At 38.1% G+C, this 72089-nt stretch overlaps 2 protein-coding genes, 1 long non-coding RNA gene and 1 pseudogene across 13 annotated transcripts in view; 2 read left to right on the top strand and 2 right to left on the bottom strand.

Moving 5' to 3' along the window:
- Nucleotides 1–14456, top strand: part of LOC126709304 (uncharacterized) — a 23063-nt gene extending 8607 nt beyond the window's left edge. For 3 of the 5 annotated variants that reach the window (XM_050409496.1, XM_050409493.1, XM_050409497.1), the window contains 12 exons: nt 764–834; nt 6376–6456; nt 6539–6609; nt 6949–7045; nt 7146–7205; nt 7556–7610; nt 7704–8104; nt 8178–8980; nt 9062–9959; nt 10069–10635; nt 10773–10831; nt 11184–11753. In XM_050409496.1, coding sequence (XP_050265453.1) covers nt 764–834; nt 6376–6456; nt 6539–6609; nt 6949–7045; nt 7146–7205; nt 7556–7610; nt 7704–8104; nt 8178–8980; nt 9062–9959; nt 10069–10635; nt 10773–10831; nt 11184–11373 — 3353 coding nt within the window. In that variant the 3' untranslated portion in view covers nt 11374–11753. Of the gene's footprint in view, nt 1–763; nt 835–6375; nt 6457–6538; nt 6610–6948; nt 7046–7145; nt 7206–7555; nt 7611–7703; nt 8105–8177; nt 8981–9061; nt 9960–10068; nt 10636–10772; nt 10832–11183; nt 11754–13609 lie in introns of those variants that run through there. The other 2 variants (XR_007649361.1, XM_050409494.1) reach the window with 2 other exon arrangements.
- A 12173-nt stretch (nt 14457–26629) lies between these two features.
- LOC126708299 (histidine kinase CKI1-like) lies at nt 26630–32975 on the bottom strand (annotated as a pseudogene).
- Nucleotides 32976–47686: 14711 nt separating this feature from the next.
- On the bottom strand, nt 47687–49132 carry LOC126708298 (uncharacterized). The gene is made up of 2 exons (XM_050408100.1): nt 48605–49132; nt 47687–48508 (listed from the first exon to the last, which is right to left on the bottom strand). Exons 1-2 carry the CDS (start codon nt 49130–49132, stop codon nt 47687–47689), a joined length of 1350 nt encoding a protein of 449 aa, XP_050264057.1.
- Nucleotides 49133–67717: 18585 nt separating this feature from the next.
- LOC126709456 (uncharacterized) overlaps nt 67718–72089 on the top strand; it is a 6550-nt gene continuing 2178 nt past the window's right edge. The window contains exons 1-4 of one of the 7 annotated variants that reach the window (XR_007649399.1): nt 67892–68821; nt 69095–69180; nt 69281–69436; nt 69585–69656. This is a non-coding gene — a long non-coding RNA (uncharacterized LOC126709456). Of the gene's footprint in view, nt 67861–67889; nt 69437–69584; nt 69657–72089 lie in introns of those variants that run through there. The other 6 variants (XR_007649401.1, XR_007649400.1, XR_007649397.1 and 3 more) reach the window with 6 other exon arrangements.

Raw genomic sequence — 72089 nt, 5'->3', positions numbered from 1 at the left:
CTGTTATTGTAAGCCATCACGTCTCTTCTTATTTGGTCAACCATCGTTGTGCAGACTTTTAGTAAATGAGAGAGAGATCCACCAGGGCAAAAATACTATAGATGCAAGATATAGAAGGGGAATGAATGCTTCTTTTTTTGCCATTTTTCGTCTTTCAATTTTTAATGAACTCACCCCATTGGTTGACGCTATACAATACAAACTGATATTCCTATCAAGGATCAGCTTCTCTGTTATCCTCATAGCAGCTTCAGAAGCAGATCACTCTCCTTTTTTACTGCATTCGTTGGCCTCCCTTGCACGACTGAATGATTGTAGTTACTTTTTACTTTCTCTTGTTTCTATTTTGTTCCACCCATGGCATCTTTTAGTTAAAATATTTCTATTCTACCATTTCATAAATTTTAGCCTCATTCAGTTTTTGTGCATCCTAAAATTAAGCCACCCAGCATTTTGTACTAAGAATTTTAGATTGCCTGTTAGACATCTTATTAAATCTTCTTTATCTTGATAAGTACTCAGCAATTTGTTTATTTTTCCCCCTTGGTTGTTGTGGGGTGTGGGTTGGATCCCCAGTTATTCATCTTGGTTTTTTATGGGCTACCTTTGCCCATTCTTGCTTAATTTTTTAATTGATAAGTATGCCCATTCTTGCTTTCTTCTGGATAGTCTATCAAGGATTTGCAAATTTTTTTAATTAGACAGAATCAGTTTTTATAACCTATTTTGGGTTATGACTTGTCTTTGGTACTTAACCATGCAGATTGCAGAATATGTGTTTGGAATGCTGTTGATGGTAGCTTAGTTCACTCTTTGACAGGTCACACTGAATCTGTAAGTGGTGTATTAATTTTTTTGAACCTGCCATAGGTAGATTTTGATAAACGTGATATCGATTATATACACAGCTCTTTTAGATATACAAACCAATTTTGGAGGTTATTTCTTACTTTTAACCCTATGAAAAATTAATCTTTATCAAGGCGCCCCCCCCCCCCCCCCCCCCCCCCCAACAAAAAAAACACACACACACACCTCCCTCTAGTAGAAAAAGACATTTGATCAAATTTTTTTTGGAGAAAACATATATATCGGCTTATTCAATTCTCCCTAACATATAACATATTATTGATATATACAGGTCTACATACAGTTTACTCTTTTGCCCCTAGTTTTATACCCATAACTACTCCCTCTCAAGCTAGAGAGTATATATCATACAATCCTAGCTTGTTACGTAATAAACCCAAACGAGTCTCACATAAAGCTTTGGTAAACATATCAGCAATCTGGACTCTTGTAAAAACGTATGGAGTAGCAATTACACCATCTTCTACTTTCTCCCGAGTGATATGATAATCTACTTTAATATGCTTGGTTCTCTCATGGAACACAAGATTGGAGGCAATGTAAATTGCTGCTTGATTATCACAATGCAGTCATAGGCAGCTTTTCAACAAATCTTAATTCCTCAAGTAAATGCTTAATCCACATAAGCTCACATGATGTGTGTGCCATGGCTCTATACTCAGCCTCTGCACTAGACCTGGCAACAACAGTTTGTTTCTTACTTCTCCAAGTAATCAAGTTTCCTCCCAAAAAAGCGCAATACCCAGTTGTGGATTTTCTATCTAATGGTGATCCAGCCCAATCAGCATCAGTGTAGGCTTCTACCCGTAGGTAACCGTTAGCTTTATACAAAAGACCACGGCCTGTATGTGCTTTAAGATATCTCACAAACCGAATAACTGTCTCCCAATGTGGAAGGCGAGGATCTTTCATATACTGGCTCAAAACACTAACTGCAAATGTTATATCTGGACGAGTAATTGTGAGATAATTCAGTTTACCAACCAGACGACGATATCTCTCAGGATTAGATAACAGCTCCCCTTGATCTTCATACAATTTGACATTAGGAACTATAGGAGTCTCCACTGGTTTAGATCCTAACAAGTTAGTTTCTTCCAAAATATCCAACACATACTTCCTTTGTGATAAACTGATTCCTTCTTTAGATTGTGCTACCTCAATACCCAAGAAATAATGAAATTTACCCAGATCCTTAGTTCGAAAGGAGTTTTGAAGGCATCTTTTGAAATCATCAATACCCTGCTTGTCATCACCAGTGATTATAATATCATCAACATATACTATCAACAAAATCTTTCCTCTATCAAAGGTATGAGAAAACTCAGAGTGATCAAAGTGGCAATGTCTCAATCCAAACTTTAACACTACTTCACTGAATTTACCAAACCAAGCTCTGGGAGATTGTTTAAGACCATAGATAGCCTTATGCAACCTACACACTTTTCCAAACTCCCCCTGAGCAACAAACCCAGGAGATAGCTCTGTATACACCTCTTCCTTCAAATCGCCATTCAAGAAGGCATTTTTAATATCTAACTGAAATAATGGCTAGCCCAAATTAGCAGCCAAGGAGATCAAAATCCGGACAGAAGAAATTTTAGCAACAGGTGAGAATGTCTCGGCATAGTCAACACCGTATGTCTAGGTATACCCTTTGGCAACCAAGCGAGCCTTCAAACGCTCAATAGAACCATCAAGAAAATACTTCACAGTATACACCCAACGACAACCAACAATGGTTTTCCCTAGAGGACGAGTAACTAAAGACCAAGTAGCATTTTCAGACAGGGCAGACATTTCTCTGCCTCCATAGCAGATTTCCAACCAAAAATGGACATAGCCTCCTTGATAGATTTAGGAACAACAGTAGAATATAAGGATGTGGTAAAGGCATGAAGGGATGAAGACAATTGACCATAAGAGACAAACCGAGAGATAGGGTGAGAGGTACAAGAACTCTTACCTTTACGCAAAGCAATTGGAAGAGAGGAAGGATCAAGAGGCGGATCACTAGGCGGGGAAGAAGTCTCTGTTGGAGGTTTCTGCTGACGACTATGTACCTGGAGTGGTTTCTAAGGAGATTCAGTAGGAGACACAGGTGGTAGGAGAGGAAGACAAGGAGGAGAACTGTCACTAGCAACCGAAGGAGAGAAATAGGACTGATATTCATCAAATGTGACATCAGCACTAATGAAACGATGACGAAGAGTAAGTGAGTAACATCGGTATCCCTTGAGTACGAGAATACCCAAGAAAAACACATTTAATGGATCTAGGATCAAGTTTGTCACTTCCTGGACCTAAGATATGAACATAGCACATAGAACCAAAGCTCTTAGGAGGTAGATGAAACAAAGGTGCATCAGGAGAGAGCACGATTTGACCACCTAGGACAGTGGAAGGCATACGATTAATTAGGTGACAGATAGTGAGAACAACATCACTCTAATATGATTTGCGTAAGCAACACCATTTTGTTGTGGAGTATGGGGGCATGAAGATTGGTGAATTATACCATGATCATCAAAAAAATTGAGACAAAGATGTATGAAAATATTCATGAGCATTATCAAACCGAAAAATACGAAGTGAAGCATTAAACTGAGTATTTATTTCCATATAAAATGATTTGAAAATGGAGTACAATTCAGACCGTTATTTCATAAGATAAAGATAGGGTGACTCTAGAATAATCATCAACAAAAATGACAACATACTAAATCTCAACAATGAGGGAGTGTTTATTGGACCCCAAATATCAGAATGAACTAAATGAAAAGGACTACTAACACAACTCTCACGCCTAGAGGCAAAAGGCACTCTATGGTGTTTACCCAATTGACATGCTTCACATTGTAAATACTCAATTTGACGATACGACGAAACTAATGACTTCAAATTCTGGAGAGATGGATGACCAAGGCGACAATGACGCTGAAGAGGCAAGATAGACAAATGAAAAGCCACTAAACGGGAAGAACCACATCGATCCAGGTACTAAAGTCCACCGGCTTTATGCCCTCCACCAATAATCTTCCCTGTCTTGAGATCCAGAAAGATACAATGAGTGGATAAAAAAATGGTAGCACAATTCAAAGTTTTAGTAAGCTTACTAATTGACAAAAGATTAAAAGGAAAATTAGGAATATATAAGACAGAAAAGAGAGAGATTAGGACCAAGATTGGCAATGCCCAAACCAAAAACTATAGTTGTTAAGCCATCTGCCAATGTAACATTGGAAAGAATACTAGATTGCTCAAGGTTAGAGAGTAAACCTAAGGTACTTGTCATATGATCAGTAGCACCTGAGTCAATGACCCAAGGGTCCTGAGTGGCAAGATAAGCAGTGGAAGTACTTTGTTGAGCCAAAGTAGTAGTAGAATCAGACGCAATAGAGTTGGAATGCAGATACAAGAGGCGATTGTACTCTTCCTCAGGAATAGAGACTACTCTGGATGTTGGTGGAAGTGATTGTGAAGGTGATTCTTCAACTTGAAAACTAGCTTGGTGAGCTGAGGGTTTACCATACAACTCCCAACAAAAGTCTACTTTATGATTCTCACCATGACAATAAGTGCACTTACGAAGACCACGTTCTCTACCATGACCCCATTGTTCACTACCACGACCCTCTTGGTCACGACCTCCACGACCTCGGCCCCCACGACCTCGACCTCCACGACCACCTCTATTACTCCCCGTATAAGTGGTAAAGGTAGATTTATCACCAGAAGGTAATGCATCAGTACTGGAGGAAGAGAAAGGGGCAATACTTGAGTCAAATAATGTGGCCTGTTGAAGTCTACCAAAAACTTCACTTAATGAAGGGAGGTTTGGACTAGCTAAAATTTGTGATTTTACCGTATTCAAACTTTTAGGCAATCCAGAGAGGAAGCGAGCAACATGCATAGAATCTTGTTGTTTCTTCATAGTTTTAACATGAGAGGAGATGGGTTGATAAATATTGAGTTCTTCACATACACCCTTAAACTTGTTATAGTAGTCTTCCAAAGACAAATCACTCAAACTCAAGGAGAAATAATTTTGATGAAGATCATAAATTCACTTCAAATTGTTAACACCAGAGTAAAGCTCCTTGGTTTGTTCCCAAAACGAGTTTAGCAGTTGGTAAGAAAACCAAACTACAAATAATCTTAGATTCCATGCTATTCCACTAGCAACTCCTATTTTGTGCATCTTCAGCTCTCCAATCAGCATATTTAGAGTCCGTAGATACTGGGGGTTCACTAATCACATAATCAAACTTCTTTCTACCAAGAAGAAACACTTCAACTGCCTGGGCTCACACATAATTACTTCCATTATGACTAGGACAAATGGAAGTAATGGATAACATATCAGGAGACAAGAAATAATTAGGGCCGTTTGGTAACGTTGTTTTAGTAAGGTTTGTATTTTTTGGAAATATGTGTGGGTGAAAAAGTATATAGAAATACGTGTAATGTTGTTTAAAAATTAAAAAATGTTGCTTAAACTACCATACCAAATGGCCCCTTAGTGGGCTGAACACCACTTTTGGTCTCCATAGCAGCCATCTGATCAACACGCTCACAATAAAGAAGAAACTAGTGGACCCGAAGCCAATTAACTACAACCAAACAAATAACAAATTCAACACCTAAGTATTCCAATAATCAGCAAGTCCAAAGGCCATTCACCACAGCCACTCCAACAAATCCCAAATATCTCCTCGGAAATACAAACAACATCAAACCAGCACCGGGTATGGATCAAACCACAAATAAAGTGCCAGCAAAGATTACCCAATCAGAAGATCAAAACATATCAGACTGAAACAAAATTTGAATCAACATTCCTCTGCACAGCCACACAAACAATTCCATAGCAATACGAAATATTTAAACTCAGCACTGTAAACCAACCCAAGGCTACCCAACAAAGAACATAGAGAGGCCAACAAGTAGAAAATAAAGACAAATCGGTACCCAAGGTTGGAATTCCGCCGATGGCACGAAGTCGGAGTGACGGCTGGTGGCGAAAAATTGTGCAAGTGGGTCGTCGGAGAAAGAAGACTCGAACTGGTTGGTGGTTATCAGCAGCAGAAAGTGGATGGGTGGTGGTTGTGGGGTTAACGGCAGAGCGGCTAACCTTGCTCTGATAACAAGTTTTGGAGAAAACATATATATCGGGTTATTCGATTTTCACTAACATATAACATATTATTGATATATATATGTAGGTCTACATGCAGTTTACTCTTTTGCCCCTAGTTTTATACTCATAACAAAAATCATACACTTAAAGTCAATAATCTCTTCTAATGTTAATTCTGCCATAAACGTTTTCTCATCTAGCTTGATGCTGAAAGTTTACACATACCTTCTGATATGGTTTATGCTATTTGTCCTGGTCTCTTGATCTGAAATCTTTTCTGCTCCATCTAATAGTTTTTCATCTAAATTTAAACTATTGTTAATTGGCTTTTGTGGCTTACTGTTTAATTTTTGGATTCTTGGTAGTCATATGTTTTGGATGTTCATCCTTTCAATCCCCGGATAGCTATGAGTGCTGGGTATGATGGGCGAACTATTGTTTGGGATGTAAGTTTCCTGGTTTTTAATTCTTGATGCTGATATATTGTTCTCAAAGTGCTTATTGTTTGTTGGTATATTGTGTTTCCAGATTTGGGAGGGCACACCCATATGGACCTATGAAATTGGACGTTTTAAGTTGGTTGATGGGAAGTTTTCCCCGTAAGTGAGCTGTTGAATATACTAGTATTTAATTTTGGCTATATTATTTTGGTTGGGTTGACAATGTTGACCTATTTGAACTATTTGACCCATTTCTCATCAGTCTCAATCTCTCACTCATATATATGTATAGCTGTTTGTGCTAGTTAGTTTGATATCTTCCAGCACTACCTAGCTGTAACTATCTTCATTAATAATCAATTCAGTGATTGTAAAATTCTTGTTAGCTGCATTTTTTATATTAAAATGTTTTGCTGAAATTTGGGTGATGATTCTGTATTTCTCTCCCAGTACTTAATCTGGCAAGATCTTTGTTATGAGATATTTTATATTACATAGGGATGGGACATCAATTGTACTTTCAGATGACGTTGGCCAAATATATTTGCTAAACACAGGTCAAGGCGAGTCCCAAAAAGATGCCAAATTGGACCAGGTACCAGAAAATTTCACTTCATAGTCACCCCTCCCCCTCTTTTGTAATAGGTAATATGGCAATTGCTTAATGACAATTGTTTGTCTATATTTTCTGACAGTTTTTCCTTGGGGACTATCGCCCCCTTATCCGTGATTCTTCGGGAAATGTTCTTGATCAGGTCAGTGACCACTTATTATTGCATTCTTAGGTGGTGAATTGATTTTCATTCCATACTCAAGGAAAAATTGAACTGATATTCCATGCATATCTTACCTTCATTGTGTGCAACATTAGACATCAAATTTTGATAGTTGGGAATCCTATCTGATCTCAAGCATTTTCCTTCTCAATATTTTTGTCCTCTTTGTACAGATTTATGGCAGTTTTTTTTTGTTGGGAAACTGGCAGTGTAATTAAATTTCAGAAATATAGGATCTTGAAGTGCCATTAGTGCAAGACTAATAAATTGTCAGATATTTAATGGACCATATTTTTGTGTGTGTGATTATCTCATTACATTTGATGCAGGAGACTCAGCTTCCTCCACATCGCAGGAATGCTCAAGATCCTCTTTGCGATTCAAGTATGTTTATGGCTCCTATCTGTGCATTTTGCTTTAACATTATCTTTCTGAAAAGCATGTCTTCTCATTTCATAGATTGATGGGTAATGCCAGGTATGATGCCATATCCGGAACCCTATCAGAGTATGTTTCAGAAACGTAGACTTGGTGCATTGGGCATTGAGTGGCAGCCTTCATCAATAAAATATGCTGTTGGTCTAGATTTCGGTCCTGCTCAGGACGATCATATGCTGCCCTTGGTAGATTTGGAAAGAATGATTGAGCCACTACCAGAGTTTATAGATGCCATGTACTGGGAACCAGAAAATGAAGTCATAAGTGATGATACTGATTCAGAGTACAATGTTGCTGAGGAAAATTCCAGCGAAGGTGACCATGGAAGTATAAGTGCCAGCTCTTCTAGTGATCCAGAGTGCAGTGCAGAAGACAGTGAGGTTGAACACAGTCATAAAGATAGCCTTCGCAGATCGAGAAGGAAAAAACTCAAAGCTGAAGTAAGTGGTGCCTTCAACTACACTGTTTATATTCTTGTTGTGCTTACATGAACAGACTCTTACTTTTTTTCAGGTTGAGTTAATGACTTCTTCTGGGAGGCGAGTCAAGAAAAGGAATTTGGATGAGTGTCATGGCACTATATCAGGGAGTAACAGAATGAAGAAATCAAGAAGTAGTCGGAAAGTTTCAAAGAGGAAGTCTTCTAAAGCTAAGATTATGAGACCCCAGCGAGTTGCTGCACTCAATGCCCTGAATATGTTTTCTCAAATCACTGGAACATCATCAGATGAAGAAGATGAAAATGGGTCAGAAAATGATTCATCAGATAGCGAGTCAGTGCTCCAAGATTCGGACATCCAAAGCAATGAGTCTGATGCAAACTTGCAGAATATGCAACAGAAATGTACTAAAGAGGAACATTCATCATTGGATGAGTTAACTGATGTAGCCAAGCTTCGAGCATCTTCTGAATCTCAATCAATTGTTGGAAACAAGCGAAGATTGGTCCTAAAGTTTTCACTTCGTGATTCTAAGAAGCATGTGTCTCCAGAAGACACAAGATTAAAATGTGACAATGAGGCTGGTTTGGTTAATCCATTCTCTAGATCTCAAGAAGCCACTCGAGAAGACAGGACAGATCAAAGCTCCATAGATCCAATGTCATCTTTCACTGATATAATTGATGTGGAGCTTTCCCAGACTAGAAATGATTGCATGGATAGAGTGCAACATGGAAAGGCTGAAGATCATTTGGAGGCATGCACAGGTGATGAGGAGAATAAGAAGAGGTGGGGAGATGTCATGCCCAGAGATGCATCTACTGAACTGAATGCAAATTTTGATGTCCAAAAGGAAAACAGCACTGAAGTTAATGGGTATGTTAAGCCTGACAACACATCTGTAAAGTTTTCAGCTAGTAACTTAATTGAAAATCATGGAATTATGTTCTCTTGCAGGGATGAGAAACAGTTTGGAACTGACAGGTCACAGAATCTGGACACTGCAAGAAATAAAGATCATGCTTATCCTGATGGTGCACTCATATCTGAGTCATTATTTGAGTCATTACTCCCAGGTGACCACCAACCAAAAGCCGATGCTTCTACGGCCTCATTTAATGGAAATTTCAACACAGGGTACATAGACGATTCACTGGAAATAAATAAAGTTGTTGGCACAAACCACTCAAATGAACCAAAAGAAGATGCTCCACTTAGGTCAACAAAGTTAATAATTAAGACAAAGAAAAGGATAGTGATGGATCCCAAAACTCCTTCCAAACTGAAATTTGTTACTGCTGTGGAAGACCAGTCAAGTGCTAGAGGTGTTTTAAAACCAGAAAGTCAACTGTACAGGGATCCCAATCTAGTTTTGAAAGTACCAGAACAGGGTGAAGCTACTGGCAGATTACGGCATTCATATTCAGACATTAGGATGTCTGATGCTGCTTATGGAGATGAAAATACAGCTGTTAATGACCATCATGATTTGGAAACTGATGTCATTGAAACTTCTACTGATGCAATACGTAGAACAAGATCCATGAAGATGAAAGCAACTTCCCGGGATCCAAATGCTGTGAACCGAAACTTTAAGGTGCGAAGGGGCCACACATCAGAGGGCACATCTAGAAATGCAGAAAACCTCTCCTTGGAATTTTCTGGCCAGCTTCTTCAAAGATCAAGATCTACAAGATATCAACGTGGTGGATATAATGATAATGAACCAAGTTTTTCCACTCGAAGAAAACCAAATTATTCTGTCAGGAAATTATCGTGGCTTATGTTGTCAGAGCATGAGGAGGGCTACCGTTATATTCCTCAGCTAGGCGATGAAGTTGTATATTTGAGACAGGTAATGCCTCATTATTCTTAATTGATAGATGGTGCTCCTCTATAATTTGGCTTTGATTCCAGCTTTCTGTAATTGCTGCTTACAGTTATATTTTGACTTCGTTTGTCAGGGCCATGAAGAGTTTCTAGAATCAAGTGACCCACGGGAAGTAGGTAATATGAGATCAAGAAATAGAAATTTGAGTGCTGTGGAAATTTGCAGGGTTGAAGCCCTTGATTACGGCTCACAACCAGGTTCTGGGGAAAGCTGCTGTAAAATCAAACTTAGATTTGTAGATCGCTCTTCTGTTGGGTTTGATAAAACGTTCAAATTGGTTCTGCCTGAACTGATTGATTTCCCTGATTTTGTTGTTGAGAAAACGCGGTATGATGCTGCTATTGGGAGGAATTGGACTCATAGGGATAAATGCCTAGTTTGGTGGAGAAATCCAAATGGGGAAGGTGGTAAATGGTGGGAAGGTCGAATTACTTTTTCGAAGGCCAAATCTGAAGAGTTTCCTGACAGTCCTTGGGAAAGACATGCTGTATGCTACAGGAGTGATTCTGGAGGTAACCATCTACACTGTCCTTGGGAACTGCACGATCCTGACAATTCATGGGAGCATCCCCATATTGATGACAACATAAGAGATAAGCTCCTGTATTATTTTGCTAAATTGGAGCAGGCAGGAAATAAGGTAATTTTGTCTTAAACTTCTTATCCTGATTTGTGTTTGATTTGGTAGAAAATTGGCATGTAAAGCTTAAACTATGATTAAGGGAGACAACCACAGATGATTCTGTTAGTCTCAAGGCTCAATTGTGAATCTTGCAGGATGCTTACGGAATTGCAAAATTGAATCAAGCTGCTCTGAAGTCAGAATTCTGTAACAGGTAGAAAAGTGTTAGATATTGTTCCTCATTCTTCATTTTGGTCTATTTACTTAACTGCCGATCTGCAAAATTGCCTCTTGAACACAACTGTGATTTATTACTTTATTATATGCATAAGCACTAAATGCCCATCCCACCATTCTTTTGTAATTAGACAAATAGCTTCATGTTTTCCCTTGTTCATCAACGTAGTCTACCATATAGCCTGTGGAGATTATATATATATATATATATATATATTTTCTGTTTGTAGCAGGCATGGGTTGTGGGGATATTCTTTGATTTGATTCATTGTTGAGAGAAACTTGAATGTGAACAATTTGTGATCCTTGGCTTTGTGGAATTTGTGCAGGTTTCCAGTTCCGTTGTACCCCGAACTCATTTGCTTGAGGTTAAAGAATGACTACTATCGGAGCTTGGAAGCTGTGAAACATGATATAAGAGTGATGCTGTCCAATGCCGAGTCTTACTTCCCAAATTCTGAGCAGGGTAGGTTGAAGCGCCTGTCAGATTATTTTGACAGGAAATTGTCAAAGTTGTAGGTTAGTCCAAAAAACAAGCGTATTTCTTGATCTTTGTGTTCTGCCTTTTTTTGTTTTGTATTGTAATTCATTAATCCAATTTTTGAAAAGCCAACCCTTGTAGTAGTTTTAAAGGAAAGGAAGATGCCTGAGCCCTAAGGTTGTGGAAAAGGTTTAATGTCTTTTGTATCAGATATTTATTATTGTATATATGTACACATCATGATGAAGAGGAAAATGGATTAGCAAGGTTGAGGAGCTTACTTTTGTATCCTCACTTTCTAGAGCGGAAGAAGAATACTAACTTGTAGGGTTACCGTAGTGGTATAATTGTTTCTGTAGTCATATTGTTTCTATTTTCTATTTTGCTTCTATGTCATTATAATTATTATTACTATTTACCATGTTGTTTTATATGCTTATATATTCCTCCGTATCTATAGCTTTATATTCTTCCTATTTTACTACATACCTTTATTACTATTTGCTATATCATTTTATATACATAGTGTCTTATATACCTTTTTCTGGTGTTCGGATTCCATTGCCTCGACACAGACTATTTTCCCAATTTAAGCAATTAAACCCTGAAACTCATCTATACAAATATTCTCTTCAGAACCTACTCCAGAAAACATAGCTGCTGGTAACTGTATAGTTGTGGCAATTGCTTGTAGAGGCAAAAAGATATTAAGAGAGGTTTTGCTTGTTCTACAATGTTCTCAATTGGGTTTATATGATGTTAGCTCTAGGTATTGGGTCTTATAATCTTATTGATCCGCTTTATTTCATTTGATTACTTATGCTTATTCAAAAGCATTATTGTTTTTAGGATCCGGATCAATCATATAATATATTAGATATTCACAGTAAAATTCTTGAGTCTCGTCTTCAACGTTTAAGAGAAATTAAAAAAAAAAAGAAAAAAAAATTGAGCGTAAATAAACAGAAGAAAAGAGCCCATTTACCCCAAGGTTGGTTGATTATTCATGTCATTCTAGTTTGAAAAAGAATCTCTTTTAGCCTTTTGCTGAGTTAATTACCACAAAAAATGGAGTTACTATCAAGTTTGTAACGCTGGTGAAGTTGCTTTTGATGGTCAAGGACAAGAAGATGATCCTTAATGTCGGAGGTATAAATATTTTTAGAGGTGATGATGAAGTTGACGATGATAGTGACAATGAAGACTACGAAGATAATAGTGAAGGTGAAGACTACAATAGTAGCAATGATGAAGGTGGAGCTATTGAAGAACCGACCTTATATTTAGGAAAAAGAATATATTTGAAGGGGATGATCAAGAGGGAATAGATGGAGATGCTCAGAGATAGTGACAGCAGCTATGATGAGGAGGATGATGATAATAAATACAATTGTGCGTTTAGTGATGATGTTATAGATGATGAGATTGTAATGTTCGAAGACATCATCTTTTATGAGGGGATGTTATATGCCATTAGCATTAAAGCAGTGCTCTATGTATGTGACATTAGCTGTACTCAAATTTCTTGGAGAAAATTGCGGACACAGTCACTAATAATGAATCCAGAGCATGATGATCATTTGGTCTGCAAGTATCTGGTGGAATCGAGTGGTGAACTTTTGATGGTTTTAAGAATTTGGGAACACTGTTTTGCCTCTAAGACTGGTAAATTCTTGGTATTCAAGTTGAATGTGTCAAGTGAACCAGCCAAGTGGATTAGAGTGGAAGGCATATATAGGTGATCAAATGCTATTTTTAGGTAAAAATCACTCTAAATCTATTTTAGCGATTGGATTCCTAGCAGGCTTTAAAGGGAATTGCATTTATTACACTGATGACAGAACTGTCTCTTCATTCACACTAGTTTATCAACACAAAGAGAAGCTAAGGGTGTTCTGCTTAGATGAATACAGAAACAAAAAGTTTCTTCCAAAAAATTATCAATCTTTCATTCTCCCTCATTCACTCAAGAATCCACATTTTTTTAACCCTTTCAGATAGCTGTAATAACTAGGTCCCTTCAGTCTATCCAAAAAAAAAAAAAGGTCCCTTCAATGGGATATTGTACTTAGGGGTAGTGTTTATTGCACACTGTTTGTAGTGTGTGATAGATTTTTCCCTTCAAGGTGGAATTTTAAATTATAAACTCATCTGTTAATTTTTAATTTGGGAAAAAAATTAAAAAAAAAAAAAATTCTTGTACTTTTATCATTTTGGTAGAACATAATTATAATAATAATATTATTATTATTGTTGTTGTTGTTGTTGTTGTAGGAATGTTAAACCCAGCGATATATGTCTATGTGTATATTGGGCCGGAGGCCTAATCCGAGGACATGAAGTAGTCCGAGGAGGGGCGAACATAATCAGAGGAGTTCGTGTTAGTAAGTGAAGTGGATAGTTTTGATCATATGGGTCCATGAGGGTGGTCTGAGGATGAATCCCTCCTCGGTTGAGCAAAACCGAGGTTCGAAGTGGTGGTCTATCATCCAGGGTAACGTTCCAAGGAATTCTATTGATATGGATAAGTATCACAGAGGTACAGAATAGAGGAAAGTCCTAAAATATCTAGAGAGAAAATTGCTACCTTCGTATTAAATACTCTACACCTAACCAATTGACTGCATTAATGTGGAGGTGATACTTAAACAGTAATTTTCAGCCTTACAACTACTAACAGTGATTTCAGGAAGGTGTTGATGGGACAAGGATCAAATACCAGCAATCTGCCTTACACTTGGAGGGTAAAGAGAAAAGAAGGAAGATAGTATAAAATAGAAAGAAGACCCTGAAGAGAGGGATCGGGAAATTAAGAGAAAAACATTGTAGCAATTGAGAGTTGAACTTGTAATCAAACTTGAGAATTAATATATAAGAACTGATCTTCTCGGACTGTGTTGAGGATGATTTTCTTTAGATTAAACCAGTTTATCTTCACTTTCTTGTCATCTGGATCCACTCCACTTGTTGTCTGACTCATTAAAGCCCAGTTTTCCAATTTATTTTCTACAAATTCATTGTATTGGGTTCTTTGGGCCTAAGTTCATACTTCCTTGGGCTTGGGAGCCAAATTGTGTCCTTACAATTATTATTGATAGAATTTTACTTTATCTTAATTTAAGTGTATAAATTCTCTCTTGAAAACTTAAACTCTGGGTCTTTCCCCCCTCTTTACCACAAGAATTTATACTTGTGGAACAATTATTGCACTAAAGGTGTGTAGTTGTAAAACTTATTATTTTTTTAATGGTAGGCTCCATTTGTTTCGACATTAATGTTTTCTATAAAAAAAAAAAAAGAAAAAAAAAAGGTTTTACTGCATACAAGGTATGTGGCAACTAAGGGTGTGTAGCCAACCCATCAACTCACCAAAACCAACTTGGTCCAACCCAACCCGTCGGGTTGGTTCGGTTTTTATGGGTTGGGTTGGGTTATGAATTTTTTTTTTAATAGTGGGTCAGGTTGGATTCGAGTAATAATAATTACAAATCCGCCTAACTCCACACAGCCATCTATATATTTAAAATATAAATAATATATTTAAAAATATATTATGTAATTAATAATTTTTTAATTTAATTTTTTCCCCTTATTCGGCTCTTCCTAGTTCCTATATAAAACTCAATTACCTTGCAACCCCAACAATCTTATTTCTCTTTGCCGCCTCTCACTCCCACTCTCCCAATCCACTCCTATTTGTTTATAACTGAGTTGGGATACTAGTTCATTTATATTTTGTTTATCAACTCAGTTGTATATATTCTGTTTATAACTAAATTGGAATACTAGTTCATGAATATTTTATTTATCAACCCAAGTGACAAGTGTGATATATTTTTTTGTGATCAATTTAATAATAATAGTAATAAATAAATAAAAACTATCCAACCCATGGGTTCAACCCAACCCAACCCAACTTGATTCATGTGGGTTGGATTGAATCTCTGTGATGGGTTGGGTTGGATTTTTTTAACCCACCATGGTGGATTGAGTCGAAAAATCTCCTCAACCCTGACCCATGCTTACCCCTAGTGACAGCAAAAGGAAAGGGACATGTGTTTAAGGATTATGTGCAATGCACATTACCTGGTAGGCCTTAGACACTGGTCCATTTCTTTTTGTTGCCACATATCCCCTGTATGCAGCAAAATCTTTCCAAAAAAAAGTCATTTTTCAAAATATATTTTTGAAAAAATATCTCATTTTACTATGTTTGCTAGTAACCTCAAAATAAGAGTTATTTTCAATATTTTTCATATTGCTGCTTAATTTTATTGAACATGATGTGAGATTACGTTGTTTTTTGAAAAATTTTAGCACAAAACAATTTCTAAATAATAACCCATATTTTTAATAGGATTTTTCATTGACTAAAGATAGTTTTTCTATGACTTATTTTTTCTAATACTACCAAATACATGAAAACATGAAAAATTATCTTCACAAGAAGTTTTCATTGAAACAAGTTTTTTTTTTTTTAAAAACAATTTATTTTAGTGTTTATTATTAAAAATTTGACTCCTCCTTAATTGACAATCTATATTGAATCGCTTTCTAAGTTAGAGGAATTTTTCTTGTCAACATAAAGTCTACTCTTATACAATTTTGCTTAAAGTTTTGGTTGGATAGTATACGTAAATGTTATTATGAATCTTCTTTATTGTTGGTCTCGTAAATTAGCTTATGCTGTTAATATCAAATTTACGCATCCGTCCTTGTTCAAATTTCATACATGTACCTCCACTAGAAAACTGTCCATTTGTATAGGACATGGTTTATCTTTAAACTGTTTGGGAAGAAAATTTTTATAATTCACTACATGAAAAATTGAAGGATTATTTATGTTACTTTAAAGAGTCACACAGTTTGTTTAAATAATTTATTAACTCTTGTAATACACGTGGATGATTGTATAAATATACACCTAATAAGTTGAAAAAGATTTCTCTAAGCTAATTTGGAAGAAAACTTTTTCCATTTGTATTTTACAAATGGCTGCAGTTGGGAAACTTTCATGAATGCTACATAAAACCTCATACATGATACAGCCTATATTCTCCTCTTACGTCTTACCAATCAAAAGCAGTTCTGGAGACCTCAAACCCAATGATCTATCATTTCAGCCTTATTAAGCAGCATAGATCAGATTGTGTGAAAGCTTTTATTAGAGCAACGCAGCAAGCATATGATTAAGGTAGGTTTGCAAGGGTTCAGGGTTATTCACAGCCTAACCAAATTTGTCATCAGCATGATGAAACAGTTGTAGCGAGTGCAAAAAATCTACTCTCCTAGTCCTCAGGAAGTTTTTCAGATTATACCCTTAATATCTCAGCAGAAAGAGTAAAGATTGTGAGATTTTTCATTTTTGTCACAAACATACATTGGTACTAACGAGCTTAATTACTTGTGGATGAGTCTGACACAACGTATTATTCATCACTTTTTTTTTTTTTTTTTTTTTTTTGAGAAACATTCATCACATTGAATGCATGAAAGCACTCGGTGTGAACATTCATTGGTTTTAACAAAAGCCTTAGATGAGAGTGAGACCCCCCACAATAGAAGTTGGAACTAAGAAAGAGATGCGATTGAGAACCTAACTTATCTGTAATGATCGACTAGAAGATGATGAGGGAATAGGTGGAGATGCTGTAGCTCTAGAGCACAATGCAATATTCATTGAAAGCAATAAGCAATGACAGAGACAGAGAGAGTATTGCAAGAAACAGAATAGTCGTCAGTGTGTGCGTGTTTTGTTCAAGTAAGAATTATAGAACAATTGTGGTTAGTGACAAACTGGATTTTGTCTTTGGTGGGCCAAAGCATGAATTAGAAACATTTTACCATAGAATGAGAAATTTACTAAGATTCAGAAATAAATTTTTACATGAAAATCCAAACTATGTTTTCCAATATTCTTCTAATTAAAAAACCAAAAAAATAAAACCTGTACAATGATCCAAGAAGAGAGACAACTGAAAATAGTTTTATCCAAATGTCTTAGCTATATTAGCACCTTATGGGTTCCAAATATTATCGCAAATACAATAAGTCCAACGGAAATTAATGATTGAGAGAGAGACAGAGAATCGTAGAGGTGTACCAGTGCAATCGTGGCTTATAAAAGAAGTGAACATTCATTAAAGGAGCTTCCCATACATTTTTTTTTTTTTTTTTGGGGGGTGGGTTTAAAAAACCATACTGAATTATGTTAACTTCGTCTTCTTGGATTTCACGTGAGTCTTCTCAGGGTTTTCAGTATCATCTTCTGAAGAGCTTTCAACAAGTTCATCAGGAACATCATTAGGGACATTATGTTTGGTGATGAATTCCTTCAATATGCTCATGCTTTCCTCTTTCATTGAAACCAATTGATCGGAAAGAACACCCTCATTCTTGCAAACAACATAATTAGTTGCAGGCCCAAGGCAAAGTGTGACTCTAACCCGATGCTTGGGAGGAAACAAATCATTAGATTCAGCCTCCATCATAGCCTTAAAATCTGCATGTTAATCAGTATAAAAATAGATTTTATTTACTGGTCTTGGGCACAAACAACTACATATCAAACCAACAATAACATAAACACATTGACCACAATTGTGACAGGCAGACATCAAAGTGTGGCTTTAAAACCCAAGTTTTGGGAGGATTCACATCATATATATATATATATATATATATGATTTCATTAATGAAGAAACAAAGAAACATCTGCTTTTCAAGCAAAGGAGCATTTAGAATTAAGAGTACACTTAGCTAAAGCATGAGCTAGAGTTCCCCTTCCTCCTTAGCCATTCAAAACTACATTTTTTTGATAAGTATGTAGCAGATGTTGCAGTATTGTGAATGATATAAGATCAATTTTAGCCCATCATAAGTTCATAACTTTCAAAACTCTAAATTTTCATCAATATAAAAACAGAGTTTTATTTTTATTAGTAATTTACAGATGTAAAAACAACAGAATATTAAAAAAAACAATAATATATACACATTGACCCGCAATAGTTATGTATATGCTAATTTGTGACAGCTTATGCATATACATGTAACAGTAACACAGCAAAGTGGCAGGTAATTTTTTGGAACTATGGGCATTATACTGAGAACCATACTAATATCATTTTCAGAAGACAATTTCAAAAACCAACTTGAAGCTTTCACTTTTAGAACATCCTAGTGTACCATAGACATTAAAAGAAAATACTAATAGGGTACCCCAAAAAAAAAAAACCACCACGCATAAACCTCAAATTTGGCACTAGATATATAAGAGTAATAACTAATAAGCCACAATAGTAAATTTTCAACTTTCAAATATAAGAGACCCAATCGAATTGAACCCAAAGCCTATCAAAGGAAAAACAAAAACAAAGAGAAATACATACTGATTCCGATTGGGTTCAGAGCTCTATTCTAAATTTGAGCAGCCGCCGATTGGAAATTTGGGGGAATCGAATCTCTTTGAGCAGCCTTATTGGGTTTAGGGAACATTTTTGGGCCATTGGGCCTTTTTTTTTTTTTTTTTTATTTAGTCCCTTGTATTTTAACTTAGCCAGAGAGCCCACGTCCTTATCCTTTTAGGCCCAAGTGAAAAGGATGGCCCAAAATAGCCATAGTTTATACTTTATAATATAATATGGATTTTTTTTTCTCTTTTGTGTAAATATCAAATTTGATAATTATGGTAGTTAATAGTTATTAACAAAAATTTCTTATAATAAGATTTCTATATGGATCTATATGATTTTATTTATATATAGAACAATATATTTTAGCATTTAAAGAAAATATGATGTATCAAGATTATAATGGATGGTTTAAACACAAAATATAATTTAAATAAATAAATAAATATATATATATATATAATTATGTGTAAAATTGTGAGGTTTCAAAAAGTATGTATAATATTATAAGGTTAACCAAAAGTTAAATGGTTTCGGTTTTATATACACTAGTCGTAGGCTCACGCAATGTGTGGAATTATTACAAATTTTTGTGTAGATGTATTTTATATATATATATATATATTTTTTTTCATTAAAAAATTTTGTTCTTCTTCCAACTACACAACAAAGTCATTAACATAAAGAGTTTGTTTTGTGCAGCCTTGTTTTGTCATATTAACAATAAATTTATTTATAAAGAAATTGTTGTCATGGTATGTTAAATAACTTATACATTACAAGATGAGCTTTATATGTCAATAGAAAGAAGCTTTCATGTGCTCAAGTGAATAATTTAAAAGTTTTTTTTTTTTTTGAACGTAAAAGATAGAATTTTATTCAAGGTATTAGTATAGGTATTACATAACCATCCACCAGAGTACACTAGTTGATGAATGCTCCCTTTGTTCTTGTTGTTTTTGACGGACTGGGACTTTGTAAGCTATTTTAACCAAGAGAATGCCTTTCTTATTTTCCTTCAGAGTAGTTCATCCTTGGAGTGTGTGTCCCTAAGATTGATTCGTTGTGTTAGAAATGCTAAAATCTGTAGTATTGTATTTCATAATGAAAGAATATACATGAGTACCTTTATATAGGAGACGTGTGTGTAGTACAAGTAAATACGTGTGCAGTACAAGTAAGAGTGCAGTACAAGAATGTGTGCTATACAAGTAATCTAGCTGGGCCTAAACCCCACAACATTATGTACGTTAATAACCCCCCTCAAACTCAAAGTGGATGTGAGACCAGTTTGAGGTTGTCAACCAAATCACAAAGGCATTCCTTACGATGTGACTTGGTGAAAAGCACTATGGACAAGATGATAACGAATAAAATGACAATCAATCTCGATGTGTTTAGTCCGTTCATGGAAGACATTATTGTGAGCAATATGAATGACACTCTAGTTGTCATAATAAAGAGGAGTAGCAGAGGATGTGGACACACCTAAATCCTTAAGAAGCCATCGTAGCCAAAGGAGTTCAGATGTGGTATCAGTAAGGGCACGATATTCTGCTTCAGTACTGGAGTGGGCCATTGCTAAGAAATCAAAGAAGAACCAAGAAGAAAACAATAACTTGTAGTGGACCTGCGATCAGTGGGATCGCTTGCCCAATCAACATCAGAGAATGCACAGAGTACAAGAGGAGATTGAGCTGAGTAGAAAATGCCATGGAAGAGAGTGCCTTTCAAGTATCGAAGAATGCGCAGAACAGCAATATAATGAGTCGATCGTGGAGCAGACAGATACTAACTCATCTGATGAACAGCATAGGAAATGTCTGGACGAGTAACTGTGAGATAAATTAGGTTGCCAACCAATCTTTTGTAAAGAGATGGATTAGACAATGGTTTCCCTCCCGAGGGTGTCAAATGCGCATTAAGTTTAACTGGAGTGTCAATAGTCTTGCTGTCAGTGAGTCCAGCTCGAGACAAAAGGTCAGAAGCATACTTGACTTGAGTAATATAAAGACCATATGTGGAATGAGTGATTTCAAGACTCAATAAATAGCTGAGATGTCCAAGATCTTTCATCTCAAACTGCTGACTGAGAAAATCCTTGAGTTCTTGAATGCCATTGAGGTCATCACCAGTTATGATCATATCATCCACATATAGGAGAAGCAAAATGGTGCCTTTATCAATGCGATGAAGAAATAGGGCAGAATCATAAGGACTGGCAATGTAACCCAAGAGAAAGATGGTGGAGCTGAACTTGGCAAACCAAGCTCATGGAGCTTGTTTAAGGCCATAAAGTGCACGTCGAAGGTGATAAACCTTATTTGATTCAACAGAGAGACCAGGAGGAGGTTGCATATAGACTTCTTCACTAAGATCCCTATTAAGGAAGGCATTTTAACATTCATATGAAAAAGATCCCATTTACTAGCAGCGGTAACAGCTAAGAGGGCACGAACATATGAGATACAAGCAACTGGAGTAAAGGTTTTTTCATAATCAATCCCATACTCCTGTGTAAAACCTTTTGTAACAAGACAAGCCTTGTAGCGCTCAATGGACCTATCAGAGCGAGTCTTGATCTTATAGATCCACTTACAATCAACCACAGACTGTCTAGGAGGGAGAGTAACTAGATCCCAGGTATGGTTTTTGGTTAATGCATCAAGTTCCTCTTTCATTGCAATCTACTATAAAGGGTCAGTGGAGGCCTCACGATAGGTGTGAGGCTTGTGGAGTGTAGCAAGGGCAGTGTAACAATGATAGTCAAGTAAATGTGCAGGAATGGATCTTACCCGGGTTGAGTGGCGAGGTGGAATATCTTGTGGAGGATCTTCAGGCAGAGTAGGAGCAGGGGACCTAGGCTCAAGGTGGGGTAGCTCGTCATCAACCTGTTCATCTTCGACCTGTCTAGGAAAAGCATCAAAAATATCTAGAGGTTGGATAGAGAAGTCCAAAGGAGGATCAAGAGTATTTGTAAAAGGAATATGAGACTCATCTGGAAAGATTTCTAAAACAGAAGAGGTAGTCAGGGAAGAACAAAAGTGAGAGAGTTCAACAAACAAGCGGTGTTCCTAAAAGACAACATTATGGGAAACACGAAGACGATGAGAGACAGGATCATAACACCGATACCCTTTTTGAGTTTCTCCATAACCAAGGAAACAACAAAGTCTAGATTGAGGCTCAAGTTTGTTGTGCTCATGAGGTTGAAGAAAAACGAAACAAGCAAATCCAAATGAGCAAAGGTGATGATAGTCAGGGGGTGACCCAAAAAGGAGCTCATACGAAGTTTGATTATGGATGACAACACTTGGAATGCGGTTAATAGTATGAATAGCATGAAAAACAGTTTTACCCTAAAATGGGGCAAGAACTTTGGCAGAAAGAAGAAGAGCACAAACAGTGTCAAGAATATGACGAAGTTTTCTTTCGGCTCGACCATTTTGCTGAGAGATACCTGAACAAGTGAGATGATGTACAGTGCCATAGGAATGTAACAGAGCTTGAAAAGCATATTAAGTATATTCAAGAGCATTATTAGATCGAAAAGTTTTGATACGTTTGGAGAATTGTGTTTCAACCATTTAAATTTCAAAACGAGATTTCATAGAAAAGATCCAACTATAACAAGAATAATAATCAATAAAAACAACAAAATATCGAGATCCACCAATACTAGCAACAGGAGAAGGTCCCCAAACATCAGAATGAATTAACTCAAAAATACTATCAGAGATAGATTCACTGTTATTGAAAAGCAAAGCTAGTTGTTTTCCTAACTGACATGAAGTACAATCAAAATTGTCTTTGGACACAGAACCCAACAAACCCTTAGAAGCTAATTGTTGTACCCGAGAAAATGGTGCATGACTAAGACGAGAATACCAAAGTGCGACAGAAGGTAAGGAAGAAACCGCAGCAGCTACAACAGCAACAGAAACAGGAGCAATAGGTGGAAGATGAAGATTTTCCAAGGGAAACATACGCCCAACCCTAGGACCAGTCCCAAGCTCTTTCCCTGTCCTTGGATCTTGCACAATACACTCAGAATAATAAAAAATAAGGTGATATCCTAGTTCAGCTAATTGTCCCACAGAGCACAAATTATAGGATAGGTAAGGTACATGGAAGACGCCAGGAATAGAGAGGTTGGAGGTCAAAACAAAACCTAGACTATTCTCATGCATGGTGAAACCATCAGATATATGAATATTAAGAGGATATGACGCAGGGTCAAGTTTGGAGAATAAGGACGAATGAGGTGTCATGTGATTGCAATAAGCGGAATCAAAAAGTCAAGTTTGATACTTACCGGGTAGAACAGAGAGAGCAGTGGAAAGAGATGCATTACCAGCCATATGAACAGCTTGAGCTATGATATCCTGTAGTTCAGTGGGGGAGAGGTTGATAGTGGATCCAGAAGACTGGGACTCAGCTGAAATGGAAGGCATTAGCGAAGTAGGCTCAGTATTAGCAATAGCAGCAGTAGATTTGTTGCGTTGGTAACAAGTCTCAATGGTGTGGCCAGGACGCTTGCAATAGTTGCAGAAGTTTTTGTTGGTCTGCTTGCGACGACTGCCAGAGCCAGATGAATCACCTAATTGTTGAGGTTACTTTATGGGTGGAGCAGAAGGAGTAATAGCCAAAATATTGAGCTTATTCTGGGCTTGAAGGGTTGCAAGACGAGCTTCTTCTCTAACCAACTCGTCTACAACAGTATTAAGAGAGGGAGGAGGACTGCGATTAAAAAGCTGATCTCGGATGGGCTCAAAGTCCTTGTGAAGTGACATCAGGAATTCATAGAGACGAAATCCATCTCTAATGGTAGCATATTGCTGAGCATCCTTTGGGCATGCCCAAGTTTGATCAGAAAGGTCAGTTTGGTCCTAAATGAAGCGAAGCTAATCATAGTAGTCATTGATGGATTACCCTGGTTCTTACCTAAATTGATGCAATTCAACCACTAACTAATATTTCATGGATCCGTGAGTAGTGGAGTACCTTTTGGCTAACATATCCCTTGCTGATTTTGCATCATCAAAGATGCCCAATAGATTGGAGATGGAGGGAATGGAAGTGTTCTGAATCCATGTGAGGATCATATAGTTGTGACTATTCATGTGACTGAGGAAGGCAGCATCTTCTTCACTTGCCCCCTTGACAGGAATAGTGATTGCACCAGTACAATATTGCCAGAGCATGCGGCCCTTAAGAAAACTGCACATAGCTTGAGACCAAGATAAATAATTCTTATTTCCCTCTAATATTTGATGGGGCGAGGAAGAAAAATATCATTTTTATCCATTTAGAGACACAATATGCAAAAACAGACTACAAAAATGAAATCTACGCAAAAAACTGGGTAAGGAGAACTTGGACTACAAAAGTCAACCCTGGAGAAAAGTTAACGGTCAAAGTCAACAGTCAAAGTCAACGGATCAACGGCCAAAGTCAACGCGGTCAACGGTCAGTGGAGATTACGTCAGCAAGATGATGTGGTGCCGACGTTAGTAGATGACTAGATGTTGATGTAAGCTAGGGCTGACATGGCATTAATGACATCACGGGTGACGTCAGCCTAGAGCTGATGACAGTGCATGTGGCGCGTGAACTTTGATGCAGAATCTTTGGGTGGCTCTTGAGGGTGCGTGCGGTCTCCGATGGCTGCTAGGCTTCCACCAATATGTTGATCGGCGCAAGACGATCTCAGTGATACCTGCAAAAACGTAATCGAAGCAATATTCACGGTGGTGATGACAAGTGTAGTGGTTTGTGTGGTGTAGGACTCATCAACGACAGTGGCTGCAGGTCCAGAACCCAAAGACAACGGCTGGAAGACGCTGGAGGTTCAATGGCAAGAGGCTGCGGCGACTGTTATGGCGGCGGAAGCGATGTTGAGAATGGAGTAACACCAATAAAGACAAGACTGCTAAGAAAAATTCAGAGCAGTGACTCTGATACCATATTAGACATATTGAAATCTATAGTATTGTATTTCATAATGAAAGAATATACATAAATGCCTTTATATAAGAGGCATATGTGTGCAATACAAGTAAATATGTGTGCAGTACAAGTAAGAGTGTAGTGCAAGAATATGTGCTATACAAGTAATCTAGCTGGGCCTAAAGCCTACAACATTATACATGTTAACATGTTGAATATCCTCCACAATAGAGTGCATGAAGTTCGTGTGAAGGACATGTGTGTGCCACTACTTTGTGCATGGGTCGAAAAGGTCGCTCATCCTCAAATCCATATTTGCATTGGGTTGGAATTTAGGGGGGTGGGGTAGCCATCTGTGGTCCTCTAGTTTGATACTTCTCCCATTACCCACCTTCCAAACCGTAGCTTCTCTAATCAATTCCTTGGCTTCTAGCAAACTATGCCATACATATGATGGGTCGGAGCCCAAAGCAGCTTCCATGAAAGAGCAAGTAGGAAAATTACGAGACTTGTAAACTCTGAAAAATAATGAGTGGCCTCCTTAGATCAACCGCTATGCTTGTTTGGCTAGCATAGCAAGGTTGAAGGCGTGAATATCTCTAAACCCCATTCCACCTCTATCTTTTGGTATGCACAATTTACCCCATTTGATCCAATGAAATTTCTTCTCATCTTGGGTTTGGCCCCACCAATATTTTGCTAATACTGAGTTAATGTCATCACAAATCCTATTTGGGATTTTGAACATGTTCATGGAGTAAGTTGGGATAGCTTGTGTCACCGTCTTGATTAAGACCTCCCTATTGACTTTGTAGATATTTTTTTTCTTCCATCCCATCACTTTTTTTGTTACTCGCTCTTGTACCTCCCTGAAAGTGTTCAGCTTGGACTTCCCTCCCACCATTAGTAAACCAAGATACTTCTCACAGCTTATCATGATTTGAGCACCTAGCATGTTCCGAATAGCTAACTTTACCGGTTGCTTTGTGTTCGGGCTAAAGAGAAGTGCTGTTTTTTGTTTATTGATAGCTTGGTCAGATGCTCTCTCATACATAGCTAGTATATTCATTAGATTTCGGCATTCTTCAGTTGTTGCCTCACAAAATAGTAGGCTATCATCGGCAAACAGTAAGTGTGAAATCCTTACACCTCCATGGTTATAGAAATCTCCTAATTAATTTCTATCTAACTTAAATTTTTTTTATTCAAATTCAAATTATATCATATCAAAACATTAAAATTGTGTAATTTACTTCAAAAGAAAGATAATGACACAAATCATTAAATTAAACAATTAAAATTAATAATATTAATTTTTGTCATCTATATTTTTTAATACATTCTTATTTATAACTGGTATTCTTAACTAACCTATTTTTTCTCATTTTTAAATAAGTGCACTAAAATCAACCAAAATGGACTGAAATAGACAAAAAAATGATCTTGTTGTCGACCATGTCATACTTTTGTGCCATAAACTTTCTATTGTTAATTGAATTGGGGCCTTTCATTTTAGATGCTAACAACATTAAAAGGGAGTGGAGTAAAAAAGTATTATAAAAATTACTTTTTTGTTTGAATTTATTGAGCTTGTAAGTTGTATATTTTCTTGATAAACAAAAACACCATATAGAATGCGTAAATGACTTCATATTTTCACTCAATGTCGTGAACTTTTGCATTCCAAAAAAATGATAAATGACTTTATATTTTTAGTCAATGTTTTTAACTTCTACATTCCAACAAAATGAAAAATGACTTCATATGTCAGTCAATGTCTTGAACTTCTGCATTCCAACAAAATACTATAGCATTTCTCTATATTTTAGCACAATTTCAACTGCACATATATTACATGTACAACAAAACTACTATAAAGAGTCACCATTATCTCATAGATTAAGAGAGTCATAAGGTACGCCTATGCATATTTTCATTTAGTATCGATATATCTAATGGCTTCCAAAAGATGTTCCTTTTTCAATAGTTTGCTAAGATGAACATCCATTTCAACCTCAATTGCCATGTTAGCTTCCCCACCTGATGTATGAGCAGTTAATGCAATGATTGGAATATGAACACCGAAGGACTTCTCCATTTTCCTTATTTGTTTTGTTGCTTCATACCCATTCATCACAGGCATCTGTCAAACACAAAATCATATATGATTTAGTTGGAAAAAAAAATATTATTAGGAAATGTGAACAGCTTACATTGTGTGATTAAAATTAAACTATAGTACAAGGGATTATAATAAATTAAATTAAAATAAATATTGAATGCTTAAACATAAAATATAATTGTGCTGAGTTTTATAAACACCAAATGGTCAAAATCCATAAGATATATATAGATTTATTAACTGGAACAAGCTCTAAGGTTTGCAAAGTGCCAAAACATATTGGAAGTGACGTTAGCTTTGTTGGAGACATACTAGAAGCTTTCGGCCACTCAGGGAAATTTTTGAGCTTTTTTTTTTTTTTTGTTGCTAAATAGGGAAATTTTTTAGCTTGGAGCTACATATACTCACATTCTAATGTTTTCTTTCACTTATCTGGTATTAGTGTGGGGGTAGCCTATTTTTTTTCACTGTATTGCTACTGGGCCAATAAGCTTGTGTTAGCCCAGGTTTTATTTTTGTATATGTTTACTCACTTGGTTTTTATAAATAAAGTTCTATCTTTTCAATCCAACCAAAAAAAAAAAAAAAAAAAAGTGCCAAGACATCATAAATTTTACCAAATATCATAAAAACATGTGACATAGTCCAAAGGATACCCTCTAGTATATTGCAAATGTTCTAATTGGGAAATCAAGTACTTATATATATATATATATATATATATAATACAAAAAATATTTATAAAAAAAAAGCATAAAAAGGTAAAGAGAGGGAAATCATGCTCTTTACCTCACAATCCATTAAGACATAATCCGTATGGAAGAAACTTCGAAGCTCCAAGTTTCCTTTGATCACTTAGACCTTTGAAAACCAGATCTAAAGCTTCCTGTCCATTAACACAAGTTTCGGTAGTTGCACCAAGCTTTAAAAGACTGGCAACAGTTAACTTGCACAATAGTGCATTGTCGTCAGCAACCAAGAGTTTCTTCCCACTCAATGACTTATCATCATTTGGGTCACTAATTTCTTGTATTTCTTGCTCTTTTGGTGGGTTCCTATTACTCGGAGGACTTCTTGGTTTGAACCCAACATGAGATAGAGTTTGAATGGGTGACAAGATTTTCTTCTTGGTTGTCTCAATGCTGCTACCATGGTCTTGTAATTCTATTCATTGAGTTGAGTGTTTGTTTGTTGGAGAATTCTCTATTTAAGACTGACTCCTTGATGAACTAGGATCTCTTGAAACTTTTTCAGCTTGAAACTTGCTTTCCTCTTTTAGTTCGCTTGAATTCCCTTGTAATGTACCTCCAAACTCAGGAAGAAGTCTTACCACTTGATACAAACGAGAACCATGAAATGGCTTAGATATTATGACATCATTAGGATCAACCAGATCCTTTTCAATGCGTTTGAAGTTGATGTTACGCATCATTGGTTTCTCCAACCAAACAACCTTACACGTAGCATTGTCGAAGCCTTTTTTGAATTCAGCCACAATTCTACATAATTCTAGGAATGGTCCAACACTTGCATCAGTCACAATTAATATGAAACTTGATGCAAATTTAGGAGTAGTCCTTTTGAAGACTGATAGTATGTAGTCTGAACCATCCATGCTACTGAAAGGCACATCTTTTTCTACACCGCTAGAGTTATTAGAAGCAGACCTGCTTAAGTAACCACTTGGAGAACTCAAATCAACTGAAATTCCAGAAGAATTGTGACGAGAATGGTTCTGGTTATGTTTTATCTTTTGGAGAGTAGATGGAAGATGTTCCCATTGCTTTGCTATCGATACTTTTATACCTAAGTTCTCCATGAATCTTTGTGAAGTCCTTCGCCATTCATTATTTTGATTCAAGAGAACAACATGGGATGCCTTTATCTTGGGGCTAGGGTTTGTGTGAATTGTCAACTTTGAACTAGGAGTACGTAACCACAAGCCAGGACTAGGTGTGCTAAGAGTTAGTTCAGGAATATGGGTACCATCAACCATTTCAAGGTCTTCTGCTTTTGCATTATCGCAACTAACATTTTCACGTGTACTGAGTATCACATTGAATCTAAAGCAAGTTCCCTTTTCACCGATCTCTTTGTCCACAATTGATATATCTCCATGCATCAAACATACCCAGCACAAAATTACAAGAAAAATTAATCAATAAAAGGGATTATAATGAATTTAGACTATTAATCAAGTCACTTTAAAACCTAGTTGATAAAGTTATTTGTGATAGTTATGTGAATCTAATCCAAGTTACAACAACGCATCATACAAATCTAGATGCGTAATTAAGTTTAAAAAAATATATGTAGTACAATAAGTGGAAAATGATTCTCTCCATTTAAAATTAATTCATTTAATGCATCTTTTCAGTACAGACTCTCATGTTATTTAAAAGTTTAATTGGTCTATACACTTTTAAACTTAGAAAATAAAATAAAATATGAACCATGAAACAAGCATAATGAAAATGACTTGAAATGGAGGGATCATGATTCCGTTTAGATTGCATATCTTGAAACTCTAGATAAACATAGCAAAAAATAAAAGAAAAAATTGATATGTGTGCTAAAGTTAGTCATTTACCAGAGACTGAACAATGCCAAGTCCTAATCTAGTGCCTCCTTGTCCAAGAGTTGTTTCTTTGACTTGAACATAGTTTTCAAAGACTGAGATTTATTTTTCCTTCATAATTCCTTTTCCTGTATCATCAACCTTAAAGACAAATTCCATGGCATTTGGATCTTGTTGGGTTGCATTCATGGCTTCTAGGTCATTATATGCTTCGTTGCTCTTGCAAAACAAACACTGTAAATATTTCATTAAATCATTCCGACTAGATGCAATTATTGAATTTTGCAAACTGGGTTTCCTAACCCATGCTCGAATGGTTACATGCCTCTCACAAGTAAATTTAACCGTGTTAGTTTTTAGACCCCTTAAAAACACAATTAGATTAACCTAGGTAATTAGTCAAGTGATTACTTAGTCCAAATTACAAGTCTAGGTTATCACAATCAAACAATCATATCATGCACAGCAACGGAAAGATAAATAACACAACGTTATGATAACCCAGGAAAACCAAACCGGTAAAAAACCTGGGAAGGATTTAACCTAGCTATCCTCAAGGTAAAAAGCAAATCCACTAGAAAGAATCGAAGTTCATACAATAAGACTTACAAGCCCCCACGCTCGACTTCTTATTGCTACCAACTAGTAGAACTTACTGACACGACCACGTGCAAACTCCGAATCCACGGACTCCTTTCTTTGGCCTTTGCAAAACACAAGCATCCCCGTTTGTGACTTTGAGATCCCACTCAAAGGTTTAGCAACACAAACTCTCCTGTTTGTGACTCCAAGACCACCCTTGAAGGTTTAGATCATCAACACCTTTGATGACAAGAGAAGGTAGCAACTTCTACAATACCGGATCTTGAGATTCTTCAAGGAATAGCACCAGTAGAAGACATAAGAGAGTTTTTTAGGAACAAAACCCTAAATACAAAAGAGGCACACTCTTTTCTCTCTGAAAAGCCACATAAAAACGTGCTTAGGGTTTCCTTTATATACTGGGAGAAGTAGATTAGAAACCCTAATCCTAAATGGGCTTGAACTGTTGTTTGGGTTTAATTAAAATTCTGTAGATACGACTTTCGATCGTTCAAGCCTGTCTTTCGATCGATCAAACCAGACAGATTATGAAATCTTCTTCTTGCAACTTGTATGTTCTTAAATCTTGACTTGAATCATCTTGAGCATTGTCTAATAAAACTTATAGACTCTAAGATCTATATCTAGACAAGTTTGTGTTCACGATTTGCCAATTGTTCTAAACATTTAGAACCTAACAAACCGCATTGCTTAGTAAATTGCATAATATTTGCTTAAGTTTTCCCCTATCTCCTTTCACTTGTGAAAATTTGATGGCAGAATCGTCATAAGGATCTAATACCACATCTACTCCCTTTTTAATACCAATAGGATGATATAAATCAACTACATCTTCAATAAGTTGGCCCAAATCAAATTCCTCTTCATCAAGTTGCATCTTGCCCACCTTGATTTTGCTTGTATCAAGAATATAATTCAATAAACCTAAACGAGTACATAAGTTATACCTATTCATTGATAAAAAGAATACTAAATATAAAACAATTTGCCTATTAAGGTGTGAAGAGATTACCTAGTAGCTCCTTTGCACAAGTATCCATTTGTCTCAAATTTGTCTCCAATTCAAAACTAGAGGTAGCTTCTTCATAGCACAACTCTATCAAACTTGTAAGGCCTGCTAGTGACGCGCGAACATCATGGCTAGCACTAGCAAAGGCAAGACTCTTATTCATACTCTTCCTCTCTGCTTGTTGAGTTGCTTCCATTTGTTTTATAAGAGCAGCACACAAGTGCATCTCTCGCTTGGCAGCTCTAACGAATATATACGCAAAACTTAAAATGGAAACAATCATGGAAGTGATGATTACTATAAGGAGGGCCAGTTCCACTATCCTGTTCTTGTTGACAAGGCTGACTATCCCTTTTTGTGGGAAAGCCAATACATCTACCTGAAGAGAAATAGAATTCAGTTATACTGCATAAATATATGCATAAACTGTTGAATTTAACTAATCTCTATACTGTTGGTATGACATGATATTTACCCAATTGATTTTCATCAATAAGGTTCTGAATATTATGGCCACTTGGCTAGTTACAATCTATAAAAGCCATAAGTCTATCATGTGCGGAATGGATTAATGATCAGTGGAGCATTTAGCATAGTATTTTATGCCAAGCACAAACAAAAGCATTTATAATACTTATTTCTTAAGATTTTTCTAGAAAGAAAAGGAGGATAAAAAGGTTTGCATTTAATTTCTAACCTGTTTATAAATAGGAATAGCATAACTCTCTCTAGTCTAAAGCATACCTAATGTGTACAAAAACAAAGAAAGAAAGGCACACAAGTGATGTACATGATCATATAACTTAACAAGCAAAGCTTCTTGTAACATTTAGTATTCCACGCAACAACAAGAAAATATAAATATTTACAAATGAAGTTTTGCATATTTGCAAGATAATGAAGAATTAAAACATACCAATTGGACTCCCACCATATCAAGTGACGAAAAATATAAAACATGTATTCTGTTCCTTGAATATTCAGAGTAGAAGCTATTGATGAGCCATCTTTGATGTTACTAGAAACATTCCCAAGAACTTCTTGTTCCCCATTTGGTTTCTTTAATTGGACAGAAACTATATTACTAGCAAGAACCATATGAGTGTTTTTGAGACCTTTTATAAGCACTTTCCCATCTTTGGTAGCCAAGTACAAGCTCCCATCCGGACGATGTATACTAGTAAATGGGCAGTTAGTGCTTTGACCGAGAACCCTAGAGAGATAACTCCTTCTCCATTAATTCTAGCTGAGCTAAGTAGTATAAGATCTTGAGAATTATTCCATCCAGTTTCCAATGAGGCATATCCATTGGTACTATTCAAGGCTTCTTGAAACCATCTTTTATTGAGCAAATTCAAGGGAGGGCATTCAATGGAGTTTCCATCTAATTCTCCTGTCTCATGGTTTACATGTTGCATGTAACAATTAAGGTTCTTTTTTACATTTGGAGCACTCCATCTAGGATTATATGAAGAGTTAGAGTACACCTCAAGAGTTTGATTCTAACTAGTGTAGTATGAGAAATACAGACCTTCTAACCCAGTATATGAAATTTGAGATAAGTATGGAATTGTAGACCATGCTTGAAATAATATAGGAGCCACCTGTAAATTAAATAAAAAATAAAAAATAAAATTATGAAATATCTAGTTGTTTCTTATTGAAAGTAATCATTTAACTACATATATGATCTTTGTGAGAGAAGCATATGGATACCAACCTTAGTCTCAATCTTAGAGAATGAGAGTTTAGTTCCACTGAGGAGCAACCTTAAAACTCTTGCTAAACTTGTTGCTGATGAATTTATTGGATGTAAAAACTTTCCTGTGTTCTCAATTTTATATTGCATATTGGAATGAAAGTCATAAGAGTTCAAATTCACTTGACACTCAACACGACTGATCAAAGAATACCAACATGGGATGAATCAATGTAGTAGGAAGGAGCATCACAGCAAATGCTTGCATTGAGGATTTGACAGAAAGTGTGAATGCAATCACAATTTGATAAAAAATGAAGAAAGAAAATCATATAAACCATTTGGATAAAAACATACTTTAGAGTAGGGGATTATTTATGAATGCTTAAAATTATTTTTCTCATGTTATTCTTCAAACCAAGGATGAAGGGAAAAGAATTGTTTATAGAGAAAAAGACTGAAAAAAAAAAAAAAAAAGGTAACATCTTTTAAAACCCTATACAAAGTACAAACAAATCCAATACCCAAGAAGTAGTAAGAATGTGTATTTTCTTTTGGTTTCAATAGTTTTTGTAAGCATGTAAAATACCAAATCCTAACACGTTGCCACGACTTGAAGACTTACTAGAAGAAATAAAAAACAAACAGGTTGTAAAGTTATCATTGAGCCTAGTCGCATCATGATCAGGTCCTCTAGTTATGATCACCAAAGGCTACTACTGCATTGAAAAATATGTAGAAAAAAAAAATTTGTGAATATATATTGCAAAATAAATAAATAAATCAGAAAAGTTGCATACTTAAATATAGTGAATTTCTTTCATAGGCATCATACCAGGAGCAAATCTCTCTCTCTCTCTCTCTCATAACAACTCAAGAAGATTGATTTCTTAACCAAATCTTTAATGAACTTTTGTATGAAAGTTTCAACCTTATTACTATGTCTTCTATACCAGGAAGTCAAATCTTACTTTCTATTGGGTGAATAATACAAGTGAGCTGTTGCATTAATATACAAGAAATATAATTACGTAATAGAATATTTTCCTTGATGATTGAAGCAGCTCATCCATGACTTGTAGCAACTTAGAAAGCTTAGTCTTTGTAATAAAAGGGTTTAAATAACTACAAGAAAAATTAGGGTTTTCAATAGAGATTTGCATACAGCATTAAATTATGCCTAGTGATATTAGGATTTTTTTTCCCCCTTTAATACTGCAAGGGTGTATAAGCTTTGGCAAGCAAAAATCTTTTATTTTTATTTTTTTTATGCAAGATAGAAATTCTACTCTAACCTAATTTAAGGGTATATGTGTGTAAAACTCATCTTAGAAACTTGAAGACCCTTGCTCCTCATACCTCACAAACACTTATACTTGTGAACTGATAAAAAATACACTGTACAACCAAACAATGAAGATTTATCGATTCATTATTGTACTCAGTCATTCATTGTTCATTGAAATTGTTTATAGGCACTCCATGCTAAACTATTTAGGAGAAAACTATGATCACATTATTATTTATTTATTTTTATTACTAATAATCAACAATGCTACTAGATATGACCTTTACTAGTCGATTGTGCCAAAATAAGTTGAAAAGAGGGTATGAGACAGTATGATCATGCATGCAGAAATTTAGAAGTCAACTTGCACATAGCACAAAGAGGAGTAGAGAACATACTCAAACTTCCAAGCCTTGCATTGGAAGGATGCAACATTGATTTAACCAAACTGAAGTTTTGGCCAAATCATTATCATTTCTGTGTTTAACTTTTAGATGTAAGTCCTAATTTGTTGCTAGGGTAGCACTATTTTTTTCTAATTGCTTTAAACTTCCTATGATTTTTAATTAGCAGCAAGAAATATATACATTAATATATATACATATATTCACACACCATAATGAATATGTCACTAATAAATGTAAAGGTTCGTAGTTTAGTTATTTAGTTTATTGTAAGGAATAATTATTCTTTTTTAAAATATAAGCAATATCACATTAAAAAAAGAAAAGAAAAAGGAAGTTATAGTTATTATTTAATACATATAACAACTTTTAAAATTAATATATTTTCAAAAAAGTATAAACTTTAAAGACTTTCTTTATGCATCATATGTTTTACAAAACTTTTTATATGTAACAACCAAATTTATGAATAAGAATATAGTTATTTCATTGCAACATCTTTTATTTCAAGTAATAATAATTACTATTCCTAATATAATCTCCATGAATTATAATTCTTCTTTTCATTTTGGGGTAAATTCAATTTAGTTGCCACTCAACTCCATAAATTTAATTATTTTTGCTTCTTTTTTCCCTTTGTAATTTGAGTAATATTTTAAAGTGATTGGCTACACATGATTGGGGTACATGCTAGGTTAGCTATAACTTATAAAGATACCCACACATACCCGCATAAGATAAACAATGTTATAATCCATTCCATGGTTAGTAAAAGACGAATATTATATATTTTATGTTACATGTATGCAATTTAAAAAAAAAAATTTATTTATCATATAAAACAAAAATACTCTGAAAAAATGTTATCTATAATTAAATTAAGTACAAAACACATGAATGTGTTTGCCATCACTTTTTACTTTATCTTTTCTAGGTACAAGTATATTTTATAACCAATTTTCACCATAAAAGCAATACCAACAAATAAATTTTGCATTCAAATACACACGATCATATTTGTATAGATATACATCAATTTTACTAAAGTTTAAAACTTTTTCTTTCTATATTACTTGTATCAAGGATTTTTATAAATACTTAAGTGTTTTATTATATACATAAACAAAATTATAAAAATAAATATTTTAAATTCCATGTTTTCCTTTTTTTATTAAATAAAAAAATTATATCTAAAAATATTAAGAGGGGAATCTAAGAAACAACATTTAAGGTATTGTATCTAAATTTTGTGATTAAATAAAAATTATAGTTCTACATACTTTTTAAGGTATGATACATAAAATAGAAAAAGAAAATAAAAATTGCACCCTAGAATGACTCCATTGACTATGCTTTATTCAACTTCCTTTTTAAAAAAAATATTTTTTTGAATGATGTATAGATACTTTTTTTTAAAATTTTTTTTATACATTGACAATTGGGGTGAAAGGATTTGAATTTTGAATATTTTTGTTGGATAGACCAAAAGATATCGATGGAGTTGAAAGATTCTTAGCATAACTTGATTTGGTATACATAAGATAGAAGTAAAATTATACCAACCATATAAGTAAAAGATCCTCCAAAATCTACTTTTATAGAATAAAAAACTAAATTGTCCTTTTGGAAAAATAAGTTTGTATAATAATAATTCATCTGTACTCTCATACACATTACATGCATGATGCAAGCAAGAGAGACAGAAAAATTATTTCTTACCTTACAAAAGCAAGAGAGACAAAAACTTTATCAAGCCAGAAGACAAGAAAGAAAAAAAAAATGTAAAACTAAGGAAGAGAAAAGGACCTGTAATTATGGTGCAAGGCAAACTAGTGGCAGAGAACATGGAGAAAATCTCTTAGTCTTTGTCCTTTGTCTCTAACACAGGCAACACCTTCAATTTTCTGGTTTCTACCAACTAAACTATGAAACATTTATATATTTTAAATAAAAAAGAAAAAGAAAAAAGAATTGTTGGAATACTAAACTACTTCAGTCTTATTCTTCATAGGCATGGTATGAGGAGGAAAACTCTCTCCTCTTATGCCTATGAATCCATAAGATTTGTTCTTTCACCGAATCTTTTAATGAAATTTTATGTGAAAAGTTGATGCTATATATGTGCTACAATGTGTTTTATACACGGAATTGTTAAATCCTACCGCCTGTTGAGTTATTAAAAGTATGTCTTAGCCGTTGGATTATATATATATACATGATACGCAGTATTATATTTTCCTTAATCCTCTAGGCAAATCACCTGTTCAAAACATACTCTTTTTTTTTTTTTTCTAAAAGATTTGACCTACATGAAGAAAGAAATTAGGGTTTGACCCTAGAAAAAATTGGTAGTTTAAAAACAAATTGGTTAGTCAAGCCTAGATATTATTTATAAAAAAAAAAAAAAAAAAAAAAAAAAAAATTCTAATATACTAGAAAAATACCAACTTTACTTTATATGCATCATCACACCAAGAGCAGTAAAGTAAATGAAGAAATTTTTTCAAGTCCTTTTATTAGCGCACTGAACAAACCATGTCATCCTTTGATTACCATCAGAATGATATATAAATACCATACAGCCAAAATAGTAAGATTTGTTAAGAAAATAATTCCATTGGATAAGCCATGCAAAACAAGATACTATGATGCCTCATATTGACTGGATATTGATTAAGTATGTATTGTATGGAGTCTCACATTTACGCTATACTAGTTAATTTGGGCTTTATTAACATCTATAATGAAATTCAATTATGACTAAACTAGTCCTTTTGGGAAATAGTACATATGTGGCAAGCATTTTTCATTGGGTCGATATTGATTAAGTGTGTGTTGTGTGGGTGTGTGTTGAGTTAAATATTAAAAGTCATTTTAGGATTATAATGTGGCTAGTACTGACTGTCAAAATGTTAGGATTGGGAGAATTGTTGGTATAAAATTGGTTAATGTCATAACAAGCCATGAGAAAGAAGGAAGAAGTTGACAAGAGATGAATGCTTCATTTGTTTTGAAATAATATATTTTCAAACGTAAAATATTTTCAAATGTTTGGTGTAATATGTAAAATTTTTCAAACAAACCACCAAAACTAGTGCCTCAACCATAGGAGTTGCTAGTGTCGGAGATCCAATGATTAGATCGCCAAAATCGGCAGCCAGAATGGTGGCTCCAATGATTAGACCACTATTGACCTTTGTCGAAATGAGGTCTCTAGTGACCAAACTGTCAGCATTGGTCGCTGGATGGTGGTTCCAACCACCTAACCATTGGGGAATTCTGCCTAAACAATGTCTTTAGTGACCGAAGCACCAACACTAGTCGTTGGAACAATGGCTTTGGCCACTAAACTGCAAGCAACTGTCGCTAAAGCGATGACTTCATGATCAGATTGTCTAAACCAATCGTCGGAACGACAAATCCAATCACTGGATCAACAACCTAGCCACCATATGGGGTCAAGGAAGGGAGACAATGTGATTTTGGAAAATGTTTTTTCAAAATTTTAAATTTAAAACGTTTTACAATTTTTATAAAGGATTTTAGGATAAATGAAAAATATTTTACAAGTTTGACCACATTTTACATGCAAATAAATACTTAAAAATAGGAAAATATTTTTTCAAAACAAACATAGCGGAAATGAAAAACAAAAATCCTAGAAATGGATGGTGTAGGGGCAGGGTTTTGGCTCTTAAGCCCGAATGATGAATGGGTTAAGGCCCAAAGAGCCCTACATAATGAATTTGTAGAGAGTGGGCTTAAAAGCTAGGCCTCAATGAATCAGGCAACGTGCACAATGGATTAGGGATATTAAGACAGCAAAGAAAGACAAGTTTAAAGCAAGGAAATCCTTCCTCGGCAAAGTCCAAGGAGAATGATTCTTGAATTTAGTTCTTTTGGACTTGGATACAATTTTAGCTCTTGTTGTTACAATGTGTTCTCTACAGATTTTTCTGATCCCCTCTCCCTGGAGGGTCTCTTACATTATATAGCTCCTTTTAGATGATCTTGGCTCTCCATTTGTTGATCATTCAGGCCACTACTTGAGTGCTTGTCCCATTAGACGCCTTCCGAAGCCCTTTGTAAGTTGGGGCAGCTAAAGCAGCACTGTTTAGGGGTCTTCTCCACATAAATGTAGCCAAGAGGTTTGGTGGGAAGCATTTAATATGGTGGTAGCCACAATTCCTTCAGTCATGTCAAGGCTAACCCCCTCCTCGAAGCTCTTTCTCTACAGTATGACCTCCTCTGATAATGTGCCACTGACGTGGCCTTACTGTCTGAGCGTGGGGCATCCTTGGCACGATAAAGGACTCCTTGGCCATGGATACGACACGTGGCACAAGTACCTTATTTAAATTCTTGTGCCCCACAATAGCCCCTCAAAACTCCGGTTTTTTCCACTTATCCAAGGAGAAAAATGGGGTTTGACTTTGGAATATTAATTCCGCATGTCTCTTTGATTTCCACACGTGAAAGCGTCACTTCATGTGTCCCGTAACAGTTCTAGCACTTTGGAGTCCGCAACGTCTCATTAAATGCTCCAGGCGGTGCTTTGTTCTCTACATCCTACGATGAGATGGAGATCCTATGGCTGGAGTTTCTCCTCAAATTTTGGGCAGGATAACTCTCACCCAATTCCACCCCCTATATAAGGCGCCTAGGGGGTTCATTTTCTCCTACTTTACAAATCTTCAAACTCCCAAGACTTCCCAAACTCTAAAGCTTTCAAGTCTTCCAAAATCTTCAGACCTTCAAGAAGCCTCTGAAGTAACCCTCGTCTTTATTTTCGTAAGTTTTCACGTTCCTAGGCTCTTTTATTCTTGGCCAATCTCCTCAGCCTTCTACTCTTTACTCCTTTTTCAAAAACATTTCCTTCACTTCTCTTTAGTTTGCTTAGATGGGTAGATTCACTCATCTCGTAGATTCTCCCGCTAGTATGGAGGGATATAGGGCTAGGTACCACATTCCCTAGGGAGTTTCCCTGAAGTACTGAGCTCCAGGTCAGTGGCTTACCCACAAAGGGGAATGAGAGGTCATCATTCCCATGATTGCCTTCATAGAAGGGGGAATGATGCTTCCCATAGGTAGAGTAACTAGGGGCTATCTGATTGCCCATAGGCTATGCCCCCACCAATGCGTGCCTAACCTATTTAGGGTCTTGGGTAGTGCAGACACTCTCAACAAGCAAATGGGGCTAAACCTCATCTGACACGACGTCGTTTGGATGTACAAGTGCCACCTGCTTGCAGACTCAAGGTATTACCCTAAGTTTAGATCCTCTGTTGTCAGGCTCGTCTCGTGCCTCCCTAAATCCAACAAGGGCATGAAGGATGACTTTCTGATAGTCTCGGGTCATTATACAACGGTCTTTACTACCCAGTCCGGGAGGGAGAGTCAGGTGAGGTACCCTAGGTTTATGTCTTTTTTTTTTAACATAGGCATTAGCCCTGTAGTTTTGCTGCTTTCTCCTTTCCTTTAGCACTCCATTTATTTCTAATGGATGGCTTCATTATTTTGATCGTGGTTTTGCTTCTTGGATGTTTTTGCAAATAAAAGACACGTAGCTCCCAACCTCAACCTCGTCAACGTCTCGAACCTTAACACGGTGCTGAGATCTGAAGTGTTTGTGAGCGAAGACAGGCAATTGAGAGCTATCCACCTCATCCTCGACTTTAAGCCCTTATCGAACAAGTTTCAGGATGTGAGCCACGCGATAAGAGTAAGCGATCCTCGACTAGCTCGGATAGACATCTTGATGCCCGGTTTTCTAGCTAGAGAAGATATAGTGCCAGTTGAGTTACCTCCCTGTCGCTCTCCCCGCGAAGCTGCAATCTTAAGAGAAGAGATAGATTTATCGCGGCTGTCACTTGAGGCAGAGATAGACCAATTTCGTCTCGAGGAAGAAGGAGAGGAGCAAGAAAAGCCTGTGATTCAGGTCTCAGACTCGGAGGGCAAGCTTGATAGGTCCTCCGTCGTTCGTTCCCCCAAGTTTATAGTTGCCCGGGTGGACAACAATTCATAGGAGGAAGAAGAAATGGCCCTGAATAGGAAGAAAGGCTTGAAGGAGCTTCTTGCGGATAGGGCTAAGGGGTCGACATAGAAGGACAACTTAGAGTCCCACCCTCTTCCTACTCTTCCCCCCCCCCCCCTCCTCCTCCTGTAGTTAACTTGTTCCCTATGCCTAACCTGAAGAAAAAAAGGAAGGAGAATGAGGTAGCTGAGGAGGGGGAAGTGGTTCGTCAAAAGGAGCCAAAGTAGCAAAAGATGGCCAAGAGCCAAGGGCAGGCCTCCTCGGTCAAGAGCAGGGAGGACTAGCAAGTGGCAGAGGTGTGCCACCAAAACCCCGCATGAGACCCTTGGCTGGAGATGGACGGGGCAGCCATTCCATGGAACTCCACCATTAGCGAGTTCCAGAAAGGGCACGCCCATTATCTGGCTAAGGCTCTTTAGCAGCACCTCCTCTTACCAAAGGATATGCTGCCTTGAAGAACATGAGGCAGCCAAACCTCTTTCTGTCCCTGAAGAGGGATCTAGCCTTGGTAAGTTCCTTTGCATGCCTTGCTAACATCATGTTGGGTTATCTTCCCCCCCTCTCTTATTTATTTATTTATTTATAATGTGCTCATCTCTCATTTCTATGCAGGCCATCCAGGAGGTGTTCACAACCGAGGAATGGGTGAAGGATGCCCAAAACGAGGCTAGGGTTGAGACAAACCTTCACGCCAATACCAACAAGGCCATGGGCGCCGTTGAGTAAAAGAACAGGGAGCTCACGGTGAAGCTGACAACGGAGGAAAGGAAGCGAAAGAGCGTTGAGGCCGAACTGAAGGATGCCCAAGACCAAGTTGAGAAGCAACGCAAAAGGCTTCATTATGCTGAAATAGAGCTGGCCATGGCCAGACAACAGGTCTTGGAGCTGAAGGTAGATTTAGAGAAGGCCAAGGAAGTTGCAGAGGCTTTGGAGAGGGCATTCTATGATCGTAGGGTGCAGGAAACCAAGGTCCGTTTGGCAGAGGAGCTAGCGGAAGTCTACAGGGACTACTGCCAAGAGGTGTGGGTAGAGGCGCTTAACTTGGCAGGTGTCCCTGCTACTTCTGAGTGAAGGAAGGCTGAAAACATTTACTAGCCCACTGACATCCCAGAAGTTTCAGCTGCACTCCCTCCTCCCGTTGCCCTTGCACCAACCTCTTATGAGCAGCCCTCCATCACCTAGGCCTTTCTTCCTCCTGCTAAGGTCTCCAAAGGGCCTAGCAAGGCTAGTGACCAAGGCCAGGGGGCTGAGGTGGCTAAGGGTAAGGGGCTGGCTAGGGTGGTTCTCGGCCAGAGGACAAGGCAAGGGCAAGGAGGTCAAGCCCTTGCCTAAGGCCAAGGGTCTAGAAGCTACCCTCAAGCTCAAGGATGCCACTCCCAAGACCAAGGATGTTGTTCCCAAGGCAAAGGATGCTGATCTTCAATCCAAGGAAGCTGATCCCAAGGCCCCTAATCCTCTTATCTCCCAGCCGGGCAACAAAGATAACCTTCCTCTAGCCAAGGCATAGCTTTAGGATCTTTTCCTTTTACTTATTGTTATTTTTTCTTTTTCTTTATATGTAATTTTCCTTTGTTATGGCAGTTTACCCTTGTTCATAATGTACTTCTCTTTTGTTATATGAAAAAATGTCAACTTTTGCTTTATGAGTATTTATCTTTCTTGCAACACTTATCTCTAGTTGGCTGTAGTCATTGCTTCGCCCTTTGCTGAGGCTTTTAGATTGATGGTGCTTCTAAGGGTGAACACCCACACTTTTAAACAAAAGTGAGTAGTAATAATATGTTGTTAGCTTAAATAAATTAAACCTATGTAAACAGTGAGAATAAATGACTATGTGCTGGTATTGAAAACTGTGTAATCAACAAAGAGGTCTAAGTCTTTAGAGATAAACAAAACACTTAGTAGGAAAAGGGATAAACAAGTGTTAATTTATCTAAGGTGTGTGATCCGAGGAACCAGACATAGCTCAGGTCTTGCTTAACACTTAAACAAATAATGGGGAGTGTTAATTTACCTAAGGTATGTGGTCTGAGGAACCATGCATAACCAATGTTCTGTTTAACAGTTAAGCAAATAACCAAGAAAATTAATTTACCCAAGGTATGTGGTCTGAGGAGCCAGGCATAACCAAGATTCTGTTTAATATTCAAACAAGTAATAGAAAGTGTTAATTTACCCAAGGCATATGGTCTGAGGAGCCAGGCATAACCAAGGTTCTGTTTAACACTTAAGCAGATAACCAAGAATATTAATTTACCTAAGGTATGTGGTCCGAGGAGCCAGGCATAACCAAGGTTTTGTTTAATATTCAAACAAGTAATAGAGTGTTAATTTACCCAAGGCATGTGATTTGAGGAGCCAGACATAAATAAGGTTCTGTTTAACACTTAAGTAAATAACCAAGAGTATTAATTTACCCAAGGTATGTGGTCTGAGGAGCCAGGCATAACCAATGTTTTGTTTAATATTCAAACAAGTAATAGAGAGTTTTAATTTACCCAAGGCATGTGGTCTGAGGAGCCAGGTATAACCAAGGTTTTGTTTAACACTTAAGCAGATAACTAGGAATATTAATTTACCCAAGGTATGTGGTCCGAGGAGCCAGACATAATTAAGGTTTTGTTTAATAATCAAACAAGTAATAGAGAGTGTGAATTTACTCAAGGCATGTGGTCTGAGGAGCCAAGCATAACCAAGGTTTTGTTTAACACTTAAACAAATAATGGAAAGTGTTAATTTACCCAAGGCATGTGGTCTGAGGAACCATGCATAACCAATGTTCTGTTTAACACTTAAGCAAATAACCAAGAATATTAATTTACCCAAGGTATGTGGTCCGAGGAGCCAGGCATAACCAAGGTTCTGTTTAATATTCAAACAAGTAATAGAGAGTGTTTATTTACCCAAGGCATGTGATTTGAGGAGCCAGACATAACTAGGAATCTTTTTAACACTTAAACAAATAATCAAGAATATTAATTTACCTAAGGCATGTGGTTCGAAGAGCCAGGCATAACCAAGGTTCTATTTAATATTCAAACAAGTAATTAACGTAACACATAATGTCATAAATGAAAACATGGCAAAGTTGCCTTTCATTAATAATAGTACCTTCACAAGTTATTTACATTCCAAGGTTGTGGTACAACTTTTTTGTCTAGATCTTCTAGGAAGTATGCTCTTATGCCTGCTACCGAGGTGATGTGGTATGGTTCTTCCCAATTGGGCCCTAACTTCCCCCATGTTGGGTTTTTTACTGTACCCTCAACTTTTCTTACTTCTAAGTCCCCAGGTGCCAATGGTCTTAACTTTACATTTGAATCATACCTTTGTTTAAGCCTCTGCTGATAGTATGCTAATTGAACCATGACATTTTTTCTCCACTCGTTAATTAGATCTAGGCTCTTTTATGATAGTATGCTAATAGAGAGTGTTAATTTACCGAAGGCATGTGACCTGAGGAGTCAGACATAACCAAGGTTCTGTTTAACACTTAATCAAATAACCAAGAATATTAATTTACCTAAGGTATGTGGTCCGAGGAGTCAGGCATAACCAAGATTCTGTTTAATATTCAAATAAGTAATTAATGCAACACATAATGTCATAAATGAAAACATGGCAGAGCTGCCTTTCATTAATAATAGTACCTTTGCAGATTATTTACATTCCAAGGTTGTGGAACAACTTTTTTGTCTAGATCTTCTAGGAAGTATGCTCCTATGCCTGCTACTGAGGTGATACGGTATGACATTTCCCAATTAGGCCCTAACTTCCCCTATGCTGGGTTTCTTGCTGTACCCACAACCTTTCTTAATACCAAGTCCTTAGGTGCCAATGGTCTTAACTTTACATTTGAATCATACCCCTGTTTAAGCCTCTACTGATAGTATGCTAATTGAACCAAGGCATTTTCTCTCCGCTCCTCGATTAGATCTAGGCTCTTTTCTAATAGGTGGTCGTTGTTGTCTGGAGCGAACAAGCTAGTCCTCAACGTTAGGAATCCAGTCTCTAGAGGAATCACAACTTCGGTCTCATAAGTCATTGAAAAGGGTCTCCCCCGTCGACCTATGAGAGGTAGTTCGATATGTCCAGAGAATATGTAGAAGCTCGTCCACCCATTTGCCCTTTGTATCATCCAACCTCTTCTTGAGGCCATTCACTATAACCTTATTGACAGTCTCGGCCTGCCCATTCCCCTGGGGGTAAGCTAGAGTGGAATACCTATTCGTGATACCCAATTCACAACAGTACCTTCTGAAAGTCTTACTATCAAATTGAAGTCCATTGTCTGAGATGAGGGTATGAAAGATCCCAAACTGAGTGACAATGTTCTTCCATACAAACCTTTTGGCATCCATATCCCTATTGTTTGCTAGTGGCTCAGTTTCAACCCATTTGGTAAAGTAACCAGTGCCAACCAAAAGCCATTTCCTATTTCCTACTGCTTTGGGAAAGGGCTCCACAATAACCAAGCCCTACTAAGCAAAAGGCCATGGGCTAGACAGAGGATTAAAATGCCTCCTAGTTGATGAATGTTAGGAGCAAATATTTGACATTGGTCACACTCCTTCACGTACTCTTATGCTTCTCTTTGCATATTGGGCCACTAATATCCCTAAGTAAGGGCCCAGTGAGACAAGGATATGCCTCTTATATGGCTCCGACAAATTCCTTCGTGCAACTCTTCTAGGAATAGCTCCACTGCTTTAGGATGGATGCACAGCAAATATGGCCCCGAAAAAGAGCGCTTGTATAGCTTTTGGTCCAAGAATAGCCAAAATTGAGGAGCCTTTCTTCGCACTTTGTCAGCCTCCCCCTTCTCCTTGGGCAAAATGTCATCCCTAAGGAATAGGACAATAGAATCCATCCAACTGGGTCCCACCCTAAGTTGATGAATCTGGACCTTCTCTCTCTCCATCTCAGTAAGGTTGCATAAATCCTCGACCAGGATAACCCGAGGTAGACTCTGTGCTAAGGAGGTTGCAAGAATGGCAAGGGAATCAGCATGCGAATTTCTACTTCTAGGGATTTGGTGTAAGGAAAAAGAGTCAAATCCTAATTGTAAGTGCCTAGCTTAGTTCGGGTACTCTTGCATTCTCACATCCCTAGCTTCCAGTTCTCCCTTTACTTGGCCTACAACCAACCTTGAATTTGAAAACATCTCCACTGCTCTTCCTCCCATTTTCTAAACCATAGCCATTCCTACCAGCAAAGCCTTGTACTCAGCCTCATTGTTCATGGCCAAAAAGCCCAACCTTAAGGATTTCTCAATGATGATCTTTACAGGAGATATTACAACCAACCCCACTCCTGATCCCCTTTGGTTTGCTGCGCCGTTAACATACACCTTCCAAGGTAGAGGCTCTTGAAAGGAGACGATCCTAACTGATTTTCCATCCATGCTCGGCCTTTCATCGTTTTCTTTAAATGAAGGCTCAACAAATTCAGCCACTAAGTCGGCGAGGACCTGGCCCTTTATAGAGGTGCGAGGCATGTATTTAATATCGAAGGGTCCTAGGATCGTTGCCCATTTTGCAACCCTTCCTGTGTAATCAGCTTTCCGAAGCAGTGATCGGAAAGACAGTTGGGTTAGAACCACAACAGTATGAGCCTAGAAGTAATGTGAGAGCTTCCACGTAGCATGCACTATTGCCAAGATGGCCCTCTTTAATGGTAAGTAGTGAACCTCTGCCTCTTGTAATGATTTGCTCACATAATAAACTGGTCTCTGCACCCCATTATCATCCCGCATCAGTACCAGACTCATTGCATGTGAGGCTACAGCAATGTAAGCGAACAAAATCTCATCCTCCTCGGGTTTGGACATAATAGGTGGTCGAGAAAGATATTCCTTTAGTTGTTGGAAGGCCAAGGAACACTTCTCTGTCCATTCCTTTCAACTTTTAGACCTCTTTGGGATTTCGAAGAGGCTGCAGGTTGTTGATTGCTTTAATCTGATCTGGGTCGACTTCAATTTCATGGTGGGTAACCATATAACCCAAAAACTTGCCCGAGCCTACCCCAAAAGAACACTTAGCGGCATTGAGGCGCAATTTGTGTTTGCTCAATATCTTGAAAATATCTTTGAGATCATTTATGTTCTCGGACTCCACCTTACTCTTTACCACCATATCGTCTATGTAGACCTCAATATTTTTGCCCAGTTATGGTTTGAACATCCTGGTCATCATTCTTTGGTAATTAAACCCTGCATTTTTCAGCCCAAAGGGCATCGCTTTGTAATGATAATTCCCTGTGGGCGTAACGAAAGAAGTCTTCTCTTGATCACCCAGAGTCAATGGTATCTGGTGATATCCCTGAAAAACATCCAAGAAGTTCATCCAGGGATGTCCCGCAGTTGCATCCACCAGCTGATCTATCTGAGGCAAAGGGAAAGGATCCTTTGAGCAAGCCTTATTTAAATCAGTGAAGTCTACACCCACCCGCCATTTTCCACTTTTCTTCTTCACCACCACCGTGTTGGCCAACCATTCAGGGTAAACACCTCCTTTATGGCCCCAGCCCGTTTAAGTTTGAGCACTTCTTCCTTGACAGCATCAGAATGTTCTTTGGATGAGTGCCGAAGTGATTGCTTTTTGGGGACTACAGATGGATTAATGTTTAAATGGTGACAAATGAAGTCCAAATCCACCCTAGGGGCCTTGTAAGCACTCCATGCAAATACATCAATATTTTTTCTGAGAAAATCTATCAGTTCTTCCTTCTCTCGAGGAGGCAGTTAAACTCTGACCTAGAAGAATTTTTCTTCGTCATTGCCAATAACAACTTTTTCCAGTTGCTCGCACTTAGCCCCTTCTGTCATGGCCTCTATAGACAACACTGGCACCTTTGATTGCTATAAGTCCTGCTCAGCAGAAATCGAGGATTCACCTCCAGCCTGATGTCTAATTGCGGCCACCAAGCACTACCTAGCCATAGACTGGCTTCCATCTAGCTCCTCGATCGGGTCCCTCGATGGGTACTTCACTTTCAAGTGAAGGGTGGAAAACACGGCTCCCATGGCGTGAAGCTAAGGTCTTGCCATAATAGCAGTATAGGGGGAGTAGGCATCTACATCGATGAAGTTCACTTCCACGACTTCTGACCTTGCCTAAACAGGCAACCTAATCTGGCCCCTCGGAAAGACAATCTTCCCATCAAACCTTATCATAGGAGAGTCATAGCAGGTTAGGTCCTCGGGCCTCAACTTCAATCCCCTAAATAGATTAGGATACATGACCTCTGCACCCTTAGTCTGCTAGCACTCTCTTCACATTATACCCTCCTATCCTGAGAGTAACTACTAAAGTATCATCATATGGTTGCAAGGTCCCAACTTTATCCTCATCAGAAAAGCTTAGAGCTGGTCGGACCCCCACTCTACTCCTTTTTGAATCAAGGGGCGAGTCTTCGATAAATGGTTGAGCTATAAACAACACCCTGGATGGCCGAGAACCAGTCCTTCCTGGAGCAGCAAGAATGACATTAATTGTACCTAAATGTGATCTTATAGAAGCGTTTCTATGAGCTCCCGACCCTACTTGACCACCCTGCCCGCTGGGCTGATACAAGAATTGCTTTAACATTCCAATTTTGACCAACTGCTCCAAGTGACTCCACAATGTCCTACAATCTTCAGTAGTGTGCCTCCGCTCCTTGTGGTGTTGGCAGTGAAGGCTATGGTTGCACTTTGTGGGGTCTCCCCCCATCTTGTTTGGCAATTGAAAGTATGGCTCATTCTTAATTTTCTCCAGGATTTGGTGCACTGGCTCTTGGAACACGATGCTGACTACCTGAGTAGTAGTAGATCCGGAGTGCCTCGTAAAATCTCTCTGAGGTCGATTGTTATTGTACCTATTCGACCTGAAATCCCTTCTATCTTGAGGGACCACTTCGGCTTTTCCCTTTCCCTGTTGTTGGTCCTCCTCGACCTGCTTATACTCATCAACATGGTCCATGAGTTGACGCACACTCCTAACCAGTTTCTTGGTTAAAGACTTTCTCAAATCATACTCGGCGGGTAAGCTGACCTTGAAAGTCCTTATAGCCACGTCATCAAAGTCCCTTTCTATCTAGTTGAACATCTCCCAATACTTGTCGGAATAAGTCTTCAGGGTCTCCCCCTCCCGTATGGTCATAGACAGCAAGGAATCCAAGGGCCGAGGAACCCTACTGCAAGTTATGAAACAAGCCTCGAAGGCCCTAGTAAGCTCCTTGAATGAGCTAATAGAAACTTCTTTCAGATAGTTGAACCATCTCATCACCACGGGTCCCAAACTGGATGGGAAAACTTGACACATCAAGGCTTCATTCTTGGAGTGGACGACCATTCTCTGGTTGAAGTGGCTAACGTGCTCCACAGGGTCCGTTCTACCATTATACATGGTGAATGCTGGCTGAGTGAACCGCTGAGGAAGTTTTCCCCCTTCATTTCTGTGCGTAAACGGTGATTTAGAGATCTGGTTAAGAGCCTTGCTCATAGCATCATTGCCCGTACCTTTGTGAGATGGACTCTTACTCCTCCGCTTGTAATGACAGCCCCCATCATATGAAAAAGACTCACTGGAGGGAGTCTTGGACTTGGACCTGTAGCTACCATCTCCATCATCATCAGAGGAGGGGTTAGAATTTGAGGGAGTCCTTCTCCGCCGTTTACAGCGTAGCTTCCTACAAAGACGATCAATCTCCAACTGCATACTTCTGGTATTTTCCTCATGAGAGATGTAACTCCTGCCTCGAGACTAGCTCCTGCTAGTATGCGTGGTGTGCACACTAATTTCGCGGTCCCTTCTTCGCTCAAGGTTGAGGAACTGGTCCTGACATTGGGAACCAATGGACTTCTCCTGGTCTTGCCTTGATCCTACAATGGTTGGACGCTAGCCTTGTTGAAGCTCAAGCCTCCCCACAGACGGCGCCAATTGTAGGGGTATGTTTTTGGCTCCTAAGCCCAAAAGATGAATGGGTTAAGGCCCAAAGAGCCCCACACAATGAATTTGTAGAGAATGGGTTTAAAAGGTAGGCCTCAATGAATCAGGCAACGCACACAATGGATCAGAGCTATTAAGATAGCAAAGAAAGACAAGTTTAAAGCAAGGAAATCCTTCCTCGGCAAAGTCCGAGGAGAATGATTCTTAAATTTAGTTCTTTTGGACTCGGATACAATTTTAGCTCTTGTTGCTACAATGTGTTCTCTATAGATTTTTCTGATCCCCTCTTCCTGGAGGGTCTTTTACATTATATAGCTCCTTTTAGATGATCTTGGCCCTCCGTTCGTTGATCGTCCAAGCCACTACTTAAGTACTTGTCCTATCAGACACCTTCCCAAGCCCCTTGTGAGTTGGAGCAGCCAAGGCAGCATTGTTCAGGAGTCTTCTCCACATAAATGCAATCAGGAGATTTGGTGGGATGCATTAAATGTGGTGGTAGACACCATCCCTTCAGTCATGTCAGGGCTAACCCCTTCCTCGAAACTCTTTCTCTATAGTATGACCTCCTCTGGTAACGTGCCATGACGTGGCCTTACTATCCGAGCGTGGGGCCTCCTCAGCATGATAATGGACTCCTCGGCCATGGATACGACACGTGGCACAAGTACCTTATTTAAATTCTTGTGCCCCACAGATGGCTTTGATACTATGTGAAGAAAATGATAGTAGGAAAATGGCTTGTCACTTTTATTTATTGTATTGTGTGTGTATATATATACATACAATCCATCAAAATTTAAAAAAAAAAAATTAAAAACAAGTGTGTGTATATACTAAGATATTGATTCTCAAAACAAAACAAAAAAAGAAAGATAGAAAAAGGATATATGGTACAAATCCCACAATTACATAATCACGATAATAATTAAATTTCTAAAAATAAGTATTTGACTATATACAATCAATTTAAATGATTTCTATAACGGAGCACTTAATCATGATAGCTGATTTGTGATTAACAATCCAAATCAATTTGAGTTATTACTGAAAATATTTCTGTCATTTTAATTGTAGTTTTAACTATGCAAATGATTTATAATTAATTTGATTTATTTCCTTAAATATTCTTGACAATATTTTATCTTTAAATTTTTTTAACATAAAGTGCTTGCCATCTTATGTTTTGAATCGTGTATAATGGGGGAGACAGTGTTAAAATTATAGTTATTAGACCCAAAAAAAAAAAAAAAGTCCCATTGTTAATTATGCCAAAAGAAATTGGCAAAATGATAAAGAAGCTTGTCCGAACACTCATACCAAGTTTCTATACCAAATTTTTTATTATTATATTTAATTATATATAAATTCATTTTTTTAAGCTAGTTATATATGATTCATATAATTTTCTCTAATAAAAATATTTATCAATGATAGCCTTTAGAGTAATTCTATTTGCCCCTAAAATATGGGAATATTGTTTTTTTTTTTGAGAAGGGGGTGTATTGTTGTTTGTGTTCTACTTTTGATCATTAAATTTATGATAGTACCTATTCATTTCGAGATGAGTGAAACATTGCTACTAGAATATGAGTCCAAATCTTCTGTCTCACACTTCCTGCTTTTCTTTATACTCCATCAATAAAAACTTGCTACATGTCCATTAATTTAATTAAAATGCTAGATTTATGCTATTTTCTTATTTCAAATTTTTTATTATTTAAATTTAGATGAGCATTTAATTAAAAGAAAACTCATTCATATTCCCACCGCCATCACCACCAACTTCACCGGAGTGGCTGTCCATCGATGCCATTAACGCTTCCAGTCACTGTTAATTGCTGTCGCCAAGCTAATACCACCGGTCACTATCCTCTTTAATTTCAAACCAATTTCACTGCTACCGATGAAACCCACCACTCTGTCCCTCTCATACCCAAGAAAAAAAAATCCACCCAGCACTAGAATGAACATTCTATTAAGGTGTCCCATTCATATTTTTCAAGCCTTCAAACCAGCCTTATGGTACTCCAAAATGAATCCCTTCAATCCCAAACTCTAAACCCAGAAACAGCTCTTGATTGGACTTACCTTGTACAACAAGCTTATGTGCCAAGGCTTCTTCATTAACATCGATGACAACACATCCTCACTCTGTAAATTGCATTCAGATTCTCAGTGATTGAATAGCAAAGTTTGGAATTTTCCAATCTTTCAATTCAAAGATTGAAGTTTTCTAGGTTTTTTCAAAAGCTAACTTCAATGTGGAACCTAAGCCAATCACCAGTTTTTTTCATGGGTTTGAGAGGGACAAAATGACTGGAGCCATACCCAGAGGTGTTGATGGTGTCGGCAGGCTCTTCATAGTGGCTTCGATGAAGGTTGGTGGTGAATCTGGTGATGAAGGAATACGTTGGGTTTTTTTATATTTTTATTTAGGTGAAAATGCACTTTAGGTCCCTACATTTTGGGCCTTGTTACAATTTGGTCCCTAAATTGATTTAGATCCTAGGTCAGTCCCTGATTTTCAAAAATCGTTTTTAAAAATAGTCCCTACCGTCAACCCGGTGACAGAAAATGCTGAGGTGGCAAACAGAATACACTGTTTGCTGACGTGGCTAATAAAATAAAAAATATATATATTTAACATTTTTTAAATGCCATGTCAGCATTTAAATTAATAAAAAAAGCCATCCCTAAGAAAATTAAAAAAAAAATGTAAATTAAAATTTTAAAAAAAACCTTAAATCTAATTTAAACTAAAATCATTTCTTAAAAAATAAAAATTCATAATTGTTTTAATTCTTTTTGTTTTTGTTTTTGGTTAACCTCATCAGCTTAAAAAAAAATCTTCACACTCTCTATGTTTCAATGGCTTTCCGATTCGGTTTCAGATCTGAAACTATGTCAATTTGAGGAATTTCGGTGATTATTTATTTGAGTTTAAATATATAATAATAATATTTTTTTGGAATTGAGTTTTATTGAATTTCACGGGGGAAGGTGAGGGAAGCGATTTCCCTCCGAAGAAAGCTCAATCAGACGGATCGGCGGCCTGCTTGTCTACGACGGAGGCTCCGGCGGCTAAGAAGCTCGCGAGGCAGCTTGATTTCACGACTTTTGACTCCAGTGCCTCCGCTACTGTGGTTTTGCCAGAACACCCACAAACTCAGACTGTGACGGTTATAGTGGCAGTTGCGGCTTAGAGCCAGCCTCCGCAGGTTTTGGTGAGGCCAGTGGTAGCTTCGCTGCCTCTTCCTCCTCCTCTTCCTTCAACAACGACGACACAGCCACTGGCTCAAGCGCCTCTGGGTTGGTCTCCCTCTCTCTGAATCGGTGATTTCTGGTTGAGTAGTGGCGTTTCAGTGGTCGTGGCTCGCCGTGGGTGGGTTCAGATCGGCACAAGTGGGATTCAGATCGCTGTGGGCTGGCGTGGGGCCGTTGGTGCTCGTGGGTGGCCGTGGTTTTGCTCGCCATGGGCCGCCGCGAGTATTGGATCTGTTTTGCTTTCATTATTTGGTTTTTTTTTTTTTTTTTGGTGATGATTTGTGGTTGGTGGTGTGGGTGATTGTGGTGGTTGTTTTGGTTGTTGGTGGTGGTTTCAGTTTGTGAGTATGGATTTTTTGTGTTGAGATTGATTTTGAGTGGGTTAGTTAATTGGGTTTGTCTTGATTTGGAGAAAAACATGAAGAATGAAGTTCATGTTCTGGGTTGGAGGTTTCTGGGTTTGATGATTTTTCTGGGTTGGTTTTCTCATGTGGGTTTGGGTTTGATGATTTTTTCATGTTCTGGAGGTTTCGATGGAGGATAGGGATTTTGTATGAAATTTTGCATTGTTCTGGTTTGATGTTCTGGGTTTGATTGTTGAGTTCAGGAAGAACATGAAGAACAAGTTCTTGTGATCTTACCTCCTAACCTAAAAAATAATGAAAATAATAATAATAATAATAATAATAATAATAATAATAATAATAATAATAATAATAATAATAATAATAATAATAATAATAAAAAATTAGATTTAAAAGTTTTTTTTTAATTTAGTTTGAATTAAATTGAAATTGAAAAATATAAATTATTTTTATTTTTTTAATTAAACTGACATGGCTTTTTTAATTCAGAAAATGCTGACATGGCATTTAAATATATTTTTTATTATTATTTTATTAGCCACATCAGCAAACAATGTATTCTGTTTGCCACCTTAGCATTTTTTGTCACTGGGTTAACGGTAGGGACTATTTTAAAAACGATTTTTAAAAATCAAGGACTGACCTAGGACCTAAATCAATTTAGGGACCAAATTGTAACAAGGCCCAAAATATAGGGACCAAAAGTGCATTTTCGCCTTTTATTTATCTCAGGAAACTGAAATGATAAAATGGCATAAATCTAGCATTTTACTTAAATAAATAATTATGTGGCATGTTTTTATTTGTGGAGTATAAAGACAGAAGATTTGAACTCCTAGAATATTGAAAAATTTTCCATTTGAGTTGCACAGAATATACATGTAAGGGGGAATGCAACCAAATCAGCAACAAACACGACTTGAGTTTTTATAATCATATGAGTTGCTTTTTACTAATTATTGTAGTTCATTTGTAAAATATTTGATAAGGAATGTGTTAAATTTCTCCTAAATTAAAATAAATGTTACTAATGATTCAATTAGTTGTATTTTTACTTCTTATTAAATTCAATTATGTTTCCTCAACTCCAAAAATTAAATACTCCAAACTAGTTGGGGCTATCTCCCTCCAAATGTGGTGATTGAAGAGATTATCCATGTGTAGTTTTATTTACATTACTTTTTAATGAGTCATGTGTTTTTTTTTTTTTTAAATAATACACATGAATAGTCTTATAGATCACTACATAATAAGTTAGAAGAAATTTATCCAAATTGGTTTGAAACTTAACTTTGTCTTTAATTTTTTGGGAGATATAATACGTACGGCATAGATTTAGAGTTAAAACTATGTATATCTTAAAGACAAACAAGAGTTTTAAAGATGGTAATAGAATATTTATAAAATATATATTATAACTAGGACATGTATATAACATATTAAATTATATGTATAAATAATATAATATATATTAAAAAAAATATATATATATATATATATTTAGGATGAGGCAGGAAAAATCCATCCCTACTCCGTCACCTATTTGGAGTGGAAAAAATTTGCTTTGGATGATGTAGGATATGGCAGATCATTTTTAACATCCCTACTTTACATTGAACTAACAGTATATTATGGATTGAGGCTTAAACATAATTCTTAAAAAGAGGGAGATGCACCTAAGAGTAGCCTTTTCTATCCAAGTCACTACCTTCCTTATATAAATAAAGCTTGGATGATTATAAAGAGTGAAAGGTATAAATGGTTTTTAATTTAAAAATACACCGGATTTGATAATGATAAAATGACGCATGAAAGAAAAATATTTATATTTATTTTCTTTATCCTATATTTGGATGAATGGAAAGGTGGGAAGATAAAAGGAGAGATAAATAAGGAAAAGATGAGAGGAGAGAGGTATAAATGCTTTTTAATTTAAAAATATGCAAGATTTGACAATGACAGAATAACGCAGGAAAGAAAGATATTTAAATTTATTTTCCTTACAGTATTTGGATGAAGGAAAGGGCATGGAGAGAAGAAGAGAGGAGAATGGGGAAAAGAGGGGAGAGGAATGAAAGGTGACTGGAACGCACTGCTCCGCTTGGGAGGAGGGAATGGAAAGGAATAAAAAGAATAATTTTAGAATATTCTTCTCTTCTCTTGTTTGGGAGTTTTAATGAAGGGAATGAAAAGTCCATTCCCTTGTTTGGGAATTTAAGTGAGAGGGAATGGAATGGGTAGGAGGGAACACTCATTCCTCTCTATTCCCTTAAAATCTCAAATTTTCATTCCCCCCGAAATTGGGAGGAATGGGAGGGAATGAAATTAGATTTAATGATTTTTTTACTAAAACTCCCAAAATACCCCTATATATTCAACCTTTTATTTTAAAATAGGGGTCTAATAGTAATATTATCATAAAATAATTCCATTCCATTCTCTCCATGTTGCTCCCAAACAGGATTACTTACATTCCATTCATTTTCATTCCTTTCCATTCCTTTATTTTAAAACATCCAATCAAGGTTATTTAATTCCATTCCCTTACTTAAATACATTCCATTCCATTCCCTTATGACCATCTCATTCCATTCCCTTATGAACTCCCAAGCGGAGCCTAAATGTTAGTGTATTCCAACTACCTTCTCTACTCTCCCTCCATCTCCCACAGTTCCAATTTTCCAAAAGTTTTAATATCTCTTGATCTATCAAGATTTGCAAAGTTTTGTAGCCATAAGCCTTGAAATCATAATAATTAGAGAACAAGGGAAAGGAAAAAAGGAAGGCCAAACAAATGATTTAAGGCTAATTTCATTTAGATTTTGGTTGATGATACCTTTTACAACAAATCATTTGTGCCAATTAAAAATTTGACCTGCATGTTCACTTTTTATGCATTTTTCCTTTCTCTGATTCTCCTACTTGCAAACGATTTTTCCAAGGATCAATAATAACGAAAGATGTAAGATAGATGTAATCATTTATCAAAAAAGAAGGCGGAGAAGAAAAGTTATTTAAAAGAAAAAAATTTAGATAATTTTCTTAAGGAAACAGATACATGATTTGTAAAACTCCTTAGAACAAACCATATAAGTAAAAACTAATTTTGAAATAAATTAATAAAACCTTAAAATTCAGTTGTAAATTACAAATGGTTGCAAAAACATTAAACAGTCTAGACGTCCAACAAAAAAAGAAAAGCAAACAAAACAAAACACTTATACATTTAATATTATTTAAACATTATAAGTGCTAGCAAATTGTGCAGCACAAATCAATGCATAGTTATCAAAATTCATTTATATAGGTTTTCGCATAGAGTATACACACAGCTATTCACCTTAAACATAAATAAGGAGTCAAATACAAAGAGGGACAAAGAAAGAGAGTGAGAGAGAGAGATACTAGTGCCGATTAGGGGTGTGCATGGGTTAGGTTGGGTCGAGTTTAGGGGAATTTTTGACCTAACTCACCATGGTGGATTAAAAAAAATTCAACCCAACCCAACTCATCACATAAGTCCAACCCAACCCACATGGGTTAGGTTGGGTCAGGTTGAACCCATAGGTTGGACAAATTTATTATTATTATTATTATTAAATTGAGTAGAAAAAAATATAAATATAAATATATTAAAAAAACCTCTTTAAAGGTAAATAATACTAATGACTAAACAACAATAGTAATTTACTAGAGTTTGTGTGAACTAATTGGTTTTTATATAGGATAGGAAGAGCTAGTTATTTCAAAAAATTTATTAATTATATAATATATTTTAAATATATATATATATATTAAGTGTATGGTACGGGGTCCCCAAGCCCTGGGTCTAGGGCCCCGAGCCTTGGGTCTAGGGCTCCGACCCTATGGTACGGCCCATAACATCAACCCTTCGTACGGGGATGGGGCTGGGCCCCTAGGCCCGCTAGACCGTGGGCCCTAGCCTTGCATTGCAACGACTAACCCAATGCCCGTTGGACCTATAATCTTGACCCGGACACACTTTGAGGCCTAATCTGGGCTTCTCCCGATCAAATGTGGCTTGGACGGGAATGCGATTGCTCGGGTTAACCATATCTCAATTGCCTGGCATTGCATTTTGGAATATCGCTGTCGAACAACCTTTTAGAGGTGGGAACCAGTTCCAATGCCATTACTACTTCTACCAATGGAACACCCACTTAGAAACGATGGAATTGGACCCCCATTCCCATTAATAATCAGGAATAATCATGACACCTCCACTTATCTCAGGCTATAAATAAGAGAATAAAAGGAGAAAGAAGGGGTTGGCAATTCTGGGGAGAACACACAAAGAGAATAGGGACTATTCCAAGAGAAGGGGGAGTGACTTTTTGGGAGAGAGAGGGGCTTACAAAAACAAGAACGAGTGACTGGGTCTCCGGGCAAAGGACCACCCATAGTAGGAAACCCAAAGCCCACAACACAAATAGATTGTGAGTCCAATTAGAGGTAGAGCCCGTTAACCCAATATTGGGTACGCATAATTGGCGCCGTCTGTAGGGAACTCCTACGAAGCTGTGGTTCTGCTAGGACGCGCACAGGAAAATGCCTGGAGGACAATCAGGGAGCTATGTCGAAAGTGGCTCTGGGAGATCTTCTCGGGGATCCACTTGGAGAGAAAGAAGGCAAAAGGGATGCGAAGATAGGGAGTATGAGGAGCAAGGGCAGTCTGGCCTTGGAGAAGGGTCGTTTCAAACGTACAGGACAATATCCAGTGCTTCGAGGCGCAATCATTTCGACAAAAAGGATGAAGAGCTTGAGCGAAGGGATGAGGAACTTGAGCATCTACGTAGGTTAGTGAGGGATTTGGAGTTGGAAGCGAGAGGTAGGTGTCGGAGAAGGGACCATGAGGAGCGAGGAGAAAGGTCGACTAGTGTGGGGGGTCACCATGGAGCAGGGTCCCATCAATCCGGATCTCATTGGCACCGAGATCGCTTGTGGGAATATACAGATCGGGATTCGATTTCCCTGGAGGAGCGACGACCTCGGAATGCTGTCATGGACGCTGTGAGCCGCGCATTACGCCGAGCTACCCGATCACCATTTTCAAGGGACATTGAATGGGCCCCTATGCCGAGTAGATTTACACGGCAATTCTTACGATGGAAAGATAGACCCAGTAGAACATGTAAGCCATTATATTCAAATGATGTCTTTGCACACTCATAATGATGCATTGATGTGTAAGGTATTTCCCTCGAGCCTTGGTCCCATTGCTTTGAGGTGGTTCAATGGGTTAAGGAAAGGCTTGATTCACAGTTTTTCCGAGTTGATTCAAGAGTTTGGTGTTCGATTCATGACCTGTAGCCGAGTTTTACAGCTCGTGGATGCGTTGCTATCAATGAAAATGGGGGCTAGGGAAACCCTCCGTAGCTACGTTAACTAGTACTGGGAGCTGTACAATGAGATTGGCGAAGGTAACGAAAAAATCACGGCTAGTACTTTTCAAATGGGATTACCCAAGGATTCTGAATTACGAGACTTATTGACAAGGAGGCCTCCTGAGGATATGAGGCAGTTGATGAGGCGTATTGAAGAATATAAACGATTGGAGGATGATCGGTTGCAGAGCAAAGGAAAGGCCCCGGTCATAAATCATCCTCAATAGAGCGGTTTACAGTTAAGGCCCCAGAAGGATTTAAGGACTCAAGAGCCAGGGCCACAGATGGGGGAAGTGAATGTAGCCTTCAAGGAGCCGGTGCACAGGATTGTGGATTGAATCAAGAATGAGCCATACTTCCGGTGGCCAAACAAGATGGGGTGACCCTTCAAGGAGGAATCAAAACCTGTACTGTACTTACCATAGGGATAAAGGGCACACCACTGAACAGTGCAGAGTGTTAAAAGAGCATCTGGAGCAATTAGTGAAGGCGGGGTATTTGAAAGAGTTCATGGTGGACCCTAGGAATCAAAAAGCCGAGCAGGGTGCTCGACCTCGTGGGAATCCTCTCCCACCCCCATTGGGAGTAATAGAAGTCATCCACGTGGCCCCAAGGTGCGCTCAAGTGTCTAAGAGGAGGGGGGTGTTGGCTGTGGTACCGGCGGAAAGTAACGCAGGTAGGCCACCCTCCAAGAAGAAGTTGAAGTACACTCGAGAGCCCATTGGCTTCAATGACGATGATCTGGAGGGCACTCAACCACATGATGATGCTTTGGTGGTTACAGCCCGAATAAAAGGTTTCATAGTAAAGAGAGTGTTGATAGATTAGGGGAGTGGTGCTGAGGTGATGTATCCTAACTTGTTCAAAGGGCTCGGCCTGAAGAATGAAGATCTCTCCAAGTATAGTACGCCCCTAATGGGGTTTGATGGTCGCATGGTGGTCCTAAAAGGGCAGATCTCACTTCCCGTAAGTATGGAAGGTAAGGAGGTGATGGTAACATTCATAGTGGTCGCTTCTTTTTCTCCATACACGGTGATCCTCAGAAGGCCGTAGATTCATGCAAAGGGGGTTGTACCGTCCACCCTGCATATAAAGGTCAAGTTTCGCACCGAGCAAGGTATTGTCGTAGTAAGGGGCAATCAGCAGGCCAGACAGTGCTTGGTAGTCGCAATTGACCAGGAAATCAAGCAAAAGGAGTCAACCGAGGAGGCTCCCTTGTAGCAATTACAGGGACCTCAAGAGGAAGTGGGGGCTAGCTGTGCCGAGGACTTGGTAAGAGTAAGGATATTACCGGATGATAACAGGAGTCTTCTGATAGGAGCAAGTGTGAAGGACAAAGATAGGGTAGAAATGTTGTTGTTTCTTGTGTAGAATGTAGACGTGTTTGCTTGGAGCTCGTATGAGGTGCCCGGGGTGGACCCTGAGTTCATAGTTCACAAGCTCAACATGGATCCCTTGTACCCTCCCAAGAAGCAGAAGCTGAGGAGATCAGCTAAAAAGCACGTCGAGACTATCAGGCAAGAGATCAAGAGATTGAAGGAAGCCGGGGCTATAAAGGAGATATTCTTCCCAGAGTGGCTCACGAATACCGTGGTGGTAAAAAAAAGGCAAATGGAGGGTCTATGTTGACTTTGCTAACCTGAACCAAGCATGTCCAAAGGATCCATTTCCCATGCCGAAGATTGATCAACTGGTAGATGCCACCTATAGGCACCTGATGATAAGCTTTCTAGACGCTTTCCAGGGTTATCATCAGATTGCCCTGGCTGCAAGGATCAGGAGAAGACAGCATTCATATCCCCTGATGCTAACTATCATTATATCGTGATGCCGTTTGGGTTAAAGAACGCCGGGGCCACATATCAATGGATGATGATGAGAATGTTTAGAGATAAGATTGGGTGCACAGTTGAGGTGTATATTGATGATATGGTGGTAAAAAGCAAACGAGAGATGCAGTATATTGATGATCTCAAAGGGGTGTTCGAAGTACTTCGATGGCACAAGCTGCGCCTCAATGCCGATAAGTGTGCTTTTGGAATGGGGGCTGGCAAGTTCCTAGGGTATTTGATCACTAACCGAGGAATAGAAGTCAACCCCGACCAAATTGAAGCAGTAAAAAGCCTCAAATCACTGAGCAATCCAAAGGAAGTCCAAGTACTGACTGGCATGTTAGCTGCCCTTAATCGGTTTATTTCCAAATTTTCCGATCGGTGCTGTCCATTTTACCAGCTTCTAAGAGAATGGAAAGGATTCCAATGGAATGAAGAGTGTGAAAGGGCTTTTCAAGGTTTGAAGGAATATTTGACATAGGCCCCTATGCTGACAACCCCAGAGCCTGGAGAGAACTTATACATGTATCTCTCGGTGTCCGAACATGCTGTGAGTGTTATGCTGCTGAGAGATCAAGGTGTGCAACAGCCTATATACTATATCAGCAAAACCTTGGTTGATGCCGAGATGAGGTATTTGCCTTTAGAGAAGTTGGTGTTGTCATTAGTTCATGCCACGAGGAAGCTACCCCACTACTTTTAGGCTCATACTATTTACGTATTGATTGAGTATCCTCTACAGTCGTTATTGAAAAGATTTGATTTTACGGGAAGAATAGCTAAGTGAGGGACTCGGCTGGGCTCTTTCGACATTAGGTACAGGCTTAGAAGCTCGGTGAAAGGTCAAGTCCTCGCCGATTTCGTTGCAGAGTTTTCCCCAAGGGGGGGAAGGAGATGGTTTGCCCTGTAAAGGTAATCCCATGGAAGGTATTTGTGGACGGTGCGTCCAACGCATTAAGAGCCGGGGCTGGAATCGTAGTCATCACCCTAAAAGGGATAAAATTGGAGCATTCCTTTAGGTTAGGCTTTAAGGCCTCTAATAACGAAGCCGAGTATGAGGCCCTGCTTGTCGGATTGAGGGTTGTTTTGGATCTAGGTGCTAAGGAAGTAGAGGTTTACTCGGACTCTCAGTTAGTGGTTAATCAAGTGCAAGGAAGCTTCGAGGCCAAGGATCCTTAGATGATGGAGTACTTACAGTTGGTGAAACAAACTATGGACCGCTTTCTGAGCATTAGAGCGGTTTACGTAGCCAGGGGGCAAAACCAGCACACTAACTCTTTGGCCACATTGGCATCATCATCAACCAAGGAAATTCCTCGATTAATAAAAGTAGAGTTGGTAGCATAGAAGAGTATCAATGTAGGGGTAGGTGTTTCACTGGTGACAACAGTTGAGCCATGTTGGATGGATCCAATTATCAACTTTTTAACCGAGGATCGAGTGCCTGCTAATGAGAAGGAAGCAGAAAAAGTATGTCGAACAGCTGCTCGGTATTGGTTATCAGTTGATCGTAAGCTATATTAAAGATCTTTTGACGGGCCCTACCTATAGTGTTTGCACCCTAACAAGATTGAAGAACTCTTGGCCGAGCTACCTGAGGGAGTGTGCGGCAGTCACGTGAGGGGATGTTCTTTAGCTCACCAAGCAATGACTCAGGGATTTTGGTGGCCGCGAATGCAAAAGGGATGCTACCGAATATGCATGGAAGTGTGAGTGATGCCAGAAGCATGCCACAATGATCCACCAGCCGATAGGAAGCTTAAATCCCATTACTAGCCCTTGACCCTTTACACAATGGGGGCTAGACATCGTTGGTTCGTTCCGCCGGGCTATAGGAAACCGAAGGTTTGTCCTAGTGGCCGTTGATTATTTCACTAAATGGGCAAAGGCAGAGGCGTTGGTGAACATCCGGAATGTGGATGTTAAGAAGTTTGTATGGAGAAACATAGTGACGAGGTTCGAGGTACCGGAGTCCCTAGTATCAAACAACGGGCTGCAGTTCGATAGCAGAGCTTTCCATGAGTTTTGTAGCGGCCTTGGCATCACAAACAGGTATTCCACCAGGCATATCCATAGAGCAACGATCAAGCTGAGGCCACCAACAAAGCCATTGTGAGTGGATTGAAGAAGAGATTAGAAGATGCTGAAGGTAGGTGGGCAGAGGAGTTGCCTAATGTTCTGTGGGCATACCGAACAACTCCGAGGAGGTCCACGGGAGAAACTCCGTTCTCTTTAACATATGGAGTGGAAATGGTCATACTGGCAAAAATAAACTTGTGTAGTGCCCGGGTTTCAGGATTCACCCCCGCCAAGAATTCAGAATTAATGCTGAAACAGTTGAACTTATTGGAGGAATGCCGGGAATCGGTGACTATACAGCTGGCAGAATATTAGCAAAAACTTACCCGGAGGTGCAACAGGAATGTGAGGAAAATGGAGTTTTTAGCAAAAGACCTGGTACTTCGAAAGGTAGTAGGGTATACGTGAGATGTCAATGTAAGGAAGTTAGCGCTGACTTGGGAGGGGCCTTATAGAGTCACTGCTATTGCAGGCGCAGGGGCGTACTATCTGGAAGATTTGGATGAAAGACCACTTCCCCAGCCATAAAATGCTCGCAATTTGAAGAAATTTTACCACTGATTATCAGTGCGTAGGGGTACGGATTGAGTGTAATGTTATATGTGCATATTACTAATTAATACAAAGGTGATGTTTATCCATGTAGATGTATTTGTACTTATAAATTCCATCATTGTTAGCTCATTAGCCTCGGTCAACAAACGCAAGGAGAGCTGATCTCAAATTTTATCCAAGCACTGAAACCTGTTCCCGGTTCGATCTTTATCATCGGACAGGTGGAAACCTAATCTCAAAGTTTACGCAAGGACAGAAACCTGTTCCTGATTCGATTTTCATCACCAAACAGGTGGAAACCTAATCTCAAATTTTATCTAAGTACAGAAACTTGTTCCTGGTTCGATCTTCATCACAGGACAGGTGGAAACCTAATCTCAAAACTTACGCAAGGACAGAAACTTGTTCCTGGTTCGATCTTCATCACTGAACATGTGGAAACCTAATCTCAAAGCCTACGCAAGGACAGAATACTATTCCCGGTTTGATCTTCATCACCAGACAAGTAGAAACCTAATCTCAAAATTTTGACTAAGCCTAGAAACTTGTCCTCGGTTCGATCCTCATCACCAGACAGGTGAAAACCTAGTCTCAAATTTCATCTGACTGAAACCTGTTCCCATCAATCTTAATCATCGAACATGAGGTAACCTCGAGTCATTCAAGGGACTGAAACCAATCTCGCAGATTCAATCTAAATCACGGGGAAGGTAATTACCTAACACTAATTTTTCCTAGAAAATCCAACATGTCAAATTCAGTTCTTATTGCCGAGGAGTCAATTCTTTCTAGATATAGGCAGTCTCTTTTAGACCATTCTCGGTCACTATACATGCACAGATATAATCTATTCTTTTGAAGACAAACGAGAAAACAGTTTCAATCATCGTTCAAAAGCATACCGTAATTAGGCTACCTGGTCATCCAAAAAAATAATAATAATAATAAAAATAAAGGGGGGAGGCAAGCAAAACATGACAGAATAACTTGGTAGCAATGAGTTAAACATTCATCTAGATGACCAATCACATAAGGCAAACGAATAAAAAATTAAGCCAAAATTGTTTTGTCACCACAACCCGGTGACTCTAGGAAAATAAGAGTTAGGAAAATACGAATCAAACCATTGTTCTATCACCACAACCCTATGACTGTAGGCAAACCAAATAAAATTAAAGAACTTAATTAAACTAAAGAAAAGTAAAAGAGCAAAAATTGAATCCGGGTATTACGTTGAATGATCGGCGGGTTGAAGCAGGGCTGCGTCCTTGGATGGTTGTTCTATTACATCCTCGGTTGGCTGAGCTGATGGAGGCGGCTAAAGTTGTACATTCTTGTCAGGATGATCGCTAGCACGGAGGTTGTTGGTGACTTCCAGGTCAACTAACTCCATGTGGGAGTCAATTGCCCGCACCAACTCCCTTATGCTAGGAGTCTCTTCTTCATCAACAGCGTCGGAAGGATTTTGGGTGGCAGGAGATGGATTCAGGAAGGGGATCTGGTCAGGGTTCCTTAATGGAGAGTCTTTAGGGACTTCCATAGTTTGTAGGATGGCCAACCACCCCTCCTCGAATTTGAGCCTCCGAGCTTGGTGCACGACTGGCTCTACAGAGTTTTTCGCATCAGCAAAACCCCCATTTGTTCTCGCAAACTTCCAGAGCTACCTTCAGGTCAGCTAATTCATCAGTTTGTGTGAGGTTTAGGCTCTCGGCCTCCGCCAGCTTAAGCTCGGTGCTGCCCAACTTCATCTCCAACTTCGTGGACCTCTTTTCTGCCAACACCCTGGCCTTCTCGGACACAGCAGCCTTCTTCTCTACAGCCTCAGTAGCTTTTACCTTCTCCTTCGCGGTAGCTACAGCAACCTCCTTGAGAGCCTTCTCCCGCTTAACATCCTCAAAGAGCCTTCTCCCGCTTAGCATCCTCAAAGAGCTCCTTCAGCCTCCCATCTAGGACGTAGGTCAGCTGCACGACCTAATAACGTAACAACAATAAGTATGAAATCAAAGGGAATGCGCACACATTGAAACAAATGAGAAACAAATGAGAAATTACCGCTATGGTGTGCCACTACAACCGCCTAGCTAGAGACTCCTCGATCCCATCTGAGAAAACATGAATGTCGTCTGGTAATAGAAAGCCCTGCACCAAACTCTGGACAACCTGCCACCCTTCACCCTGGGCCCATGTGCTTACACTGACAGACGCAGGCAAGGCCTTGTCACCGAACTTGAAGATGGGCTAACAACTCGCCTCTGATAGAGAGGAGGACGCCACTTTAGTCCCGACCTGGGTAGTCGACTCCCAGACAGTGATCCCTCTAGATACCCGGGGGGGGGGGGGAGTCCTTGAGGGCGCATCCCCTAAGCCTGCAGTAGGTTGTTCAGCCGTGCATTGTCTCTTCCGAGAACGGTCGGGGGGAGGAGGAGAGGGAGTCGAGTCTCTACCCCTGGGTTCTTGCTATTGTGAAGCTGGCCGAGCACCGGGCATGAAGTGGCCAATGGTCATCGTCTGTCTAGTCACCATCTCGTCCTCATCAGGGTCAGATCCCGCTTCCGAGGAGTTGATTGATTCGGCCGCTGCAAGCTCGGCTATTTGAACCAAAGCTTCAGGCTCTCCAACGGGTACGTGAGCTCTATGGCTTTGAGACATACGTTCAACCGAGTCATCCTTCACAGGTGCAAGATCCTCTGCGGTAGTATATCTGGGGCCGAGGTCCCGGGCTTCACCAACTGTCTAGGAGGGTGCGAAAAAATTGGCGTGTTGAACGTCAATATATGAAAGGAGTGGGCTATCCACCAGCAAAGCTTGGCTGAACGGCTGCTAGGTAGAATACACAGGGTTGCAACTGAGTATCAGGTGGGATGCCCGGCACTGCTCGTTTGTGTGCACGAAGATCTCTGACCTAAGTACGAAGTTAAGATCCTTTAGTGCACGACCTTAAGGTCTGGTTTGAATCTTTTCCCTTCTGCAACAAATCAATAATAGGACTGGTTAGTACATACATGAGTGAAATGAGTGAAAGCATCAAATTTAAAACAAATAAAGGTACTCGGTACTGACCAACATCACGCGGTGAAAGTGGACAAGGGAGCTCATTGGTAAGCCAGTTGCCGCTCACCTGGACAAATTCTCCCATTGAGTTTCTATTGGAATCGGGGAGGCATGATATAAGTCGTACCCGTACATCCCTAACTTTTATATAGTAATCAAACTTAATGTTGCCACATAAACTATACATAAAATTGATGTCGTAATGGTTTAGTTATAGCTCGTATATTTGATTTAGTCTACTGACGCAACTCACAACTCGGTAAAAATTGGGAAGGAGTTGGTCAGGGCATAGGCCGTAAAACCTAAGGGTTCCTATAATAAGAAGGTCCACAGGAAACCTAACCCCACCCTCAAGAATAGGCATCAAAGGAAAAAATGCTACGTTTGGGTTAGAATGCCTCAAAAGAGCGATATCACCCTCGTGACAGTAGGCGATATCTACATCTCCAGGAATGTCATAAGCTGCTCTAAAACTAGCCAAGGACGCTTCAGAAGAGAGGAGATGAGAGTAACCCATTCTAAGAGTGAAGAAAAATTGAAAGAAGAAGAAATAGTAAAGAAAACTTATAGTGGGCTCTAAGGAATGATGATCTGGAATGGAGGATGTATGCATGGGAGAGGTATGCTTAGCAAAGAGGGAATTTGAGGAAGAGAGGATGTAAAGAGTGATGTGAGAAATCAGAGGAAACTATTTATAGGGCCCAAAGGGGGTTAAGAGCATTTAATGAAAACGGGAGGTTGGAAAAACTTTCTGAATTCTTTTTGTAACTGCAACGCGCACCGCCTCTGTTCACGAACCGTCAAGTTATGATGATGGTTACACCTAATAGTCTAGCGTGACACACCTTTCAAGAGCACATTAGTGAATGTCTTATCTGTCTAGTGACTGACTATTGGGTTTCCCGAAGAGCCTCCAGCTCTTGTCATCCTTGATTTGCTGTTGGTCACCGGACACGAATCAAGGGGGGGCTAATGTATGGTACGAGGTCCCTGAGCCCTAGGTCTTGGGTCCCAGCCCTATGGCATGGCCCATAACATTAACCCCTCGTATGGGGCTGGGCCTCTAGGCCTGCTAGACCGTGGGCCCTAGCCTCGTGCTGCAACGACTGAGCCAATGCCCGTTGGACCTATAATCTTGACCCGAACACACTTTGAGGCCCAATCCAGGCTTCCCCTGGTTAAATACGACTTGGATGGGAATGCGATCGCTCGGGTTAACCATATCTCGGTTGCCCGACATTGCATTCTGGAATATCGATGCCGAACAACCTTTTGGAGGTAGGAACTAGTTCCAATGCCATTACTGCTTATACCAATGGAACACCCACTTAGAAACGATGGAATTGGACCCCCATTCCCACTAATAATCAGGAATAATCATGACACCTCCACTTATCTCAGGCTATAAATAAGAGAACAAAAGGAGAAAGAAGGGGTTGGCAATTCTGGGGAGAACACATAGAGAGAAGAGGGACTATTCCAAGAGAAAGGGGAGTGGCTTTTTGGGAGAGAGGGGGGCTTGCAAAAACAAGAGTGAGTGACTAGGTCTCCGGGCGAAGGACCACCCATAGTAGGAAACCCAAAGCCCACAATACAGATAGATTATGAGCCCAATTAGAGGTAAAACCTGTTAACCCTATATTGGCTACGCACATTAAATATATGGGTGGGTCGGGTTGGGTTTGGAATTTTATGACCCAAACCCAACCCGACCCGTTATAAAATATATATATATATATATATTGTAACCCAACTCAACCCACCAAACCCTAAAAACCGATCCAACCCAACCCAACCCAGTAGGGTGAGTTGGGTTGGGTTGGGTCAGTTTTGGCAGGTTGGCGAGTTGGCTGCACACCATTACTGCTGATTGATATGTGGACAGAGTCGGGGCCAATCACTGAGTGGATGCTAGAAGCAGCTCCTGGTGGCGACGAAGAAGTAAGGTTTATTTTTTCCCTTCAACGGTAGATTTATGTTAAAGCATGAATAAAGATTTTTTTTTTCCTTCTTATTTTTTCATTATGAGGAGTACTTCTAATTGGAAGAGGATTCTTGATTGACAAAGAATTTGTTTAACTTTTTTATTATTATTTTTTTCCTTTTTGGATTTTTCCCCCTTATTGGGATATTGTTGATTTGGGAATTTGTCAAATGTTGTTTTGTATAATTTTTTTCAAAAGAGAATAAACTGAACTAAGAATATATTTTACCTGAAAGAGCATGCACGCTAGAAATCAAAGGTTGATGGAGAAGAGGGTGAAACCTGTCTTTGTATCTTTGTCAAAAACAAACAATGTCTAGATGTCTATGTCAAAGGGTAGTGCGCTTTCTCAATCTCTCCTAGTCTTATATAGGCGAAATTGCATACATCAAAAATGGTAGGGAGCAATGGAAATCATTCTTCTACAACAAACTTGACATGTTTTGATGTAGCTTCAACACAACCCCAAAATAATTGTCCCTAAATATTTCACCCTCGAAATAAAGGCCAAAGCTCAGAATCAAAGCATAAAAATGAGTTTTTGTTCAGTGAGAAAACTCATTTTTGTTGATTTTTAGCTCTCCCCCCTCTCTTTCTCTATCTGAGAAAACTCAAAGAACTGAGGCGCGGTGGTTGACGATCAGCTTCGATGATGATCTCACCGACGATCTCATCTCCAACGACTAGCAGAGGCGCAATGTCAGCAATCTCAGCTCCGCCACTTCTTCATCAGATTATAGATCTCTCTGATCTATTTAACTCTCTGTTAGTTTATTAATTTATTAATTTACTAGTTTAATTGAGAAAATTTTGTGTGAATTCAATAGATTTGTTAATTACATTTGAGAAAATTTTGTGTGAATTCTACATTTGTTAATTACACTGTGGAGCCAATGAATTTGGGGGAACTCACTTTGCTCAAGGTAACTTTTCTCTTTTTCTCTGTTTGTTTACTGAGAAAATGAATGAAAATTTCATGCTTATGTTGAAGCTTGGTGGTTAATGTCTATATGCCTTTGATTTCAGAAAGAGCAACAATTTTACCCTAGAAAATTAAAGGAAAATTAAAGAGGAACAAATATAATACGAGAATTAAAACTCTGAATAGTTTGTTATTGAATAATCGATCTTTGATTGTAGCATTCTATTGTCCATTGGATATTGGAATAAATGTGTTCTTGTTGTGAATCTTGTAGTTTCAGTAGAATGCAAAAACTTGTGTAGCTTTATGTTTGAATCTTACTTGCAAAGCATTGCAATGAGTCTGAAACTTCTTGGCAAGGTCTGATCATATTTGTGGATTTCAAATTTCTGATTATGGATTGCAATCTTTGGTTTTCATCTTCGTAAAAATGTCTCTCTTAAATGGTAAGTCTTTTCAGGCCACTTACCAAAGGAAATTGCTGATTTCTTTAATAAGATGGGTGCAAGGATACCAATCAAAAAACCTGGGAAGGCTACCATAGAAGACCTCACAAAGATTCAAGCATCGACTCGTTTTTGGAGTATGTATTTCTTTCAAAGAGAGCATTTATGAGGTATAGTCTGCTGCAGAAGTGTAATAATAATATGTTTCTTCATTATTCTAGTATGAGTGATATAATGTTCACTATTCTAGTTTTTTAGCAACTCTGTTTCTTTTCTTTTTTTCTTTTTTTCTTTTTTTCTTTTTGTTGATGGGTGCAGAAATCTTGGTAACAGTCCGCTGAATAACTAGTTAAGTGATATGTTTGGAAAACTTTCAAAACTGAAAGAGATGTAAGTATTATTAACATGACAGATCCTAACTCTGTTTGTTTACAGGTCCTCTCTCTTTAACTCTGTTTGTTTCCTAAGAAAAAAAAAGTGAATGTTGTACTGTTTTGATTTATTTTTTGTGTATTGTGGTATCTAAGGTTCTGAATTCTTTAAAATTGATGCCTCTCAATGTATTTTATGAGTTAGTATTGATGCAAATTTTGTGGTTTTGATATGAGAGTTTGATGCTGATTTTGAAAAATCTATGTTTTTGTTTGGCTAATTTGATAATTAGTATGTTACAACAAGGAGCCTCTTGGTTAATTTCACCTGCAATTGGTGGTTCTTGGAATTGGAGTGAATAGGAATATATGTTTGTTTCTCTATGCAATGACTAATATATTATTGGTTCTGTGAAAATGCAATTCATATGCTTATTTTTCACTACAATAACTTGTTGCATGCTTCTTAGTCATTTGATTCCTTAAGAGTATGTTATAGTAATTGATTATGAACATTTCTTGAATGTATGATTTCTAATTTAATGCAATTTGGAAGTTTAGAGGAGTTCTAGGAAGAGTTTAGGGATATCAATCAAGAGGAGCAGAGCTCAAGCAGAGGCCTATGCTGAACAAAAGTTATCATATGAATCACCATCTAGAGTTTTTATGGTAGCCTTATATTACATTTCCTTCTAACTCATCAAGGACCATGACTTTGTCATGCAAGGTGGTTAGGATAAGTTGAATGTGTGTAGACTTAGGGCTGTAAATGAACCAAGCCGATCATGAACAACTCAGGCTCAGCTCGATAAAAAGTTTGTTCATTTTTGTTTGTTTATAAATAAGCCAAGCTTGAGTCTTAGTTTTAAGCTCGTTTAATAAACTAGTCAAGCCCAAGCAAAAAAAATTGTTCATGAGCAAGCTCATGAGCTATTAAGCTTGATATATAACAATTCAAGCATAGACTCATTTATAAGTTTATATATGTTATCCAAATATACTTATTACAAATATCTTAACAATGATATGGCCAACATGATACCACTACCTATATTACCGTAATTTTTTCCTTCCCTTTAAACTAATCAAGAATCATTTTAGACTATAGTTACATTTGAAAATAAATAAATAAGTAGGCCACATATGATCCTTCATTATCAATGATCTAAAGTAAAGTTATGAAACATGTTAGTATTTTCTCATTCATAATAATTACAAACAGGTATTTTTCTAGTCCTTCATCATCTAACGTGAATATAAAATTTGAATTTTGAACAATTGCTGAAGCTGTAGACAAAGAATGATGAATAAATGAATTTAATTATATAAATTATTGATTTGAATAATAGCTAATCATAAGTAAGACTAGATACATGATAAAATGAGTATACTATTTTCTTTTTCTTTTTTCCTAGTTTTAGAGATTTAAGCATTTAATAATGTAATTTTTTTAGATCTTAAGCTCAAAAACTTAACCTAAGCTCGAGTTTGAGCTTGATATTAAGTTTGAGTTTGACTTGACTAATCAAGCCAAGCTCAAGCTTTTTGGCTTTCCCATGAGCTCAAGCTCAAACACTATTTTTAGGCTTGTCACAAGCTCTAGCTTTTGATTTTTCCTAACAAGCCAAGTTTAAACATGCACTACTCGACAAAGCTCGACTCGTTTACAGCCCTATGTGAAGTAATTTAGGAAGCGTCGCTTGACTAATTAATCCTATTAGGACATATGTGGTTCACACGTTAAGAACATATGTCATCATTTTATGTAATTGGCTAATCCTTTAACAAAACGCACTTTACTTGTAATTGGGTAGTTCTAGGATGTGTTCAAATACTTCAAGAAATAAGGTTTCAAGATCAAATGTTGAAGTCATCAAGTCTGTCCAGGAAACAAGCTGAGAAGTGCAAATTCATTAAATCTCGACAGCTGTCTCGATAGCTGCATCTATCAAGGTTTAAGGAAGCTGTTCAGCCCGTGGCTCAACATCTGTTCGACAGCTTATCTGTCGAGATTTAAGAAATTCAGAATTCTGATATAATTTCTTGGAATTTGTGATTATGTGTTTAGGCCTTCTTTTCTCCTAACCCTAAACATATAAAAAGATTATTTTAAGGGTCGTCAAGTAATTCACAAGTTGCACAAGCATTGAGCAAACTCTGTTCAAGCAAATTGTGACCAGAGACAAAGTTCTTACCCTAGTTCATCTCTTTCTCTTAAAGAAGTTGCTGTGTATGTGCATTGTAGGGTTTTGTAACCAAGTATCTTCTTGATCTTCATCGTGTGGATGACCTGAAAAATTTTGCAGCCAACAACCTTCTTAGTTGGTGATTGAAGTCGCGTATTGGGATCCACGCAATTTGTTAGTCACGTATTTGAGAGCCATGCATCAAAAGGGGGAAACTGTCACTATAGAACAAGTCCAATTGGGTATTGGGGTAAGGGTTCAACTGT

Source organism: Quercus robur, chromosome 12, assembly GCF_932294415.1.
Source record: "Quercus robur chromosome 12, dhQueRobu3.1, whole genome shotgun sequence".
In the NCBI taxonomy this organism is placed as follows: Eukaryota; Viridiplantae; Streptophyta; class Magnoliopsida; order Fagales; family Fagaceae; genus Quercus; species Quercus robur.
Note: the sequence above shows the minus strand (reverse complement) of the source record. Positions and strands in the feature narration are given on the sequence as shown.

Bases quoted from the DNA above. Each gene is read 5' to 3' on its own strand.
- LOC126708298 (XM_050408100.1), bottom strand. From the start codon at position 49,132: ATGCAGTTGGAGATTGATCGTCTTTGTAGGAAGCTACGCTGTAAACGG. The intron at 48,509-48,604 runs GTTCCTCGGCCC...ATGTTCAACTAG, and splicing joins GTTTCATAACTTGCAGTAGG to ATAGAAAGGGACTTTGATGA.